The sequence below is a fragment of the Coenobita brevimanus genome, chromosome 6, assembly GCF_032717465.1.
Source record: "Coenobita brevimanus isolate Jiangsu-jjx chromosome 6, ASM3271746v2, whole genome shotgun sequence".
NCBI classification, from domain to species: Eukaryota; Metazoa; Arthropoda; class Malacostraca; order Decapoda; family Coenobitidae; genus Coenobita; species Coenobita brevimanus.
Window position 1 is genome coordinate 66,874,851 of NC_136959.1, and position 72,089 is coordinate 66,946,939.

A 72,089-nucleotide genomic window follows, 5' to 3' on the forward strand; every position below is an offset into this window, starting at 1 on the left:
CCATTGAATCTACCACAGCTACCAGTCCTGCCTCTATCACAGCTGTTATTCCTTCCACAACTGTTACCACTGATTCTACTACAACTTCCATTCCTTCCACAACTGCTGCCATTGATTCTACTACAACTTCCATTTCTTCCACAACTGCTACCCTCGATTCTGCCACCATTTCAGCCCCTGCCCCCCTCAAAACCACTAGTGCTTCTTCATCTACCACCCCTGCAACTACCACAGCCACCACCAATACCACCATCCCTACCACAGTTGCCATCTCTGCCACAACAACCACTCATACTACTACTACCACCTCCCCTACCACAACCACTACCCCCATCCCTACTACCACAACCACTCTTACCAAAACTAACACCACCATCCCTACCACCACAACCAGCCCTACCACATCTACCACCACAACCACCCCTACCACAATTACCACCACAACCACCCCTACCACAACTACCACCACAACTACCCCTACCACAACTACCATCACAACCACCCCTACCACAATAACCACCCCTACCACAGCTACCACCACCACCATCCCTATTACCACAACACCAACCATAACTACTACCACCAACACTGCCTTAACCATAACGGCCCCAGAACTTTTTTTCAACAGCTCACCTTACATGCAGTCCCTAGCCCCTCATCTCGGAGTCATGGGAATTCACCTCTTCGGTTTCGACACGCCATCAGCTCCAGATTCCTACATCACCTACGTCAGCTTCACGTATTTCGGCGCACCCCCGCCAGTTCCCCCACCAGCTGTCAAAAGCGACGTGACTGGCGACGGTGAAGTGTGTGCTCCGGGAATGATCATCGTTGGTTTTAGTGAATATAATATCGGCGACGCGAATAAGAGCGGTCAAAGGATGTACTGTGCCGCGGTGGTAGGAGTAAGTCTGGGCGCGTGCAAAACGGTGACGCTGGGTGGCGGGAACAGACCAGTCATCCCAAACACAGACACAAGCTCGTGGAAGAATTGGCTGGCATGTGATGAGTCTGATGCCATCGTGGGGGTGTCCTGGACCCACGACTCTACCGCTGTCCTCATTCCTTACCGCTACCAGTCTGCTACTTGTTGCAGTGTGAACCCCGAGAATCGTTAGGGCTGTATTTACTTGTATTTACTTGTGAGGTGGAGCCAGAGCGTTTGGAGGTTTGAATGGCGAGTGAAGGGAATGGATGTACGAGGGCTGTCCAGAAACTATCCAACTTTAGGTTCTAAAAAATTAAACAGCTAACCTGTTGAGCTAGGACACTAACCCCCCTCAAAGTAGGCCTCTTCTTACTTGACACACGTAGCTCATTGTTCTTTTCCACTGCCTGATTCATTTTTCAAAGTCAGAGTTCTGTATCTCCTGCAAGTGCTTCGTCGCATTCGTCATGATCTCTTCTCCCGTCTCAAATCGGGAATCCTTCGGCGGACTTTTAAGGGTGGGGAATAACCGAAAATCGCACAGAGCCATGTCTGGTGAGCGGCGAGCCTGCTGGACCTGCGGGATGTTGTGCTTGGCCAAAAATTCCTGAATCATCTAAGAAGAATGGGCAGGGACACTGTGATGGTGCAGCTTCCAACTTGCCGCTTGCCAAAAGTATGGTCTCTTCCGCCGAATTGCGTCACTAGGACGACATGTAACATCGAGTTAGTAATGTTTGTTGACAGTCAGCCCTTCTGGTGCGTATTCGTGATGCACAACACCACGGTTGTCGAAAAAAAAAATATATTGTCAACATGCATTTCACCTTGCTGTGGATCTGTCGTGTGTTTTTGGGCCGGGGCAACCCTGCATGCTTCCACTGGGACGACTGTGCTTTGGTTTCTGGGTCGTACCCACACACCCAAGTCTCATCTCCAATGATAACAGTCTTCAGAAAATCTGGATCGCGAATTGGTCACTCCAACAGGTCTCGAGCAACGTACATCCGAGAGAAGAGATCATGACGAATGCGACGAAGCACCTGCAGGAAATACTGAAAATTGACTTTAAGATATGAATTAGGCAATGGAAAGAACGCTGGGCTACGTGTGTCAGGTCAGAGGGGGCCTACTTTGAGGGGGATAAGTGTACTAGCTCAACAGGTTGCTGTTTAATATTTTAGAGTCTAAGGTTGGATGGTTTCTGGACAGAGGGATATGGATTATTTCACTGCATGGTCATTCCGTTGATAGGTTTTCTTTTGTGCTTTCCTGTTTCTGTTTGGATTTTATCTACTCTTTATTTGTGGGAAAATGATGGTGATGATGTGCGAATGGCTGTATGGCTCATTTTACTGGACAATGTTGATAATACTTCATTCGTGCTTTTTTGTTCTTGGTTTTGGATTCTACGGTGAGAAGTAAAGATGATGGTGATGAAGATGATGATGATGATGATGAAGTTGTTATTTGTCTGGTTTGTTGATCTTAGGTATTACTGAATCATCAACATAATTTATTCCCTTATCGTCGTAACAGTTATGGGATACCACCATATACTGACATCTGGAGGGAAGGTTATGCATGCACATGGCCGTGAGTCTGACACATGATTACTAATTCTTAATTTAGGCACTTATTCTAGATGACTTAGTAGGCTTCGTAGAGCATCTTCCTGAACAACAAAGCGGTCAACGAGAGCTATATTCAACATCTCTTCAAAATACCTCTCTTAGGGTAAATAAATGCATCTGGTGATGGCAGGAATAACGTTTTAGGAATGTCACCTGATTTAAATGGATTAACCTTGTTGCTGCTGTCAGTTTCTCAGTGCTGAATAAAATCGTCTGACGTCAGCTGGAATTAATTGCAAAGTTCTTAATTCTCGGTGAAGACGTTATTCTATTTTTTTTTTTTACCTCCGCCAACGGAAGTTGGAGGAGGTTATGTATTCATCCCCGTTGATCAGTTTGTCCATAAGATATTTCACAAAATTACTGATGAATTTAAATGAAATTTTGTGGATATGTGGGTCATGGGTCAAGGAAGAGTGATTCAACGTTGGTGGTGATCCGAATTCGAATCCCGGTTCAGGACTGTTTTTTGTTTGTTTTTCCACAAGATATCAAAAAGTTATTAATATACCCAGGACTCCAGCTCAGACAGAAAAGTATACCACAGTCCTGGCTCCAACTGCGACTAGAAACCACCACTGGGTAGCTGAAATAAGAGTGTCCGCACCAGAAGGACAAAAAGAGCCGGCGCGCTCAGCGTCCAGGCCCCTCTAGCTTGGAGCCACTGCACCACCACCATCACAACCTGATCCACCAGTACCAACGACAGCGAGGGTGTTGATAGACGTAGCCTACAGGGGCTCGTCAGCTTAGTGCCTGCTAGAGGCGGCACAACCAAGCTTGTTAGATGTGGCTTGGCAATGCAGAAGGATTTCTAGTGTTCCAGTGTGCTTGTTAGACGCGGCACAACCGAGCTTGGTAGAGGCGGCTTGGCAATGAAGGAGTTCCAGTGTACTTGCTAGACGCAACACAACCGAGCTTGCTAGAGGCGGTTTGGGAACGCAGAAGGAGTTCCAGACCACACATTCCCCAGAGTCCGGCAGGCTTCCCCAGCGTGATGCTGGAGCTGGAGTCAGTCCCCCCCCCCACACACACACACACATCCCTTCACACACGTAAAGAGCGTCCTCCTACCCCTAGAAATGGAATCATGGGCTAGTAATATAAACTTTTATTAACTATCTCGGGTCCCTTCTAACTTCACCGTTAAACGCACTCTGGATACAGACCACACTACTCTATCCCCAGGTTGAGAGAGAGAGAGAGAGAGAGAGAGAGAGAGAGAGAGAGAGAGGCAGACAGACAAATCGGGTTTCCACTTTGCCGGAGCCAGAGTCGTAATCTATCGCCTCCTTGGTCCTACCCCAATTAATTCACTACACTCCAACACCCCCTACAGACTTAAGGACAAAATCTGGCCCCATCCTTTTCCAGAGAGGTCCTTGTGACGGGTGTCAGTGTTATTTGCGGGACATCCTCTCCAGATCTCCTCTCCCAAGTCCCCTTCGGCCCAATTAACCATTTCTTGTATATAAATCTTACGATATTGGATGTGAGGTGGTATACAGAGGCTTGTGCAATAATAAATCTTTTGTCCTGCCATCTGAAGTTTCTGTGTCTACTCTATATTCTTAAGGTGTGTTGAAGCCTGTTTTGGTGTTCTTTCCTGTTTAGAAGAACCTCACTTGATCTTGACCGGAAGGACTCCAACATAACAGTTACTAATGAATTTTAATGAAATTTTGTGTATATGTGGACCATGGGTCAAGAAAGTTTTTTCTCTCTCTTTTCTGTTTAATCGATAAAACTTTTCTCGCTAAACTCAAGAACAATAGTTAGTTCAGTATTTCATAATTTCATCTCACTTCACTCGGCTAGCAAATAATCCTACACAGAGCGGGGTTTGGAATGTTTCTCGGTCAGTAGATGATTCTGTTTGACATGGTGCGCCAGGGAAGTGAGAAGGACTTTGCCCTCCAGCGTGAAGTAAACGCACTGGAATTCGTAGCACAACTTTTGCCCATGAGTATAAGCTACATTTGCATTATTTTTCACCACGATCAGAAAGTATTAAACGTACCGTATCACAAAGTAGTTATTTATGGTCATTTTCTTTTATTATTTTTCCCCATCATTGTCCCCTTACTTTGGAGTGCCGTGAACTGTTCAGACGGGAGAATAATGGACACATTCTGAAACTGTGTTGATTGTGAGGACACCGTAGTTCGGCCCGAGTTGGACTTGTGTGGTGTGATGTGCTGTGATGTGGTGCGGTATGGTATGGTGTGGAGTAGTATAGTGTGGATCGGCGAGTTGTAGTGTGGTGTGGTGCTGTGTAGTGTGTGCGATGTGTATGGTGTGCTGTGGTGTAAGATGGAGTGGTGCGTAATTGTAGTGTGGTGTGGTGCAGTATGTATAGTGTGTACGGTGTGGTGCAGTGTAGTGTGTGCAGTGTGGTGTAGTGTGGTGTGGTGTGAAGGCATAGGGATCTGAGTAAATAGGCTACTGCGGTCCAATACTTTTAATGGTTGGTGGCCTGTCTATGCCCTTTTCGTATTATCTGATCGAAAAACCTCCGGCCACTTCTTGACGTCCAAATATGTGTGCAACTCAAACAAAGCTAGTGTCAAGGCAGATTGCGGATTAAGAGACTAACATCATGAGAGAGAGAGAGAGAGAGAGAGAGAGAGAGAGGAGAATGAAATGCACTTGTAAGCTCGAGAGGGACAGAGGAAGGTTACCGTAGTTGGTTAAGATAAATTACTGCCTATTTACTGCATAATGGTCAATGAGTCAATACGACATTCACTCTAGGTTTATCCTTTTCAGACTGAGCACCCCTTTTTTTTTTTTTTTTAATGCCCTCCCTTGACTACTTGATTCAGCTTTGAACAAACTTTTCGAACTGGACGGGTTAGAATCAACCTTCATGAACCACTTTCCTTCTAGATAGCCTTCGTGAATTAAATAATATCATATTTGTGGTACGTTCTTTTTACTGTAACCAGGCCTAAGGTAACTGCCATCTGTCGTCTTGAATGCTAATTTGTAGCAATAGATTAAGTGGAATATGAGGCTAGTCTGGAAGAAATGCTATAGAAAAGCTGTAAAGCCGTAGTTTACTGCCACGGATCTAAGCAAAACTAATTTTTTAAAAAGGGGGGGAGGGGGAATCTTGGCAGTACCTCCTTCCCAGTGTCTTTTTTTGGCAGTACCTCCTTTCCAGTGTCTTTTTTTCTTTAATTCTTACTGCCATCGAAAGATATTAATCGAGATAGGCCTACAGTACTTTGTTTACTAAAAATAACCACTTTTTACGACATGGAAGGGTAGCTGAAAACCACGGAATCCTCAGAAGCTGGGTTAGATTTTTTTGGATTTCCCATGTCAGCTATGGCCCTGGTTGGGGCAGGTAGCACCAAGCTCAAAACGCCAATATGAAATCAAACTCCAGGGAGTCCCAGTGCGGCTTCTAGTGGATACTGGTGCCGTGCGTTCCTATCTGTACACGCAGTTCTACCAACAGAATCAGACAGCCTTCAACATCCTCCAGACCTCGTCTACCGACCTCATTGGAGCAGGGCACGGGCCCTTGGCCCTGAAGGGCGAAACCCTTCCATTCATGGTTACCACTTCAGAGCCATCGGTCTACACTAACAGCCTCTTCATTGTGTTCGACTCGAGGTGTACAGCGTACAACAGTTATCTTGGGTTGGACCTACTACAAAAACTGGGAGTCACGATCGACTGCCAGCACCGGCACGTCCGGTTCAGGGCCCATGATCACGCGGCCGACTTTCCAGTCCCACCACCAAGCCTGGGTACCGCCGAGTAGCTCAGCCCAGCATTCACTTTTTTCCTTGCAAATGCACCAACCATTTGCCGCGAAATGCCTAGCCTCCCTGGCAATTGTCCCCCTTCACACCAACGCAGACACCTTGTCGAGGCTTCCCCTCAAGTCGCTCACCGAACTACAGAAAACGGGGACCAACACACCAGAGAACACCCTAATGTGGGAATGGGAAGTTAAACTGAAACTGGGGTGGATGCCTCTCAACATCTTCAACAAGCTTGAGCGGCCACATCGTGATCGACTCCGTAGAGGCCGAGGGCGTCATCTCCCATCTGCACCACGGGAATGGTATTCACCTTGGACAACAGAAGCTACTCCAAACATTCAGGGATGTCTACTGGACACCACACCCATCAGTCATCGCCAGACGGGTCATAATGGAAGCCTGACGGGCCTGTGCCCAAGGGAAAGACATTCCCCACCATCACCTGACTGGCATCCCTCCTCCATTTCATCATGAAGCAGCTCCCCTGTCTCACGAACCCCCAGCCCACCACCATCATCCACAGAGTCACCACCCAGATCATCAGCCCCATGCTCCCCGCCATCGCCCCCATGCCCTCCCCCCCTCGGCCGACACCTTCCACTCAGCTTCATCCCCTTACCAACCCACTACCACTCCACCCCACCTTGTGCTTTCACCTGGATGTTCTCACTCATCTTTCACCCACAATATCACCTTACCCACATCCCCAACGTTCCCACAACCCTCCCTGAATCCTTCCACATCAACCTGCGGCATTAAGTCAGTCACCTGTTCCACATCCTTTTTTTCACACTTGATCAACCAATGGAGTCACATTCCAGTCTTCACCAGATAGGTCCGACAGTCACGGCCCCCAAACAGATAGGGGAGGGCGGTGATGATTCGGCCACTTTTTCGAAAAAAAATCATAATAAATAAAGTTTAAGAAATTCTTAAAATCTGCTTATTCCAAGAGGAAGCCACATCTTTTGGCTCTTTTGTGTGCTTTTGTCAGTTCTTAAACTTACGTCATTTCTTGGCAGTAATCCAAACTCTTAAGGTCTCCAAAATGGCCGAACCATCCCTCTTGGTGTGGATGATTCGGCCACTGGCGTTGGATGGTTCGGCCACCATGTGGGATGATTTGGCCACTTGCCTCTGGGGCTCAATGAAAGAATTAAATACAGTGGGAAAATTAAGAATTAAATTTTCATCTGTGCTATGATTTATTGGATTTATTTTTACCTAAACAATCTCCTTTTAATGAAACAAGGAACAAACAATCTCCTTATAATGAAATTAAATGACTGAACTCTTGCCTATCTCAGATAAAATAAAACTATAATTTTGTGAAGGAAAATATCCGAGTCAAATGAAAGCTACTTCTCTTACATGCTGTTTACTCTTAACGCATTTTAAATCCAGTGAAACAAAAATCCAAAGTTGTAATACCTTTGCCTTCGCTTTATGCTTTGTGAAACTGGTTCAGGTAATACTCCAGTTATAGCGCTTCTTGAAACAGAAGCCTCATCAATTTCTGAGAGAGAGAGAGAGAGAGAGAGAGAGAGAGAGAATATGTAATTTTATAGAAAAAAGGTAAGGGGATGAGTCTGTTATGATGTGGCAGGGGTAAACCAGCTCTGCTGTCGGGCCCTGCTGCAGATGTCACTGATTGCATTGCGCAGTTGACCCTTGTGCGGTGTGGTGCGGTGAGGATCAGTCCATTCTCCCCTTTGGGGCTAAGATGCGAATGAATGTGTTTGAATGGATGAGTAAATGGGGAGTGTGTCGTCCTGTCTCGGCTACCTCCCTTATCGGGGGATTGCGAGTTCGAGCCTCGCCCGGGCTGCCGTGCCGGGAGTGGTAGCTCGCTCCTGTAACCCTAGCGGGGCTATATAGTCCAATACAGGGCTTAGCTCAGGGGAACTCCATTTCTCCCATTTTCTCCTTGGGGGAAGCAGCCTAGGTATATAGACAGATAGATAGATAGAAAAAAATTGTTAAATAAAGAAAATAAATCATTATATAATTATGAGAGATGGTTCGGCCCCTGGCAACCCTGCCGAACCATCCCTCACTTCAAGTGGCCGAATCATCCCCCATGTATAAAGATGTACACATGGCGCCCCGAAACCCAGAGTTCATAAGCTGTTCGAGTGTTATCTACTCTCACATCACCTATAGACAATAAATGATATTTGCACTATATATGGATAACAACCCTGAAGTATTAATGGAGCTACTGCTTACGTTGGATCACCGAAAAAGTACATAGGGGTCATGAAAAATCATAAAATCTAACCTGATGTTGCTGTTTCCCGGCCAACCAAAACAAAAACACATGTGCCATTTGTCGGCAAGATCACGCAACTTCATGTGAAATCTCAATGATCTAGGTCCCCTACATTATTCAGGAAGGCCAGTGGCCGAACCATCCTCCTGGCCGAACTATCACTGCGCTCCCCTACAGCCCCACAACACCAGTACCCCACAATACAAACCCTCCCCTGTCATCGCCGCCAACCCCCAGCGCCACACCCCCAACTAGCACAACACCACAACCCTCAAAATCCAGTCTCTCACAAACACACACTCATACCCACCTTATTACACCAATACTTCCTCCCCTCACAGCAGTACTTTTGCGTCCGCTTCCACATACGACAAGCCAACCCCCTCACCCTCCCTGCCACAACTACAGCCGCTACAATTGCCGCTGTCTCCTCTCCAACCATAGCCAAACCAAGCCAGCATGTTCATCCGATATACACCTTCTGGGTCTCACGGGACGGGCAACAAAAAAAGAATTCAGAAGCCCCAACACTTGCCCCGGTTGCTAACCAACTATCCCCACACCAGGTCCTTGATCCTACAAGCGATCCCGCCACTGGTACTACCTCTACAACAAGCTTAAAACAACCACTATCACCAGCCGAGAACAAATATTCGAACTCCTGCCATGAGGATGTGGCTTACTGGACGGCGGGAGTCGTGAACTACCCGGGACTCCAACCCAGCAGGCCACAAGATTAACTGCAGTCCCGCCTCCAAAGGAGGCTGCAGATTGACCGGGTGGGACGAATTCCTTGTGAACAATCCCTTGGATACCGAAGAAAACAATCAACATCGACTTGACATCGCTGCGCCATTTGTCTGCCATTGCAAAACTGCTAAACCACCTACAAACCAAGTTACAAAAGTAAGCTTAGCCCAACAACACACCCACTTACAGACAAGGCCGGGGCCACACTGACGCACAAGGGGTGCTGCTGACTCCTCCTAGCGGCAAAAGGCAAAACTGCAAACGGTTAGCTCCTGTTGAAATTACTGGAACTTTTGGGTAGCATCTCGTATACTAAAATTGGAACGATACAACTAAGATTAATGATTACTTGTCAACAAACACTGGTGTAGTGAACTCATCATTCATTCATTCATTGCCAGACGCCATGTATCCCAAACGGGGTGGAAAGGGCTTAGAGTTAATTGTTTTTACAGGGAGGGACCCTAATCCTCCACCAACCCCACTTCACACGTAGGGAGAACGTTATCTTCTCTCTTAAATATTCGGTTAATTGTCATTACTCAACTTTATCCAAAAGATGACTATATGTGTTGATATTACTACAGATTATGTGAAATAAAAGTAAAACAAAGTTTGCAGCACGCTATTTAGAGACTTCTTAGTAGTGAAACAATATTAATAAAACGAACTGTTTAAAGGAACGAAGACACCATTCTGCTCTGTAAACGATAAACGATCAAGAGCTGCAAGCATGGCGGACCAGACCGCCCGTCAGCTTCAATATGAATACAAGGCGGTAAGTACGGACTCTTTAAAACATTTCTTGTCAATATCTGGCACGTTGTTGCCTAACGCTAATAGAGTGGCCCTGACAATGAGGTGGCGACTTGTCCAAACTATCCCATTTTACAGTTATCCAAGTGGACATGGTTCAGTTCAGTTGATAGGTGAGGAGTATTGCCTTTGCATCGGCACTCCTCTTGTCAATTCATTTTTCTAGTTAATTATTTTTCTTGTGTTTAGCGCGTGTTTTGCTCGTGTCTTTTTTTTTTCTTTTTTCTTTTTTTTTTATTCTTTGCTATTTGTTAAGGTATTCCTCTTTCTTTCCTTAATTTCTCTCTTTTCCTCCATATATGATATAAATAGTCTTTTGTTCTTCCTATATTTTCTTCACTAAACAGTAATTGTCCTATTAAATTGTTTTCATTTTCTATATAAGGCTGTTGTAGGCGTTCTTCCTTATTCCTGTCTTCCTGATACAATGGGCACCATAATAAAAAGTGTTTTATGTTCTCTTCTGCTGCCCCACACAAATCACATTTAATATTGCCCCCTGAAAATCTCTTCCTATCATTTAGTGGTAAATTATTTGTTCTACTTTTATATAATATTATGGATGCTACGGTATTATCATATATTTTTTTCTTCTTTTATATTTGATTTATAATTTTTATAAATTTCCAGACTCTTTTTTTCATTTGTTTCTTTCTTCCATTGAGATGAGTCCCAGTTCTTTACTTTTTCTTTGATGTCTTTAATACTAATATTTTTTACTGATTTATTCTCTAATCCTATTTCTCTCATGTATGTTTTTACTGTACATATCCACTGGTCTTTTCTACTTTCCATCTTTTCTTGCATTATTCTTTTAATTAAGTCATTTTTACCTTCTAATCCATATTTTAAGTACTTAATATATCCTTCCATTATTCTGCTCTGCATACATGATGCCCCTATTTCTCCTCTTAGTGTTGGTATATGAGCATATCTTGGTGTCCCTAATATGTATCGGTAAACGCTGTTTTCAATTCTTTGTAGTTCCTCTATTTCGTTTTTTGTAAATTCTAGTATGTTTGCCCCATATAGTATAGTTGGGAGTACCACACTTTTCCAGTAAGTTTTGCCTACTAGTACCTTATTGACACTTTAGGCTATAATTGTGTGTGTGATGTTTGCCATCTTTTTAGCTTTTTCAATTATCCGTCTCTTGTGCACTCTAAAGCATCTTCTCTGGTCGTGTATTGTAATTCCTAAATATTTGGTTTCATTTGTTACCTCTATCTCTCTTATTTTTTCGGGTTTGTTTTTCACGTTAAAGATCAGGATTTTACTTTTTGTTTTATTTATATTAAGCCCACACTCTTCTCCTACTGTAATCAAACTGTCTACTATTTTTCCTGCCTCTTCTATTGTATGAGCTAGTAGCAGCCCGTCATCTGCAAAGAACAGTGCTGCAATTTTAAATATTTCATCCTTATACCCTGTGCCTTCTTTTTCCAATCTGTTTATTATATAGTAGGTTATCATTTTAAATATTGTGGTTGAGCTTGTGCATCCTTGCCTTATGCCACTATTAATCTTTATTTCTGTTTTATTTTCTTTGCCATATTCTATTGTTGTTCTGTCCCCCGTATAAGTGTCTGCTATTCATTCATTCATTGCCAGACGCCATGTATCCCAGACGGGGTGGCCAATGGCTTAGAGTTAATTGTTTTACAGGGAGGGGCACTAATCCTCCACCAACCCCACTTGACACGTAGGGATGCCAACAGCATCTGGTGTTCCCAGGCGGTCACCCATCCAAGTACTAACCAGACCCAACGTTGCTTAACTTCGCTGATCGGACGGGAAGCGCTGTACTCAACGCGGTATGGCCGTTGGCTATTACCTCTATTATATCTTCTTGTACCTTGTATTCTTTTAGTATTTCAATCATTTTCTTCCTTTTTACTGAGTCATAAGCTTTTGCAAAGTCTACTGATATTACAACTAGACTCTTTTTCTGCTCATAAGTTTTGTCTATACAATATTTTAAAATGAAAAGGTTATTTTCAATTCTTCCTCCTTCAGTAAATCCATTCTGTGTTTCCTTTATTTCATTATTATTCCGTAGATGCTCTTCTATTCTATCTTTTATGACAGTTGACATGAATAATTTATACAAGATGTTAGTTAACGCTATTGGTCTTAATTCATTTGCTTTTGGTTTGTTTACTTTTGGCACCATCATAGTTCTTGATTCCATTCTTTTGGTACCTTTCCTTTATCTATTATTTCATTAAAACACACTGTCATTGTGTCCATTATCTTGTCACTTTTTATTAGGATTTTATATAATTCTGGGTTTAGCATGTCTGGTCCCGGTGCTTTCTTATTTTTTAGTTTCTTTATATTTTCTCTCAGTTGTATTGTTGTTACTACTGGTTTTTCCATGTATGTTGTATTCTTCTTTATTGGTAATGCCATATCCATATGTTACCCTAATTGTTGCGTGATTGTTATTATTTGTTCATCTGTATTTTCATTATTTTGTCTTTATCACGATTTTTCCAGTGTTGTTTCTGCTGGCTGTCCATTTGTACTCTTTTTTTTTTTTTCTCCATTCCACACCATATCTATTCCATTTTGTTGTCTGTTGTATATTTTTGACCAATATCTCTCTATTTCTGTTTTGAATAGAAGAAGGGAAAGACGAGAGGAAGGAGTACTGTAGTTGCAAGGAGAGTGGAAAGGTTACAAGAGGATGAGAAAAAGGCAGAGTATAAGAGAGAAGTGGAGGAACGATTGGGCAAATATGAATTGGAGCAGATGGGAGACGTGGAAGGTGTGTGTAGGATATTTACAGAAGAAATATGTGCAGCATGTGATGTGGTGTGTGGAAGGAAGAGAAGACGAAGGAGGGTGCAAGGAACAGTGTGGTGGACTGAAGAGGTGAGACAGGCTGTGGCACAAAAGAAGAAAGCATACAATGAATGGATGAGAAATAGGGGCGTGGAAGAAGTTGCGAGGCAGAAGAGAGAGTTATATGTATGGTAGAAAGAAAGAGGTGAAAAGGTTAGTAAGAGAGAGTAAGAAGAGAGTGGATGAGGAATTTGGAAGGAATTTGAGTGTAAAGTGGAGGGACTGTAAGAAAATGTTCTGGAAAGAGGTGAAAAGAGTAAGACGAGGTGGAAGTGAAGTTAGCAGAGGAGTGAAAGATAAAAATGGTAGATTACTAGTGGAGAAGGGAGAAAAAGTGAGCATATGGAGAGAACACTCTAAGGAATTGTTGAACATAGAGGATGGAAGTAATTCGAGTATCAGTGACTGGCGAATGGCTGGGAGAAGTAGGGAGGTGAGAAGACAGGAAGAAATCAGTAGGATAGAAGTTGTGGAAGCAATGAAGAAAGTTAAATCGGGGAAAGCCCCAGGAATTGATGGAATGTGTGGTGAAATGCTGAAGCATGGGGGAGAGATAGTAGTAGAATGGATGTGGAAGATGTGCAGATTGGCCTGGGAGGAAGGTAGAGTCCCGGAGGATTGGAAGTCAGGTAAAATTATTCCCTTGTACAAAGGAAAAAGGGAAAAAGAAGTGTGTGGTAATCATAAGGGCATTTGTCTTCATAGTATAATAGGAAAAGTGTATGGTAGGATACTTATTGACAGTTAAAGAACAGAGAAATTAGTTGGAGAAGAACAGGGAGCCTTTAGGAAGGGAAGAGGTTGTGTAGATCAGATATTTATTCTTAGATCTTTAGTGAAAAAGTTTCTAGAGAAGGGAAAGAAGTTGTATGCGGCTTTCATGGATTTGGAGAAAGTATATGACAGGGTGGATAGACAAGGATTGTAGAAAGTGTTAAGAATATATGGAGTAGATGGGAAGTTGTTGAATGCTGTGAAGAGTATGTACGATGGTGCGGAGGCTGCAGTGCATGTGGATGGTGAACTAAGTGAATTTTTCTCTTTGAAAGTTGGGTTGAAACAGGGATGTGTCATGTCGCCATGGTTGTTCAATCTGTACAGGGATGGGGTAATAAAAGAGGTTAAGGGAGGGTAGTGGATGTTGGAGTGGCCCTGGTGAGAGAGGATAGTGTTTGGAAACTCCCTGTACTGTTGTTTGCAGATGATACTGTGTTGTTGAGTGAAGATGAAGGGGAGCCGCAAGGCTTGGTGGATGAGTTTGGGAGAGTGTGTAAGAAACGGAATCTAAAGGTGAATGTAGGGAAGAGTAAAGTGATGGTCTTTGAGAGAGGTGAAGTCAGCGAATGTACAGCGAGGTTGGATGGTGAGGAATTGGAAAATGTGAGTACATTTAAGTACTTGGGTAGTGTGATGAGTAAGGATGGAGGTTTGGAGGGTGAAGTGCTTGAAAGGGTACAGCAAGGAAGAAAGGTTGCTGGTTCTTTGAAAGCAGTGATAAGAAACAGGGAAGTGAGCATGGAAGGTTAACTGGTTGTGCAGTATATTTTTCTGGTGGTTTTTGATGTGATTTGAGTGATTTTTGCCTTCGTTTTCTGTCGAAAATGCCTCATTTCACCTCATCTAGTCAAAGTTCATGATTGGAAAAATGGCAAAATGAAGCATTTCCGACAAAAATGAAGGTCAAAATCACTCAAATCTAATCAAAAACTGCCAGAAAAATATACTGCACAACCTGGGGGGGGTATTGGCAACTTATAAAAATTTACCACTTTCCTAACCTAACCTAATTCATTAACATTTTACCATATGGATGTAGGTTTTACAAATCTCCCATTGGAGTGGCCCTTTCATTGGATAATTTTTTTGTTTCATAGACGGCCATAGATACTGCATTGGGCATTACCATGACCTGTATGGTATCTAGATTGTTTTATTACGCACAGTGTCACTCCAATGAAGTTACCAACAGCAACAAAACTTGTTGCCAAACACTGCGAACGCATGTCTTACATTTAGTTTAACGTCGGATTCCTTACCCATTTGTTAAAGGTAAAGGTGGGGGTGGACATAATGTGGTGCTTAACTGTGGTGCTCATCTCTGTAATGTAGGCCTTTGAGCCTGAGACAGGTTTTTCACCCAGCTTCCCAGGATACAAGGCGACTACATCATTCTTATCACAGTTACCTTCCCTGGGTGTTACTCTAGGTACTCATTTTACTTGCCAACCCATAAAAGGTGGCGGCACACCAGAGTTGAGTGGCACCAGCTGTCTACATCAGCATATGAATGCTGGTGCTAAACAGGTTGACAGCTTTGCAGTCAGGGACATTGATCACTCAGCCACCACAGCAATATACAGTATGTTGCGTTCAGTTGATTAAGGTAGGATTGGATAGGTTAGATTAGATTTTTTTTCTTTGGCAAACAACTGCCCAGTGGGTTTCTAATGCTTTCTGTGATATTTTCTTGTGAAGGTAGGAGGGCCTTCTTTGTTACATTTCTGCTGCATATTCATATTTAAGGTGTTTCATAATCATGATAAAAATTACTCACCATGGCTATGGTGCTTGGATCTGCATCTTATGAAGCAGTTTTGAAGTAATTTGCCACCGTGATGCCATCTGTCAGAATTCTTAGTCAGTTTTCCTACCATGTCACTCTCTGTCAACTTTCCATGAGTTTTTATGAATGAACCAGTGTGAGAGATGTGACAAATTCCTCAGCCAGTGCAATTAGTGATGATCTGGGTGTGACCCTGTTGTTGTTGTGTGATGGTTGTAGTAGAAGTTAGTCCAGTGGTGTTTTCAAATTAACATGGCAAGCTTAGAGATTTTTCGCAATGACTGGGTATTACCTGCTGAAGTGAAGTGTCCTAAGTGTGAAACTGTGTGCAGGTATAACATAGATAAGAGATATTGATGGTGCAATAATCCCAAAAACCATGTGCTTGCCAAGCTGCAGGCATCCCTACCCCTTATGGTGTGCGACTTACATCACATGAGCAGGGTTTTTAACAGCATCCACGAAGTTTCTTGTAGGAGCAACGTCACGCAATTTTAATGCGTTACCTCACATCCCCACCTTCAAGGTTGAGCCAAGAAATAAAAGAACAGCGGCTACTGTGAGGAGAATACCATTTGCTGATCTATGTACCATGGCTTTAGCAAGCAAAGGATGCTCAAATCTGTCTAAAAAAAACAATTCCTTATGCTAAAATTGAGTTTGAGTCCAAGAGTGGCTAAGGGAAGAGAGGTATAGATGGAATAAATTGTTGACAGTAGCACTTCATGCTCAAGTTATGGCTTATTAGACTAACTGACAACTTAATCATGCTTTGACAGGAGTGATCTCTACTTAAACACAGTAATTGTCAGTTTCTCATCAACTGGAAAACTTCCTACAAATATCATCTGTCTTTACTGCCTACCTTACAGCATTACACTTCTAACACATGCTGCATACAAAGGCTCCTTAGCATTTAGAAAGAGTCCTCTCAATATCAGGATATGCAGCAACACCCTGAACTTCTTCCAACCACTCCTTACCCTAGCCACAGAGATCCAGCCCAACTTCCAGCACATTACATGTCCCACAAATAACAAAACTTTTCCACACATTCAAGAGACACTCCACCAAGATCAGTCCTTTCATGACTGACAATCTGTGGTACATGGCCTGCTCCCTCTATTTTGGTAGTACTGCCACCATTCCTAAATATAATCAGTCTTGTTTTATCTGCATTTCTCTCAAACCTTTGTGCCCCAGTCCATCTTTTCATTTCCTAAATAATTCCTCTCCCTCCTTTTCATTCTCTGCTGTCAACACCAAGTTATCAGCATTCAGCATTTCCCATGGGAATCCGCTTCTGAAGTTAAATGAGAGCATCAAACACCATGATATACAATATACAGTAAACACTTCATAAGTTGAACTATATGGGGCTCTAGGGTAGTTTCACTTACCAAATTTTCTGACTAATCAGAAGTAATTAAAAAAAAAAAATTATTACCTCCCAATAATTGCAAATTATATGTAATTAATTGTTTGTGAAAACTAAACTAAAGAAGCATAAAAAAAAAAAAAAATTGTATAAAAACAGTTTGGTGCATATGGTAGGCTAGACTAGGAGAGGAAGTTGAATTGGTGGAGGGGTGTAAGAGTTACTTAATTACATAAAGTTCTGCACTTATTTACTTTGCTTTCCAATCATTAAAACAAAAATGTATCACTTGGATTATAATAAACTAAAATGTAGCACTTGGAACATAAGAAACTAAAATGTAACCCTTTGAATGAACAATAAGTTACACCTTGGTCAGAGCTCGACTCACTGGAAATTCTGCCTTCTGTGGGGTTGACTTATTGAGGTTTTACTGTATATAGTGTGTGTGTGTGTGTGTGTGTGTATGTGTGTATATATATATATATATATATATATATATATATAGTAATCCCTCCAATATCCGATGTAATAGAGCCAAAGGCATGTCCGGATAGTGGTCCTGTCCGGATATTGGGCCCCAGCCTCCTGGACTTGTACTTATGGACACTAACTCAGAAAAACACCTACGGTATACAACTCCCTCTGGACATGCATTGCACCTATTTAAGACCCAAATCACACCAACAAGGGACATAAAAGACTGAAATAAATGCAAAAGAACCATAAAATGAGGTTTTACAGGTGAGTTTATACAATAATAAACATTCTGGGTACTTACAACAAGTCTCTGGCTCCTGGACTGGTTTGAACTGCCAGTTTGCAGTCCACAGTTAATCCTTTGCACTCTAAATTCTAATTTCTTAACACTGCACAACACTGTAAATTCCCGTGTGTTCTAGTGGCGAGGTATTGCAGTTTATTCACTGTTTATTCACAAAAAACGAGCACCTGTGGCTTGCATTGCTATAAGCATCTGCTCTCGATCGGAGTTAGGCTGTGACTGTTGATGATGGCGGTGTAACAGAGTTGCCAGATCGCAATGGCCACATTACCATACTCCTCAATTTTCATTACCATTTGTAACTTTCATTACCAAATTCGTAAAGTGGGAATACATGTAATCACTCTTCTTATAATTAACAGCATGTTGATTATTATCACGCTATATAGGCTACCAAATTAATCAGAGAGAGCAAACAATCCACCATCTCCATCCTGTGTATCCTCATACATGTGAAAAATCCATTTGGTGTTGTATTATTCTGATTTATTACAAAACGAATTTTTCATTACCAAATTGGCCCACATTTGGTAATGAAAAATACCAAATGGCAACCCTGACAGGGAAGGGGGGAGGAAGGAAGGGGTGAAGGGACCATGGTGTAACAGCTGTTCGGCGCCACAAGGCAATTTCAAATTACGGGTTGGGAAAAAAGTCAGATTTTTTTCTAATTTTTGGTGGCTTTTGGCCCATTTTGGGAATATTGGCTCCCAGGACGAAAATGTCCGGTTATTTGGGATGTCCAGAAATTGGGCATCTGGATATTATGGGGATTACTGTATATATATACAGTGTATATATATATATATAGATAGATAGATAGATAGATAGATAGATACACACACATGCACACACACACATACTGGTGTATATATATATATACAATATAAACTGTATATAAATCATCATCATCATCAGCCGTTTGCGTATCCACTGCAGGACCGGCCTACCCCGACCGAAGTCGGGACAATACAGCCAATGTATCTCAACCAAGTGGCTTAGGCTGTCTGGTAGAGATTGTACCAGTATGTAGGGTGAGAAGCGCTTGTAAGTGTACTAGTAGAGTTGTAGTGGCTTTGGATGTGTGTGTAGTCTGTGAACCAAGTGTAGTCGGCCCGCACAACCCGACTGGGTGCAAGCATACTTTATAGTAAACGACACTGGTTCAACCACAGCACCCCTTGTGTCCGTCAAAGTAGTACGTGGGTGGGTGAACACTCCCAAACTTTATTACCCTGGCGGGGTGCGAACCCTGGCTCACCCGTGTACGAAACGCACACTCTACCACTGTACCACAAGGGCTCTTGTGTGTATATATATATATATATATATATATATATATACAGTAGGTTCGCACAGTGTGCGTCATCACAGTGCGCGTCATCACAGTGCGCGATTCGCATTGTGCGCGAGTGACCAAAAATCATAACCAGAAACCCTTGAATGCGCAAGTTTACCACACAACGCGAGGCAGAGGCAAGGAGTGGCTCAAAAATGCCATTTTCTATTAGTGCACGACCACCCCTCACACAGCGCTTCACGTGTCGTCATGTTGATGCGCAGAAATTCCTGGGCATTCTACTGTGCAGCTTGAGGTACAAGGGAGGAACTACTGGTTGGTATCGACAAACTCTTCCAGTTCTATACAGACAGGCACAGGGAAGAAATAAACAGGAGAAGACAGACGCTCATAGCAAGCTACACACAGCGGGCTCAAGTTGGTGAAATTGCGGAACCAGCGACATTCTCTGCTCCTGTTCCTGTTGAGGATGAAGAGAATGCAATGTCAGAAGTGTCAGCATTGGACTTTGAAGGGTTTATGGCCGAAGTGAGTGACTTTGATGCTCCTGGGGAAGGTGCTTAAGAGGAGTCTGTGGAGGGAAGTGTTGGTGTGGTGGGGAGTGCGGCGCTGTAAGTGTTGCCGCGCCTCGGAACCCCTGTTATTTAAGGTCATCATGCCTGGTGTCTACTGTTGTTAAGGTGACTACCCATATTTTTCTTATTGTAGCTATAGCTTTAGTACAATGTCTGAAAAATATGACCTTTATTATGTCTCTAAGAGCCAAAAAATATCCAGGTATGAGGGGGTACCGCCCATATGTAATTATTCCCATAAGATTATGTATTCCCAGTGCGCGAGGTCGTGGACAGCCCAATCTCTCGGGCACTGTGCGAGCCTACTGTATATATATGTATTTGTGGTAGGTGGGGGCGCTCACCATCCACTCACTCGATGTAATGCTGCTGTCGGGTGTCTGCCCTTTCCTCTCCTCCATCCTTCTTTCCTTCCATCCTCATCTGTCTTGCTTTCCTTCATTCTTTCCTTGTCCTTCTGCCTATGGGTAACTTTCCACTCCCTCTTCTGTCTTTCTTTCCTTCATTCTTTCCTCTTCCCTCTGCCTGTGGGTGACTCTACACTGAGTGACAAGCCAAATGGTTTCCTGTACACCAGGAAACTATTTACTACGCTGGGTGGTAACTATATAACTAAATTTTGGCACCTGGTAGTTTAGTGGGTAATTATTGCACTCCAATCAGATTGAGCCGGTGAAGGTTTATATCCAAGGGATGGTTGGGGTTGATTGCTCATGTAATGCCACTCAGGGATGAGTGAGGCTGGTCACTCTCATCTTAAATGACGGGACCAACTGCCTAGCCCCAGGCTCCTACACTCCTCATGGGGCAAAGGATTGGATAATGGATGGATTGATATATATAGTGATCTTTTGATTATCACACACAATTGGTACTGCACCTAGTGCATAAACAGAACCTATGGGATTCATCCTAATTGGTACCAGACACACCACTTGTAAACCCAATTTTTCCCATTTACAAAAATTTAGATCCATTAAATACATACATACTGTTATCATAAGTATCAGAAACACGTGATGACTCATTGCTGATGCCTGTCCAGGATGCAACACAGCACCCCATACTATTAAGCACATTATGGAAGACTGCATTGCACACAATCACCTATGCCAACAACACAACATACACTCTTTGAGAGCTCTGTGGGAAAGCCCAGTCTCGGCCACGGCCTTCCTAAGGGACTCGTGCCTGTTCGGCCAGACTGCCTAGGGAACAACAACACATGATGACAAGGGCAGAATAAGGAAGAAACACATACCATGTAGAGACCTATAATGGGCTTGAGGTAAGGGGTTTTGAGGCTAAAGGGTGGTGAGTTAATGGTCTCCACCACCTGGGATTAACTTCTCGAGTAGTGCCTTATTTTTGAATCTCTCAGAACCATCAGAAACCACAGATTTTGTACCATTGTTGTCCGCGGAAACCAGATCAAGTGCGTGACAATGAAGTTTTTTAGCTAGAAATTGTGCATTAACCCCCTCTTTGCTGAAATGCATTTGGCAGTACATGTGTACCTCCATTCTTAAAGCCATTGAGGTACCGAGAAAATTTTGGAAGTACACACATACTTCTAAACATCATTGTTGTCTGCATGGCTTTGCTGCCTCAGTGTGGCTCTTATAATCCTTCCACGTGGTTTTCAGCTGCAGAAAAAGCTGGACTGTATGGTAACACTCCTTTTTTCTCAACCATTGGTAACATTATTACGGTATGTCATACATACGTCATGAAACCTCATTAGTTTCGACTAATTGTAGACTGCATATATGACGTAATTTCTCAAGCACCAATCAGATTATCAGCCTTCCCACCACCCACGCCTCCCCTGCGAGTCTGCGACTATTTTTCAAGTAAATTTGAGTGATGACTTAGTGTGCCTGCGGCCTTGGAGGGAATGTGTACTCTGCGCTAAACCCCGTCACAGACCCCCGTTATTCGGAAACATGTCGTCAAGTGATGAGGAGGAGGCTTTCACCCACCATTTAGACAGTGATCTGGATGAATCTGATAATGAGTGGTTGTCTGAGGAAAGTGATGATGATCCGTTGTATGAGCCGAAAGAGAGTGAGAGTGGGAACAAAGACGACAGTGAAAGTTGTGTCACCCACACACATTCCTCTCTTTCATTTGGCTCTTACTATTCCTTCTTTTTCACTTCCTTTTATTTTCTTTACTTTTATACTGTACTTCCTACACCCATATTCTTTTCCTTTTACATCAGTTTTTCCCCTCATCCTTCATTTTTTCTTCACTTCTTTCATTCTTCTTTATCGCGTATGTCCTTGCCTTGCCTGGTTGCGTCTGCCTCAGAGCGTGCCTGTATATAGGTCACCCTCTCACCCACAAACAACCTATTATTTACTGCAAGACATCAATATAAATTACAAGGTAAGTAAATACATATGTAAACTGAGCATGTTTCTGTTTTCAAGCCTAAATATTTCTTGGTTATTAATGTATGTATATTTTAACAAAACTTATGAAAAAACAAAAATATGTAATATTTTTATTTTGGGGGGCACAATCTTTTGGGGTTTATCTGATCACTGAGGTTAAAAAAAATTAATAACACAAAGTTATTAGCTTGGACACAATGATGAATTACCCCCCAACCCCCGATGCACCAAAGATGTTGTGTGACAACTTGGTGTGGGGGTGGTGGTGGCTGCCAACGCAGGACATGGTACTCGGTAAAGAAGGGGTTAACAGCAGGAGTGCAAATTTGCATCTAGCAGTGATAATGAAAACTACTTTAACCCCTAGGATATGCAATTCGATCGACTGAACTTCCCTGAATACCTGTATATGGGGCCGATTTTCAGCTCTTACAGAAATAAAGTGTTATGCCCAAGGTTTAGAGTTTGAATTTACACATCTTATGCTGCAAACCAGAGCATTCTAGACCAGCTGGTTACTGAGCTATGGCCTGTCAAAGATTGTCAAAAATTTACACTGGCAACCCTTGCATATAGGGAGAAAAAAAAAAAAAAAATTGCACCAACATTAATTTTGTTATTATAGAATGAAAGATCTTGATTTTACACACCAGAAAATGTATATATTATTCGCATGTGTCAAATGTTTACCACGTAGCCACAGCAAGAAAGTAGCAGCTGGAGGTGGAGGGAGTATGAAGGGGTGGAGGGGGGAGAATGAGGGAGGATGGTGAGGGGAGTGTGGCTTGGAAAAATCAGCTTTATAGAGTTGGTAGGAGGAGCTGTGAGTCCAGTCACAAGCGAGGGAGGGGGAAAGGGAACAAAAGGCCTGGGGTAGAGGTAGGTGGCAAGAGGGTGGTGGGGGAATCACCCCCCATGTGTAGGGGCCCAGATCCTCCCCCCTCCCTACTCAGAACTTAGTTCTCATTGGTTTGTATCGATATACGTCACAATCAGACCGAAGCCTAGTGTCTGCAGTTTTTTTTACAAAGGCTCCACTATCGATCCTATTAGGCATCTGGTGAAATTCTGGAAAAGGATCGATCGATCTTATAAGTACTTTAGGGGTTAACCATGTGTGTGATAGCCAAGGGATCACTGTATATTTACATACTGTATATTAAATAATAATGAGCAGTTCCTTTATAGATTGTTCTATTTAAATTTTAGCAGTTAGAATGTCCCAGTTAGAATTATGTCTGTGTGTATATGATATATCCAGTCCCTAGTAGATAGCTAAGTGGATTTATTTATTTACATTTTTCAGTCATGTAATGGCATCAAGGGCAGTAGGCTGGTCATCTACCTTAAAATGTACTTAACTGTGGTAACCTGGTCTCTGGAACTTAGTTCTTGAAGTTGGCATTGTGAATTGACCTTATTGTTACTGGTACCACTATTATGTAACATTTTTTCCTTGTGAAGTTCTTGCTGAAGTAACCATGCAGTCACAGATCGGACCTCATTATTTTCAAGGAAGTTGCCATGAAGTTGGATATAGTTGTTTTTATTTTCCTGTTTGTGTTTATTGCTTGTCATCTTTGAATCAAAATCATGTGTGCTACTGAGCATTGTTGGACAAGTACTTAAAGGAATTGCATTCATATTGCAAGCATGCATCCTGCATGCTATTTAAAGAATGCTCTTACCTGCCTCATACTGTATTCTCAGTACTTGTACTGTATGTAGTACTTGCTACTGCTACCTCTTTCTTTCCCAAAGGTTGCTAATTCTTGATCCATTTTATCATGCCATTATTGCTGCTAGGATTATAATTAACAATATTAGTAAGGGATTAGCTGTTACCATTTACTGTTTTGACTCTGAACCCTTGTCCACAGAACTCTAACCTTGTGCTGCAAGCTGATGTTCGTCTCATTGAGCGACGCAGCAAGGATGAGGCCACTGGTGAGGTTATGTCCCTCTCGGGAAAGCTGGAGGGGACTCGAATGGGTGACCGATACCAGCGTACCAAACCTCAGCAACCCAAGGAGGAACAGCGAAAGTCCAAGAAACAGAAGCGTGAGGATGTTCCTGCCATTGCTGTCAAAAACATGAGCATCTTGGAACTGGAAGACATGGCGGACATTTTTTACCGTCCCAAGAGCACTGAGACCAAACAGACATATGAAGTGATTCTTTCATTTATCCAGGAGGCCCTTGGGGACCAGCCGCGTGATGTGCTTTGTGGTGCTGCTGATGAGGTTCTTGCTGTCCTTAAAAATGAGAAGCTGAAGGATCGTGAGCGAAAGAAAGAAACAGAAGAGCTTCTGGGGTCACTGGCAGAAGAGAGATTTGCTGTGCTGGTGAACTTAGGCAAGAAGATCACAGACTTTGGCCATGAGACAAAAGCAGTCGCCAGTGAAGCGGTCCTGGATGAAACTCATGGGGTGAATGTTCAGTTTGAAGATTCTGAGGAGGAGGAAGATGATGATGTTGCAGGAGAGGTTGGAGAAGATGAAGAGGATGAGATGGAGGCTGAGGATGGAGTAGTTGGCTCACACGCCATTCATGCTGAGAACCTAACAGGAGGGGATCAGGTTGGAACAAAGAAGGAGAGGATGCTGAGTCCTCATGATATTGGAGCTCACTGGCTACAGAGAGAGCTCAATAGATTTTACAATGATCCAATTCAGGCCCAGACTAAAGCAAGTGATGTACTTGAAATCTTAAAATCAGCCAAAGATGATAGGGAGTGTGAAAATAAGCTGGTCCTGAACCTTGGCTATGACAAATTTGAATTTATCAAGGTACTAAACAAGAACCGTCAGATGGTATTGTATTGTACACTCTTGGCCTCAGCTCAGTCCGAGTCTGAGAAAGAAGACATTCGGAGAGTCATGATGGCCGAACCAAATCTTAAGCGAATCCTGGCCCTTCTGGAGAATGAGGAAGAGGCGATGGATGTGACCAAGGATGGAGAGGAACTGGGAGGCTCACGACCCAGGAGAATCAACACTGAGGCAATGGAAGTTGATGACAAGTCAGGCCAAGTACCTGGACACAGAGAGTTCATTGACCTGGAAAGTCTTGTCTTTGCTTCAGGGTCTCACTATAATTCTAACAAGAAGTGCCACTTGCCTGAGGGGTCCACCAGACAAATGAAGAAGGGCTATGATGAGATCCATGTTCCAGCCTTAAAGCCAAAACCCTTTGCTCCTGATGAAACCCTGGTACCTATAGCCAACCTGCCAGCATATGCACAGCCAGCATTTGATGGATTTAAAAATCTTAATCGTATTCAGAGTAAACTGAACAAGGCTGCCATGGAGAGTGATGAGAACCTGTTACTGTGTGCCCCTACTGGTGCTGGCAAAACAAATGTAGCTTTACTGACCATTCTAAGAGAGGTGGGCAAGAACACTAACCAAGATGGCACTATAAATGGGGATGCCTTCAAGATCATATATGTTGCTCCAATGAGGTCACTGGTTACTGAAATGACACAGAACTTCTCCAAGAGACTTGAACCATATGGGATTAAAGTTGGGGAGCTGACTGGAGACCACCAACTTACCCGAGAGCAGATAATGGAGACACAGATTATTGTTTGCACTCCTGAAAAATGGGATGTCATCACACGGCGTGGAGGTGAACGAGCTTATACTCAGCTGGTCAGACTCATAATATTTGATGAGATTCACCTCCTTCATGATGAGCGAGGCCCAGTTCTGGAGGCCTTGGTGGCTAGGACACTTCGTAATGCTGAAACAACTGGTGATGTTGTTAGGCTGGTGGGACTTTCTGCGACATTGCCAAATTATGAAGATGTAGCAGCCTTTCTCAGAGTCAACTTGAAAACTGGCCTCTACTTCTTTGACAACAGCTTCAGGCCGGTTCCCCTTGCTCAGCAGTACATTGGTATTACAGAAAAGAAAGCAATAAAACGGTATCAGGTGATGAATGATATCCTGTATGAGAAGGTCATGGAACATGCTGGCAAAAATCAGATCTTGATATTTGTACATTCTCGGAAGGAGACTGCTAAAACAGCGAAGGCCATTTTGGATATGTGTCTTGAGAAGGACACCCTTGGAAATTTCCTGAGAGAAGGCTCTGCTTCAACTGAGGTGTTGCGAACTGAGGCTGAACAAGTAAAGAACAATGATCTGAAAGGCCTCCTCCCCTATGGTTTTGCCATCCATCATGCAGGTATGAATAGAGTGGACAGGAACCTTGTTGAGGATTTGTTTGCTGATCGTCACATCCAGGTGTTGGTGTCAACTGCCACTCTGGCCTGGGGTGTCAACCTGCCTGCCCATACAGTTGTTATCAAGGGCACACAGGTGTATGATGCCAGCAAAGGCCGTTGGGTGGAACTGGGAGCCCTGGATGTCCTGCAGATGTTGGGTAGAGCAGGCAGACCACAGTATGACACAAAAGGTGAGGGCATCTTGATCACAAACCATTCAGAACTCCAGTACTACCTTTCATTGATGAACCAGCAATTGCCTATTGAGTCTCAACTCATATCAAAGCTTCCAGATCTTTTAAATGCTGAGATTGTACTGGGAACTGTCCAGAGTGTGCGTGAAGCAGTCAGCTGGCTGGGGTACACTTATCTGTATGTTCGAATGATCAGGGCTGGGAACCAGTATGCTGTTCAGGCTGACAGCTCAGATAAATACCTGCAGCAACACCGAGCCAACCTTATCCATTCTGCTGCTCTCAAACTTGAGAAGAGCAACTTGATAAAATATGACAAAAAATCTGGCCATTTCCAGGTCACAGAACTGGGTCGCATTGCCAGTTATTTCTACATCACCTGTGAGACCATGAATGTGTACAATCAACAGCTGAAGCCAACTCTAAGTGAAATTGAACTTTTTAGAGTGTTCTCTCAAAGTTCAGAGTTCAAGAACATTATGGTAAGAGAAGAAGAAAAGTTGGAACTGAAGAAACTGATGGAACGTGTGCCCATACCTATTAAGGAGAGTGTGGAAGAACCCAGTGCCAAGGTGAACATTCTCCTGCAGGCTTATATCTCTCAACTCAAACTGGATGGATTTGCACTAATGTCTGACATGGTTTATGTCACACAGAGTGCTGGGCGGCTTATGAGGGCAGTGTTTGAGATTGTCCTGCACCGAGGCTGGGCCCAACTGGCTGACAAAACTTTGAACCTGTGCAAGATGGTGGACAAGAGAATGTGGCAGAGTATGTCGCCTCTGCGACAATTCCGCAAGATCCCAGAGGAAGCCATTCGCAAGCTTGAGAAGAAGAGTGTCCCTTGGGAGCGTCTCTACGACCTGGGTCCAAACGAAATTGGGGAGTTGATTCGTATGCCCAAAGGTGGCAAGATGATACACAAATACATCCACCAATTGCCCAAGCTTGACCTGGAGACCCATATTCAGCCCATCACCCGCCAGATGCTCAAGGTGGAGTTAACCATCACACCGGATTTCAAGTGGGACGAAAAGATCCATGGACGGTCAGAAGCTTTTTGGATCATGGTGGAGGATGTCGATGCAGAAAATATTCTCCATCACGAATATTTTCTCCTAAAGCAGAAGTTTGCTGAGGATGAGCATGTAATCAAGTTCTTTGTGCCTGTGTTTGAGCCTCTCCATCCTCATTACTTCATCCGCATCACATCGGATAAGTGGCTTTCAGCAGAGACCCAGCTTCCTGTATCTTTCCGCCACCTGATTCTTCCTGAGAAATACCCACCTCCCACAGAACTCCTCGACCTCCAGCCCCTGCCCATCACTGCTTTGCGAAACCCTCAGTATGAAGCATTGTACAAGACACTCAACAAATACCAGCAGTTCAACCCCATTCAGACACAGGTTTTCAATGCCACTTATAACTCTGACGACAGTGTGTTCATTGCAGCACCGACTGGCTCAGGGAAGACACTTTGTGCTGAGTTTGCCATCTTACGCACTTTCAGCCAAGATGAGAATGCCAGATGTGTGTATGTTGCCTCCAAGGATGAGATAGTAGAGAGCATGTATGAACACTGGCAGGAGAAATTTGGTAACTTGGACAAGAGGGTTGTGTTGCTAACTGGTGAGACCGGAGCAGACTTAAAGCTGTTGAATAAGGCAAATATAGTTGTAAGTACTGCAGAGAAGTGGGATGTACTCTCCCGACGCTGGAAACAGAGGAAGAATGTGCAAAATATAAGTTTATTCATTGTTGATGAACTACAGTTGATGGGAGGATCAGATGGACCTACTCTGGAGGTTGTATGTTCAAGAATTCGCTACATTGCCTCCAAGATCAGTAAGCACATCCGCATCGTTGCTTTAAGTTCCTCTCTGGCTAATGCACGAGATGTGGCACAATGGCTTGGATGTTCCTCCAACTACACCTTCAACTTCCATCCCAATGTCCGGCCACTGCCACTAGAACTACACATCCAGGGCTTTAACAACCCACATAATGCTTCAAGACTGTATGCCATGGCTAAACCTGCTTATCTTGCCATTCTCAAGCACAGTCCACACAAGCCAGCCTTGGTGTTTGTGCCATCACGGAAGCAGAGTATGATAACCGCCAGTGACCTCCTCACATTTGCTGCTGCTGACAAAGAGCCACAAAGATTCCTTCAGGTAAATCCAGAAGAGATGAGTGAGTTCCTTCCCCAGATCAGTGATGAGATGTTGCGTGAGCTGGTCAGTCAGGGTGTTGGTTACCTCCACGAGGGGTTAAGTACTCGAGACAGGCGTATGGTAGAGAGGTTGTTTGAAGCCGAGGCCATTCAGGTGATCGTTGTGAGTCGTGCACTGTGCTGGGCTGTGACTGCCCCTGCTCACCTGGTCATCATAACAGACACCCAGAGCTATAATGGCCGTCTCCACAACTATGAAGATTACCCCATCACAGACACCCTGCAGATGGTTGGCCGTGCAAACCGACCAAATGAAGATGATGAAGCAAAATGTGTTCTCATGTGCCATTCATCAAAGAAAGACTACTTTAAGAAATTCCTGTATGAGCCATTACCCATTGAGAGTCACCTGGATCATGCCTTACACGACCATTTCAATGCTGAAATTGTGACACGGACCATTGAGAACAAACAGGAGGCTGTGGACTACATAACTTGGACCTTCCTCTATCGTCGGATGACACAGAATCCAAACTATTATGGTCTGCAGGGAGTGTCTCATCGTCACTTGTCTGATCACCTCTCTGATCTGGTGGAGAACACATTACATGATTTGGAGGAATCACGTTGCATCACTATTGAAGATGACATGGACACGGCTCCTCTTAACCTGGGCATCATTGCTTCCTACTATTACATCAACTACACCACTATTGAGCTGTTCAACAAGTCCCTGAACAGCAAAACCAAGATCCGAGGATTGCTTGAAATCATATCCAGTGCTGCAGAGTATGAGAATGTACCCATACGCCACGGTGAGGAAGACACACTCAAACGTCTTATTCAGAAAGTTCCCAACAAACCAGAAGGCAAGGTAACAGATCCACATACTAAGACCAACCTGTTGCTGCAAGCTCATCTGTCTCGCCTCACCCTCAGTGCAGAGCTCCAGCAGGACACGGAACTGGTGTTGGGTCGTGCACTAAGGCTCATTCAAGCGTGTGTGGATGTGCTTTCCTCCAATGGCTGGCTTGCCCCTGCCCTGTCTGCCATGACTCTGGCACAGATGGTCACCCAGGCCATGTGGTCAAAAGATTCTTACCTGAAACAGCTGCCACACTTCACTGCAGAGATGATTGAGCGCTGTGAGGCCAAGGATGTCACCTCCGTGTTTGACATACTTGAGTTGGAGGATGATGACCGCAATCGACTTCTGCAGTTGTCGGATGCCCAGATGACAGATGTTGCCCGCTTCTGCAACCGTTACCCAAGTATCAACCTGGATTACGAGGTCATTGATTCTGACTCCATCACCAGTGGGTCAATGGTGAATGTGGAGGTGGTGCTTGAGAGGGAGGATGAACCGGGTCCCGTTATAGCGCCACTCTTCCCACACAAGCGCGAGGAAGGCTGGTGGGTCATCATCGGTGACCCCAAACCTAACTCGCTCATCTCCATCAAGCGACTCACCCTCCAGCAGAAAGCTAAAGTCAAGTTAGATTTTGTGGCACCAAGTGAGGGTGCATATGAGTATAGATTGTACTTCATGAGTGATGCATACATGGGCTGTGATCAGGAATACAAAGTGCCACTCAGGGTGAAGGAGGCAGAATCAGAATCTGAATCAGACAGTGACTAATTATACACATTTCTCATTCAAAGTTAGTTATTAACTAGCAGTATGATAGTGTCTACTTCATTCATGTCGCTTCCATGTACATGTATTACATTTAGAGGTTGTGAAACCTCCCTCAGTGAAAGAATTAGAAACATTCACCATTAACCCTTTAAGTATTAGTACGAGATCTCTCTTAAGTTTAATGTAATTGTCTGCTTATAGCAGGAATTAAATATGGAAGCTGACATCATGATGAAGAGTTAAATTGGCAGTGAATAGTACAAAATGGGCATCAGTTGAATTGACAGACTGTTAAGTTACTAAGTAAGGGTGGCATGATATTGGTACCAGTACAATACAGTATTTGGCTGGTGTCAGTGATTTTTTTAGACCACAGATGGCCCTTGTTATTTGTTATAGACCTGTCTCGGATGGAGAAGGGCCTCGAACAAGTGTCTCCATGTCGTCCTGTCCTCTGTGATCAGGCTGCCCACCCTGCAAATCACCATTCTCAATTGTATACCTCTCTGCATCATCCTAGGACTCCCTATCTATCTCACATAGCTGCTGCAAGGCAGTTGCTTATTCTCCATTCATTCCACATGCCACCTTAAGTCATCTCGGGGTACTTCTCCTAACACATGACAGCACATCCACATGAATGCAGCACTCCTGAACTTTCTTATTTGTTTGCCCCAGTCTCCACCTAGCTTCATACGCTTCTCATGGATAAGTCTCTTTCACTCTTTTTGACTGTTGACTTGGATCCTTCCAGCAGAATTGAAGCTTCACTTCCATACAGTGGGAGATCACACTACTTATATTGTTGTGTTGTGGCTTTATTACTTTCATTTTTTCCCATGTAAATGGAACTGTAAATTGGGAGCAACTGGCAGATTAGCATTATAGATAGCAGTGGAACTTAAAGTGAACTGTTTGTATTTACTCTGGGTTTATTACAAAAAAAAAAAAAAAATCAAGGGCTTACAGCACCTGTGCCTTCAGTTTTTAGGTGATGCTGGAGGTTAGATTTTGAATTTCTGCACTGGGATTATTGCTAACACTTTCACAGTTGCATTTAGTTTGTTCTTCAGATTTCCTTACCCTTTCAACTTGTGTGTGATTTTTATAATCTTGTTGCTACAAGACAATTTTATTGAGTGTAGGAGAGCACCAAGTAGTGAAAGAGTAAATAAGGCTGTTTGTAACACCGTCAAATTGAAAAATCTCTTCTGAGTCGAGTAAAAACTATTGGGGTAGCAGGAATGTACCATAATTAAAGACATTATCATTTGACTGGGTTATTTATGCCATTGATATAAGGCAGCCTGCTAAAATACAAAATACTGTATGGAAAATTCATAATGCATCATGATGCACTTTATATATCTTTAGCCAAACGCCATCATCCCACGAGGGGTGGCTGTTTGACAGAGTTAGTTGTTTAATGGGGAGGGACACTAACCTTCTCCCAACCCACTTTTTGACAAATAGGGAACACATAAACTTGTAAGCACTATACAATTGTACATACCGTATAAGTAAATTGTGTGAGTTTCAATTATTTAATAGTACAGAACTTTACAGTACAATGCATACTTTTGGTGATAAATGCACTGGTCAGCTTATTTTGTTTTACTTAACCCCAAAACAGCAGGGGTGGGAGAGCACTGCTTTCCTTCAAATTTGGACATTATGACAAACAAACTGCATATCATCAGTTTGCAGTTATGCATACTAGGAAGGGGTTATTTAGAAAATTAAGATGTCCATGATGAAGTTCAAAGTTCCATTTCATGTTGAAGAAATAGCTTGCTTGATACCGTTATGGTGACAAAAGACAATTTTATTTATTTATTTTTTTATGCATTTGGCAAGGTATGTGAGCGGTTAGTGTGGCCTATCTCAGGGTAGCTCCCTTATAGGGAAAATGCCTTCCATTTTATGAGGTCTCCCATAGGACTAGGATGCTTTTGTTTACATAACATTATGTATTCCATTGTTTAACTTGAATTGAGTTTGTTCACTTCATTTATATAGGCACCATCAGGCTTGCATGCGATGGCTTTGGCCTTCTGTTGGTGGCTGTCCACACTGCTTGATTTCTAGCAGCCTCTCTCTTCATGACTTTATCCTTGAAGACACATTCATAACCTTGTCCCAAGTCTATTTTGGTCTGCCTCTTGCATCTTTACCCTCAGTGTTCATACCTCTCACCTTCTGCATCCAGTTGTCACGGTCCATCCTCACCAAGTGTATAATTGTCTTAATCAGCCTTTAAAGCTTGGGAGTAGTCATGTTTTATCAGTGTTTTTGTGCTAAAGCCTGTAATGACATAAATGATACTAGCAGATTTTTCATTTGTCATGTGTGGAAGTCTATCTATTCTATCTATCTATAGGCCGAGGCCCTAATCCCGCAAAGGGTGGCCGCAGACAAAATGCCTCCAAGTCGCTCTGTCACCCACCATTTGACTACCATCCCCCAACTCACCCCCCCCCTCCCTCATATACCTCTCTACTCCATCCCTCCACCTCATCCTCGGTCTACCCCTCCCTCTCGCTCCCTCCACCTCACCTACATACACCCTCTTAGTCAGTCTTTCATTCTCCATTCTCTTCACTTGTCCAAACCACCTCAGTGTATTTCTCCTAATCTTCTCAACCACGTGTGGAAGTGCTGCAGTTTATTACACCAAATAAAAAAGCTGCATATACCAGACTCTGAATGAAAATTTCTTTTAAGGAATATCTAGTATTATATCCCAAGGTGTAAAGGTTAAGTCCAAAAAATTATAAAAACTAGAAATGACTAGTGTACGCGTATAGTGTATCTTTGTATAAATATTATAGTTGATTTGTATCGAATGTGTAATGGTTTATTTGAGTACAATTCCTTTCTAATATATTATAGCTATTGAAATTGTACTGTAATTTTTTTATATACAGTATATATTACTGTATATTTGTATGTGTGTGTATGTATCTGTCTATTGCCAGATGCCTCAATCCCATAAGGGGTGGCCACAAACAAATCACCTCCATAATTGCCCAGTCCCCTGCCATTTCACTGCCCTCTCTCATATACTCCCCTCTCTCATGTACTCTTCACTCCATCCCTCCATCTCATCCTCAGCCAACCCCTCACTCTTCCCCCCTCCATCTCACTCACATACACTCTCCTCATTAGTCTCTCACTCTCCATCCTTTCCACATGGCCAGACAACCTCAGCGTATTTTTCCTAACACTTTCTGAAACATCGACATTCACACCATAACTCTCCGACAGTTCGTTATTTGACAATCTGCCTATCCATGTAACTCCACATGCTTCTCTCAAATAACTCATTTCCACTGCTTTCACTCTTGACTTGTGTCCCAACAACAAGGTCCAAGCTTCGCTTCCATATGTTAGAGTTGGTATCACAATACAATACTATAATGCAGCGACTTTTTTACTTCCATGCTCACTTCTCTATTTCTTCTCACTGCTTTCAAAGAACCAGCAACCTTTCTTCCTTGTATCCTTTGAAGCACTTCATCCTCTAAACTTCCATCCTTACTCATTGCACTACTTAAGTACTTAAATGCACTCACATTTTCCATTTTCTCATCATCCAGCTTCACTGTCCATTCACTGACTTCAGTTCTCTTGAAGACCATAATATTACTCTTCCCTACGTTCACCTTTAGATTCCATTTCTTACAAACTCTCCCAACTCATTTACCAATCCTTGCAGTTTCCCTTCACCTACACTTAACAGTACAGTATCATCTGTAAACAACAGTACAGGAAGTTTCCAAATTCTGCCCTCTCTCATTAGGGCTGCTTCAATATCCGCTGCCCTACCTTGTACAGTATCTCAGCTCAGTGGGTTAGAGTGCTCTGCTCTGACCGAAGGGTCGGAGGATCGAATCCACCCAAGGGTCATTGGTAGACATCAGGAAGGGCATCCGGTCATAAAATGCTACACGCTCCAGTCCAGAAGTCCTCTACCCAGGGGCAACGCCTTAGCCCCTCAGGGATACCATGAGTAAAACAATATATATATATATATATATTATTTTTATATTTATATATATATATATATATATATATATATATATATATACAGACTGAACAGCCATGGAGATATGGCACATCCCTGTTTCAATCCAGCATTCAGACAAAAATTAACTCAGTTCGCCATCCACACACACTGCAGCATTAGCACCCTCATGCATACTTTTCACAGCATTCAATAACTTCTCATTTATTCCATGTATTCCTAATATTTTCCACATTCCATGTCTATCCACTGTGTCATATGGTTTCTCCAAATCCATGAAGGCCACATACAACTTCTTTCCCTTCTCTAGAAACTTTTCCACTTAAGACCCAGGGATGAATATCTGATCAACATGAAACTTCTTCTCTTCCTAAAACCTCCTTGTTCTTCTCCAATTCCTCTGTTATATCACTAACTCTGTCAGTAAGGAGCCTACCATGTACTTTTCCACACTAAGAAGACAAATGCCCCCATGATTACCACACACTTCTTTTTCCCCTTTTCCTTTGTACAGAGGAAAAATTATACCTGACTTCCAATCCTCCAGGACCCTACCTTCCCCCCAGGCTAATCTGCGCATCTTCGATTTCCATTCTGCTACTGTTTCTCCCTTATGCTTCAGCATATGTACACACACACACACACACACACACACACACACACACACACACACACACACACACACACACACACACACACACACACACACACACACACACACACACACACACACACACACACACACACACACACACACACACACACACACACACACACACACACACACACACACACACACACACACACACACACACACACACACACACACACACACACACACACACACACACACACACACACACACACACACACACACACACACACACACACACACACACACACACACACACACACACACACACACACACACACACACACACACACACACACACACACACACACACACACACACACACACACACACACACACACACACACACACACACACACACACACACACACACACACACACACACACACACACACACACACACACACACACACACACACACACACACACACACACACACACACACACACACACACACACACACACACACACACACACACACACACACACACACACACACACACACACACACACACACACACACACACACACACACACACACACACACACACACACACTATATAAATATACTGTACAGTATGTATATATATACGTGCAAGGAATAAGGAACCAAAGGCCGGGAGTCTGCAGGACTACCCCCCCGAGAGAGAGAGAGAGAGAGAGAGAGAGAGAAATTCAAGATCTTTTCATTTCCAGATACCTTTCCAGAGATGGCTTGCTTCTATGTTCCTGGTGAGGAATATATCAGAATGCCTGGTTTGTTTTCATGATGGGAATGAAGTGTGTGTACATGGATTAAAAGGTGTCTGAAAGAGTTGTTTAACCCTCTCAGGAAACCTGGTCTGTGCACCCCGATTCCCCATTCCGATTTCAGTCCAGCAAGATATTTCCCCCGCGTTAAAAGTACGGTTATACTTTTTGTTACATAACAGACCCTAATATAGATATCAATTATTTGTTGTGTTGGAAAGCCAAAAGGTGTAGCTTTCCTTTGTTCTCAGCCTGTAAATTCGTAAACTTATAAATTTATGTAGCAATACTCATGTGAATACTATAATGTGTTCATTCACAAAGAAATTGGAACTTTTTTGAAAAGCAAAATATTATTACAGTATAATAAATATAATCCCTCTTCTGTTTGACTTGTTTGCATTATGTTACCAAATTTCACATGATATAGTGTATAGAACACATGAAAATTTGCTGTAGTACTATTTCTGGTCCCAGTCAAAGTGAGATTTATTGTAATATAATGTATTAGCCACTATAATGTGTATGAAAGCAGATCATATGCCTTTTCTTTGTTTTTTCATCCAGTGGTTCATACACATTTGAAAACCGTAAGGGGGTAAGCAGATCATACGCGTCAAACGCGTATGAAAACCATGAGAAGGTTAATATCAGTGTTGAGAGAGGTAAGGATGTTTGACATCTCCATGGCTGTTCAGTATGTGTAAGGATGTTTTATGTATCCATGACTGTTAAGTCTGTTGTTGTTGATCAACCCTAGGCTGTCTGGCTATGCAGACCTATCAACTAAAGGTATGCAACCACCTATGCAGTGAACTGATGTTCTGTTGTGGCTGACAATGCCTTGCTTGGGAATTCAAAGTTTCTGGCAGGAACTTGAGTGTTTGATGAGATCAGCACTGATGTTTAGAGATAACATACATTCAAGTTACTACTGATAACAGCTGAGTTTTTCAGTACAGTGACATATTTTGATAATGCTGCTATCAGACAATTTTATTCAGCTTAAGGAAGACTGTCAGTGGAAGAATTAGCAGCTATCTCCAGTAAAACAGTGACTTATATTCAATCTTGTTACTTCCTGTTTATAGGTTTGTACACACTGCTTAAGATGTTAAGTACCATATAAGAAGTCCCTGAAAGCTTCAGTAATACAGTATTACAGTTTTATTCATATCAAACATTAAATTACTTAGTCCATTTTCTCAATCATAAGGGATGGAGAGATCTAAAGCATCAACTGCTCAAACAAAAAAAATCAAACATTTTGTAAGTGCTCTAACTCGTATCCTTCTTTACATGAAAGCTTCATTTAGTGTAATTGAAAAATGACAAAAAAATTTAAAATATACTTTAAAACATCCAAAGTTCATGTAATTTGTCATGACAGTTTTTTAATTAAAAAAAAAAAAAAAAAAAAAATCCCAGAAAAATAGTAGTTACACAAGATTCATTAACGCAGAGATTATGGGTACATGTACTTTACCACATCAGTATGCATGGTCATGCACAGATGTACTCATACCTGTAAGTAAGGTTAAACATCTACTCATGTGGTCTACTGTCATGTCCAGTGGTGGCATGATGTGGAACTATTCCACTTACTGCTTGGTATACATCCCAGCAGCAGTGGACACTATAGCAGACAACACAGGCAGATGTTTATCCCTACTTATGAATGCATCTGTACATAATAATTTGGAAATCTCTTCCTGCACATCATATTCTGGAAACACAAAGCCAGAACAGATGTGTATATATTGTGCTGTATCATATCCCATCAGCTAAGAATGGAAACAGTGGGAGATAAGGTATATGAATTTTTTCTCAGTATTCTGAAATAGGCAGTAGCAAAACCATGAACAAACTGCTAAACTTCTGTAGGACAGCAATTACCATAACAAAATCAAATCTACTGGCAGTAGCTAAAATAAAATACCTACTGATAAGTAAAGCCCTGCCCACGAAAAGACCAAACTATTGAAGTCTTCCTCAGCTGCTACTCTTGGCTATTTGTCACTCGTGTATATAAATCTCAATCAACCCCCATGAAGAGTTGAAATGAAGAGAACATTATCATTTTCCTGTAGCTCATAATCCTGTTGACCCAGAAGCTCCCAGTCAGCATCATTAATTAACACCAAGATCCCAGGCCTCACAGAGTCTTCTTGGAAGAACAGCTCAGGTCTTTCAGTAATCAGGTTGTCACAGATCCACTTCAGCAGTTTAGCAACTGTCCATTTCCCTGCCTCCAGGTTCACTGGGTGCTGAGCTACATTATTTACCAATAGCTCAGCACCTCCACGAAACTCCAGCATCACCTTCATGTTGCTCGTGTTTCAGTTATAGAGGTGGTGTTAAAGCAAGTATGACAGCCAGGTAACCTCGGTCTAGCGCTGCATGTCCCTCACCTGCCACACAGATAGAAATGGTTGAGTCCTCACATTTTTTTTTTTTTTTTTTTTTTTTTTAAATAACCACACACTTAGAAAAAGTACTGTATTTAATATGATGTAATTTACAAAAAAAAATTGCCCATCTAAGTTCCAACACATCCTGTAAAGATTAGCTGAGTTCCCCCAATTTACAGTTCTTGTTGTAAGGAAAAATTTTTGATATTTTCAAACTTATCCCTTACTTAAATAAAATAAGCACTGTGCTACAATTTCAGTCCCTCATTAAGAGAGGTCCATCCTAATATGAATCTAATCATTTGACTGAATAAAATACTTCAAAGAAAAGATATCAGTGTGGTATACTCAAGGGGTTATATATCTACGTTACTGTACACCTGTTTGCAGAGGCACTGATCTGCACTTGTTTGGGGAAGCACTGCTTTGCAATAACATGGTTGAACATTTTATACCAGTATTCCAATTCTGTAAACAGCTGTTCTTGAAAGAAGAGAACATGTTAGTGGTTGCAACATGTGTTCTGATAAACAGAGATTTTAGGTGGGTCTGTCTGGATATGTGCATGATTAGTTTACATTTAACTGTTGTACAGCACCAGGAATTGCTCAGTTCATTTTGTTTAGTTTTTGAAGGCTCCAACATGGTTGCAAGCATTGGCCTTGGTCACCTGATGGTGGCTGTCCATGCTGCTTGATCTCTGGCAGCTTCCCCCTTCAGTCCCTTATCCCTGAGGTCACGCTCAATCACCTCGTCCTAGGCCTTTTTCTCGCAACCCTACCCCTAACATCAACACTTCTCACTTTCTGCACCCAAATATCATCCCCCGTCCTCTCCACATGCCCAAACCATCTCAATCTACCTCTCATCTCAACACCAATACACCCCAGTCCCAGCCTACCCATCAACTCTTCCATCGCAAACCTAGCCCCCCCTCCCCCCAGGCCTTGTACTCAGGGACACACTGCACATCCACCTGATCATTGTCATTTCGGTACATTTGAGCCTGCAAATATCTCCTTCCTTTACTGCCTAGGTCTCATTACCATACAGCATTAGACTCCTAACACATGCTGCATACAAAGATCCCTTGGCACAGAGGGAGAGCCCTCTCAGCGTCAGGAGAGGCAACAACTCCCTGAGCTTCTCCCAGCCACTCCTCACTCTAGCCACAGAGCTAGCTCCAGTCTCACCTCCAGCACATAACATGTCTCTCAAATAACAAAACTCTTCCATACACTCAAGAGACTCACCAACAAGTTCAGTCCTTTCATGCCTGACATCCACCTGCACTTCATGACACACCGCACACATGAAATCAGCATTATCTCGCAGTCTACCTCTGATACCATTATATCTCTTATGCATCCACTTATCACATACACTGCACAAGATGGAATTACTTCCCACGCCCTTGTGGCAAATCATACATGGCCACTCTCCCACTTCTTTGACAGGACAGGTACTGCCACCAGCCCTAGATACCATCACTTTTGTTTTATCTGCATTTACTCTCAAGCTCTTGTGCCCCATTCCATCTCTCCACTTCCTAAACCTTTCCTCTGCCTTCCTTTCTTTCTCTGCAATCAACACCAATCATCAGCATACAACATCTCCCACAGGAGTCCATATCTGAAGTCATGTGAGAGGCTTCAAGTACCATGATAAACAACAAGGGGCTCAAAACTGACCTCTGGTGCACACCAGCATTCACCAAAATCTCACCACTCAAATCTCCACTCACTCTTACCTGGGTGCAAGTTCCCACTTACATGGCCATAACCACCCTAACCAGCCACTCCTCGATCCCAAGCTTTCTCATTGCCCACTTCATCACCTCTCTAGGGACCCTGTCAAAGGCCGTCTCTAAATCAACAAAAACAAAGTACAGTTCCCTTTTCTTTTCTACATATTTCTCCTGAAGCTGTCAAACAGAGAATATGGCATCAGTGGTCCCTTTGCCAGGCATAAACCCAACTGCATCTCATCAATATTCATTCTTTCTAAACTCATACCTTCTAGAACTCTCCATTACCTTCATTATCGGGTCTAAAAGTTTTATGCCTCTATAAATTCCTCTTTCCAGGACATCACCCCTCCCCTTGTACACACTTACAATTACACTCTTCATCCAATCATCTTGGACAACACACATGTATATAATCATACTTAACAGGTCAGTGACTAACCTCACTCCTTTTTTTCCTGAGGCTTTCAATATTTCAGCAGTCAACCCAGACACACCTGCTGCCTTTCCCACCTGCATCCTGCCTATTTCTCCACTCACAGTAGCAGCATCAATCAAAGGCCAAGGGTCAAACACTGCATCTGCAGGCTCCATACCTTCCCTGACACAGTCAAACTCCTCATTCAACAACTGGCTGTGATGCTCTCTCCATGCATCTTTAACATCCCCACTGTTCACCACCACCCTTGCTTCATCGTTCTTCACACACTGTCACCTGTGAGATTGCTAATCTCCCTCTTCATCTGATTTGCCACCTTAAATATATGCTTCCTTTCCACACAATTTAGGCTATCAAGTAAAAGGCTCTGTGACAGACTTTGCCCTGTAAACCTCTTTTCTAGCCCTACGCTTGGCAGCCAAGTATTCCTCTTTGTCACCACCCTTCTCCCATTTCGGGGAAAAGCTTTCTTTTCTCCAGCACTGCAGTTTCTACACCCTCATCCCACAACCAAGTTACTTTATGTCTTGGTGGACCTCTTGTCCATCCACATATGAATCAGTAACTCTCAAAGAGGTTGCTCTTGAGGACTTTGTACTGTTCATTAGCACTTCTATCAACATATTCCTGTTCAGCCACCATTCTCCTCATCTTGCTATAGAAGGCATCCTTTACTGCTTGGTTTTTCAGCTTCCATATATCCGTCCTAGGAGCATATGTCCTCTTTTTCATCAACTGCTCCTTAAGTACCATGTCACATCGATAACTTGTGTTGCTGTACACACTCCTTGCTCCCTATAACCTCCTTCATTAACTTCCTATCAGCCCTCTTGACCAGGAAATGGTCTATCTGGCTGCTATTTCCCCCTGACTCATATGTACTCAACCTACTCTTTCTCTTCCTAAAATGTGTGTTGCACACAATCATGTTCATGGCCTGTCCAAACTCGAGTATCCTTTCCCCTTCCTCATTTCTAATACCATATGCATATCCCCCTATGTATTCTTTCATATCCTTGAGCTGCTTCACCTATGTCATCATTTAAGTCCCCTCCCAAAACTACATATCATCCCACATGCCACTTACAACACATTTTATGTCAGCCCAAAATCTATCTATCTGCCTCATCCAAGCCTGCCTGTGGATAAATGCAACCATTTTCCTACCGAACAAAATTTTCACTACTATTATCCTGTCACTTAATTTCATAACATTCATGACATATTCCACCCATTTCTCCCCAACCAACACACCCACACCACCACATCCATCTGTCCTACTCTGCCAAAACAACTTATAATAACAATCCCTCCCAGCAATCTTTCTGGTTGATCCACCCCTATATGGGACTTCTTGCACACATCCCACATCCATTCACCTTCTACTCAGTGTCTCAACCACTTCCCCTGCTCTACCCCTCAAACTTCCCACATTCCATGATGCCACTCTTATCCCCCTGGGCGATGTAGTGTCCTCAGGCTTGCTTTGAATTTCATTCATTAACTTGGTCATAATCTGTAAAAATAATTCCTTGCCCACCATCCTTGACCAGTGGCTGCAGTAGTGGCCTCAGGGCACCCTGCCAGGACAGCTACGGGGACACTCTCCAAGCATGGATGAACAGGTTGCATGAAAACTGATCGTGTTTTTATGTAGGTTTAACACACTGTACATTAATATGAAATACTTTTTCCCTCAAATATGAAATACTTTTTTTTATGCAGGGATGTGTCATGTCCCCATGGTTCAATCTGTATATGGATGGGATTATAAAACAGGTACAAGGTAGGGCAGTGGATGTTGGAACGACCCTAAAGAGAGAGGGCAGTGTTTGGAAACTCCTTGTACTGTTGTTTGCTGATGATGTATTGTTAAGTGATGACGACGGGGAACTGCAAGGCTTTGTGAATGAGACTGGCAGAGTGTGTAAGAAATGGAATCTAAGGTGAATGTAGGGAAGAGAAAAGTTGTGGTCTTAGAGAAATGAAGCCACTAAATGTACAGTGAGACTGGATGAAGAGGAAATGGAAAATGTGAGTGCATTTAAGTATTTGGGTAATGTTATGGGTAAGGATGGTCGTTTAGAGGGCAAAATGCTTGAAAAGGTACAACAGGGAAGAAAGGTTGCTGGTTCTTTATGTGGTAGGTGAGGTGCTGCTCTCGGGTGTCTGCCCTTTCCTCTCCTCCATCCTTCTTTCCTTCCATCCTCTTCAGTCATTCTTTCCTCATCTTTCTGCCTACGGGTGACTTTATATTCCCCCTTCTGTCTTTCTTTCCTCCATTCTTTCCTCTTCCGTTTGCCTGTGGGTGACTCTACACTGAGTGACAAGCCAAATGGTTTCCTACCCACCAGGAAACCATTTACAATGCAGGGTGGTAACCATGTAATCAAATTTGACGCCTGGTGGTTTAGTGGGTAATTACGGCGCTCCAATCGGACTGAGCCCGTGAAGGTTTACATCCAAGGGGTGGTTGGGGTTTATTGCTCACTTAATGCCACTCGGGGATGAGTGAGGCTTGTCACTCTCATCTTAAATGTCAGTACCAACTAGCCTAGCCATGGGCTCTTACACTCCTCATGAGGCAACGTAGGATTGGATGATTAATGAATGATAAGGAACAGGGATGTGAGCATGGAAGTAAAAAAAGGTCGCTGTATGACAGTATTGTGATACCAACCCTAATGTATGGAAGTGAAGCTTGGACCTTATTAGAAAGAGACAAGTCAAGAGTGAGAGCACTGGAAATTAGTTACTGAAAGGAGCATGTGGAGTTACGTGGAGAGACAGACTGACAAATGAGGAAGTGAAGGAGCATTGTGGTGTGGATGTGGATGTGATCGAAAGTGTCAGAAATACATTGAGGTGGTTTGGCCATGTGGAGAGGATGAAGAATGTGAGATTAACAAGGAGAGTGTATGTGAGTGAGGTGGAGGGAAGGGAGAGGCTGAGGATGAGATGAAGGGATGGAGTGGTGAGGTATATGAGAGAGGGGGGTGAGAATTGGGAGCCGGGAAGTGAAATGGCACTGGAGAGGGCGACATGGGGGCGATTTGTTTGTGGCCACCCCTGTCGGGACTAAGATGTCTGGCAATAGATAGACTTTTGACTTTTTTCCTGGGGATTGGGGAGACAGAATATGGCTGTTGCTATGGTTTCTGGCATGCTGTAATATAAAAAAGGTAAGAAATGTAGGCTGGAAACCTCTTCTTACTAGCATAGGGATATAACCTACCTCTATATATCTGTGTTGCATGCAACCTTGTAACTATTATGGCTTTGGAGAGGGGAAACTGTACCGAAGACTTCATCTCTTCTTTGATATGTTAACAAAGTAATGAAAGTGCTATGCTCTGGGGAACTGGCTTAATGTATGATTAATGTTGCATCTGTTCATGAAGTCTTGGGGACCACACTATAAAACATTGGCCTTTGTATCAAGACACTGCTCCTTGGTTTAGTCAGTGAATTTGTAATACCCATGCAGACTGGCTCATTGTTCATTCTTGTCTTGTATATATATATATATATATATATATATATAAGTGCATCTGTAATGTAAGAATTATAAATTAAATGTTGAAGATTATGACTGTGAGGTGAAGCCAGGATTCCGGAGATCTGAATAATGTGTAAATAACTATGTGGTCCATTTCACTGAACATGCTGTTGATGGGTGTCCCACTTTTATGCTTTTTCTTTGTTTCTTGAACCTATCTCACTCCATTCTATTACTTGTATGTGGGAGTAATGGTTAGGATGATGGCGATGATGAATAAGCGTGTTGAAGTTGAGCTGATGGTTGGTGGATGGTAAAGAGCAGAATCCATTAATTATCATACCTGCTCTTTAACATTCTCAAGAGCAACAGCTGAACGTTGAATGGCCTCTTGTTGATAACCAAGGTGTGTGATCATTAAACTCAGCTTTTGGAGATTTTCCTCTGAATTCTTAATGGCATGTTCCTGTGAAAAGAAACATACCATCAGTATAATACTGCAATTAATGTTATATCTGCACCACCATCCTAACACACTTTCTTGCTCTCCCCTTCATTTTATTTCTGCTACTGCCAGATGATCGTATTCAACTCATAAGATCAGTTAAAGGTGTCAGTGAGGTTTGTTTGTAAACCCTTCATAATGAAGGATATTTCTTTATCTGAAGAAAATTGTGTGGTGGTAGAAAAAATAACTCACTCCCTTATTACTCCTTTGAAGGCTCTGGAAAGGCTATGGTTGGGAGGGCCTGTGGCTAAGTTACCAAAGTCTAGATTATTTAAAAAACTACCCTACATCTCTGGTCACATAATACATGACAGAGAAACTTCTGGCTACCTTTTGGATTTGAACTGTTACTTCCTCTAACCAGAATTCTACCATAGTACTATGGAGCTGGCCCCAAAAAAAATGTAGTAAAGGGTTATTGAAATGTACACTCATGCTTGACAGTTCGTTCCTATCCATACCTGTAAGTAAGTGATGAGGTCAGGAACAAACCCTAAATGAATTCAGTAACTGTTTTTTTCTGTTTTTAGTCAGAGCACTGAATGCTGTGTTATTGAAAGTCAGATCGTCAAATTGTTCTCTGTAGGAGCAGGCTTGAATCTGTGAGCACAGAGGCCCCAGCTATCCTCTTTACAGTCAACACACACCTACTGATAGTTAACGGTCATCATCTAACCTGTAGTGCCATGTTCCTTGCCGAGTGAGTAAGCATGTCAGCCGATTGAGAGCCTCGGTTAACCTGCCTGCAGATGGAGCCCATATTGTTTATATTCACTTGCACCCGTTCTGCCAGTCGATTCTTTGAATCCACAAAAAGGTTTTTAGCACTTGTGCTAGATGCTGATGCCATGATGCCAACCTCCACAAATCACAATCTAGAACCAAATTTTTCATTTTTCAAATTTCACTGCAGGTATTGTTAAATTCAAGGGAATTACACAAGGCATTTGTACTCTCCTACTGACACTTCTTTAAATTATAGTGATGAACATGTGATCAAAACTAGTTCACTGTATACCATAATATGAAACCAGCCATCCCCCTTCCATTAGTGAATCTAATCTTTTAACTGCAATATCTGCAAGCTGTCTGCACTTAACATTATTTACCTACAATGGCCACTCAGAATCCCTGATTAAGAAATATTACTGATTTTACATTACCACAGAAAAGCTTAACCTGCACCAAAATTCTACAACTTCTATCACAGGAATTTCAGTATGACAAGTAGTTGAGGAATTAGAAATGATATTACTGCACAGGGAAAATGCTGCTCGACTAAAACAAAATTTAAGCAGTATCATTTTTTGGGTTCATGGCTAAGACAATATTAAAAAATAAAAAATAAAAAACATATACAGGTACTGTATATTGTAAATTTATTTCATCTGCAACTTCACCCTTTACCTGAGAGATTTGTCACTGCTGAATAAAATCACCTGGTGGTAGCCAGAATAAAACTAAAATCCATCTACTGTACCTGTACTACATCAAAAATGAAATGTTATACAGTTCTAAAAACCTCAACCCCTACGCTATGAGAGAGGTTTGTCTCAGTAAAGCTGTCTGGTGGCAGCCAAAACAAAATAAATTACACCACCATACTGATATGGTTATTGTAAATAATTCTACACTTCAAGGAGTCTCTGTTAAGCTGAATACAGTAATATTATTTAGAGGCAGTCTATCAATCTATCTATCTATTGCCAGACGCCTCAATCCTGTTCAGGGTGGCCACAAACAAACCGCCTCCACGTCACCCTGTCCCTCGCCATTTCACTGCCCCGCTCCCAACTCACACCCCCCTCAGTGTGTTCCTCATAACGCTTCCTATCACATCCACATCAACACCACAACGCTCCTTTATATCCTCATTTGTCAGCCTCCCTCTCCATGTGACTCCACAGGCTCCTCTTAAATAACTCATTTCCACTGCTCTCACTCTTGACTTGTGTCCTTCCAACAATGTCCAAGCTTCACTTCCGTACGTTAGAGTTGGTATCACAATACTGTCATGTAGTAACTTTTTCACTTCCATGCTCACTTCCCTGTTTCTTATCACTGCTTTCAAAGAAACAGCAACCTTTCTTCCCTGCTGTACCCTTTCAAGCACTTCACCCTCCAAACCTTCATCCTTACTCATCACACTATCCAAGTACGTAAATGTACTCACATTTTCCAATTCCTCACCATCCAACCTCGCTGTACACTCACTGACTTCACCTCTCTCAAAGTTCATCACTTTACCCTTCCCTACATTCACCTTTAGATTCCATTTCTTGCACACTCTCCCAAACTCATCCACCAAGCCTTGCAGCTCCCCTTCGTCTTCACTCAACAACACAGTATCATCCGCAAACAACAGTATAGGGAGTTTCCAAACACTACCCTCTCTCACCAGGGCCACTCCAGCATCACTACCCTACCTTGTACCTCTTTTATTACCCCATCCATGTACAGATTGAACAACCATGGAGACATGACACATCCCTGTTTCAACCCAACCTTCAAATAGAAAAATTCACTCAGTTCACTATCCACACGCACTGCAGCCGTAGCACCCTCATACATACTCTTCACAGCATTTAGCAACTTCCCATCTACTCCATATATTCTTAATACTTTCGACAATCCTTGTCTATCCACCCTGTCATATGCTTTCTCCAAATCCGTGAAGGCCGCATACAACTTCTTTCACTTATCAAGAAACTTTTCCACTATAGATCTAAGAATGAATACCTGATCTACACAACCCCTTTCTCTTCTAAAACCTCCTTGTTCTTCATTAACTAATTCCTCTGTTATTTCCCTAACTCTGTCAATAAGTATCCTGCCATATACTTTTCCTATTACACGAAGAAGTTATCACTCCACTTAATATTGCACACTGCACTAGTTGTTGCACCTCCATTAACCCCCTTCATTATACGAAGTCTTCCAAAGTTAAATAAAATGGCTTTGAAGTAGCAAAAAGATAATGTCAACATAATGAAGGGGTTAAATATTTGGATATTATATACAGTAGAACAAAGAATCTGGTGAATGCTGTGTTTATCTCATTTAGTCCAAGAACGGATTTTTTTATTCTCGTTACTTTGATTATTTCATTCAGCTAAAGCGAGATTTCCTGGAGTGAAAGGGTTAATCAAGGTTATATTTCACACATCTAGTTCATAAAAGTATTTGCTAAGCTAAATAACATAATCCAGGGATACCACAAACAAAATAAATTGTCATCATACTGAATGGGTTAGCCTGACTTGGAAAATATTGCAGCACACAGATGGTCCTCATTATTTTTTCTTTTTTTCAAATTAACTCCACTGAACAGTAATTAAAAGGAAAAAAAAATACATACTAAAGTTCCACCAGTACCCATAAAACTGGTCTGCTAGTTCTCCCAGCTTAGAGTATCAGCAGTATGGAAAAGTCATGGTAAAATATTCTGGAGTCAATCAAAATTCATACAGTGAGGATTTACTGTAGTTTTGACAAAACAAGCATTGTTCTTTGTCATCATCATCATTATCTAACCCTCTGTTGCCCCATGAGCAACATAGTAGCCTGAGGCTGTGCAAGTTGGTCCTGACATTTAAGATGAGAGTGACTAGCCTCACTCATCCTTGAGTGGCATTATGTAAGCAATAACCCCCCCCCCCCGGTTATAAACCTATTTAGGCTCAATCCAATTGGAGCGCCTTAATTGCCCACTAAACCACCAGGCGCCATAGTCTGGTTATATGGTTACCACCCAGCAGAGTAAATAGTTTCCTGTTGTACAGGAAACCATTTGGCTTGTCACTCAGTGTAGAGCCACCCGCAGACAGAAGAGGAAAGAAAGACAGAAGAGGAGGGAAGGAAAGAAGGAAGGAAACGAGGAAAGGAGTCACCCAAGAGCAGCACTACAAGTGAGTGGATGGTGAGCACCCCCACTTACACAAAAATCCCATCACAGCAATGTAAAGCCTTTACTATTAAACCCATATACAACTGTTACGGCCACATATTTAAAACTGGCTGTGTGAAGGTGTAGGCAAGCCCCTGATTCTTTTACATGTCATTTATAGTGCACCCACAACTGTTAGACATTGTCAACCTACCTTTCAGAAATGATATACAAAAGTCAGACATGTTCTAATCACATGCTTCAGAGAATACGGTACAAAAATATGGAGCTTGGCCAAACTTTTGCACTCAGTTTTGAAAATATGGCATATGTGTTATTTGTACTCTAAAGTACAGCACCATTCATAGACACTGCATTGAGTACCAAACAATATCATAAAGATGCCCCGTCCCCCTTTTTCCTTTTCTTTTTTCTATCCAGATTGTTTTACTCAACTTAGGAGGGACTTTTTGAAATGAAGAGGTTGGATATACCATGCATCAACCTCTTCACTACCAAAATATTTCCCTTAAAAAAAAAAAACTAAATAAAATAAAGTTGCAAGGAAAAAAATGTAAAAATACAGTACCTCTCTGGGTTGAAAGGGTCAACATTTCTGAAAAACATCTATCTATCTATCTATTGCCAGATGCCATAATCCCGTATGGGGTGGCCATTTGACTCTGAGTTATTTGTTTTACAGGGAGGGGCACTAACCCTCCACCAACCCACCTGACACATAGGGAGCATGTATGGTTTGGTTATATGGTTACCACCCAGCATTCCATTCATATCTCAAATCAAAAACACTCTCTCATTCCTCTAAAATTTTCCCATGCATGCTTCCACATTTGCCCAGAACTCTTCTTTCAGTCTGCTAGCACGATTTTGCGTTGGCGCATACAAGCAGTCACCCACATTTGTATTCTAACTTTCCATCTTACCCACACCACCCAGCCTACTCCCCTTAAACAGCATCATGTGATCAAGAAATCTCGTCACTTCCCGACAACAGAACCAACATGCAAGGCTCACAGTCAGTGTAACCCGTAGGATCAGCAGGCAGTAGTCAAACTTTTGATAAATACTTTGAAAACGACTGTACAGTGGGCCTGTTGTCATCATTAGGATCAGCATCGTTTTCTGTGCTTTGCTTCCTCCAGAAACCCATCAACAAGGGATAGCCCTGACAGAGCCACCTCAAGGCCACTCTGACAAAATAATATGCATCATCTTTCATCACCAGTTACCCTTTCTCCATTTCCAAACCAAATAGCTATGTTCATTTTCCCAAGTGCTTTAGACATTTTAGACTGAGGTTAACCCCTTCAGTCCCATGATGTATATTTCATTTGATATTAGTTACCTCAGGAAACTTTACTGATGCTTAAAAAGACTTCTTGTATCCCAAGAATTAATGATAACTACATGTACCTCCTTTATTTTCAAGTTTTGTCAGAAAAGAATGAAATCAGCTAGGGGTAGCAAAGCTACAAACTAGCTATGTGGTTAAAATGAAGGGGTTTATCATGATATTGTCAGAGTTGGAGAAAATAAACTACTTGATGGAAATTAATCCTCACTTTAAAGCAATTTTTGATGTATATTGTACAAGCACAGTACATGTACACATCTTTAGTGTTTAGCCATCAGTTCCTTTTATGAATGTGTTCAAACTGAAATGTTCAATCACACATATTACTGCAGGATATACAAGCAGTCCTCAGGGAACTTTAAAAATATCACATTTTCTAGTCAATTACAGGTAGCACTGGAATTGTAAGAATAAATTTTTCTGAAATTTACTATGAACAGAACATCTGAAAATGGAAATAACATGGGCTTCCTCAAACATTTTATTCAGTAATCAAGATAATCCTGGTTTTACTGTAACTACAGTAACAATATGGTTCAGTATAAAAACATGTAAATCAATAATAATTTATTGTTTCATAAGGTTCATTACCTTATATATTATGCATGTAACTATTGATTGTGACTACTGTATAAATGACTTACACTATTCACTAAACATTTTAAATATGCAAACAAATAGTAAGGCATCCTTTTAATTCTGCTGCATTATTCAAATTTCTATGATTATATAAGGCGTATCAACAGAAATTGACATTGATTCAGTGAACTGTGAGCTTTGGTGTGGTGTTTAAACAATCTCTGCAGGCCATCAGGCTAAAACAGCATTCTGTAAATTAAGGGACAGTTGCGAGGCTGTGGTCTAGTTCAGAATAAAAAGTACATTGCTTTCATTCAAAATGCAATTACTACAGTAGAGTATATGACAATCACATGGTAATTTTAACCAAGTACAAGAATATAGAGTATTTGGATATAAGTGCTACTCTCACTAGGTTTGTCTGAATTAATTAGAATAAAACCTCTGCCTTTACATTTTACTGCAATAACCACTTGTTACCATGAAATGAATACGTGTAAAAATGCAGTCCTTCACTGGATTCAGTCTAGATTACTGGGCACATCAGCACCCTGATCTGACTTCCCATTTACATGTAGGGTGGGGAAGTCAAGAGCAAGATTCCTTGATTTCTTTTAAAATATGAATAAAGGAATGGAGTTCCCATGCACACTCTCTTCTTCCTGAGGTCAAGGGGCTACAAGGCTACTTGCATTGTAACTGCTGGGTGGTGAGGCTGCCACGTGTGTATGCCATCACAATGGGGAAATTTCCAGCCTCCCACGCCACCCCCATTTACTTGTCTTTTATGAAATACAGAGCATAGTGTGATGTTCTTTCTTCCTTCTCTCCATGGAGACAAGGATATACTGTAGCTCTTAATTACAGTACTATAATACCCTTACTGTACATGAGAGAAGAATAAGTTGGGATAGAAACGCAAGCCTTCACTCGATTCATCTCTAACAGCTAGGGCACAACGTTCAGCCTGCAGCAGCCTCTCTCTTGCCAGCAGCAGGGGCACACCACATTCCCTTGCCAAGTCTCCAGCTGACATGCCTGTGGCCTTGTAGTGTTTAAGTGCATCAGACGTGTCATTCACAACTTTCTCCTGGTCCAAACCCACTGTTTGAACAACTTGCACACCAGACTCAAATACGTGTAAGTTTAACGGCAGTCCAAGCTGCTTCATGACCTGGCATGCATTCATAACATCCTCTGGTGAAAGTAGTTGCAGACCTCGAGCACGGTTGATGCGGCAATAGACCTCTGAGAGCAACATAACTCCTCCACTCTCTCTCACTGGAACTTCCAATGCCTGTGCAATTTCTCTGGCTAAGTTCTGGTGGTACTGTGTTGCTGAGCCATAGGTATCTCGAGTCACTGGATCATCAATACCTAGGCTAAGCAGGTAAGACCGAAACTGTGTTGTGTCATCCGCAGACACTTCCCCTGATCTCTCTTTAATTTTAGACGAAATGTTTTTTGAAATGGCTACCATATCTTTTGCAAGATCCATTAGATTTTTCAGATCTTCAAAGGCATGACTAATATTTTGGCTGGTTTCCTCTTGCTTTGCTTGAATGGCTCGTTCAATACCCAGGATGCCAGTGTGAATGGTCTTCTTCCCTGCCGTTGGTTTCACACCTTGGTTTGGATATGCTGGCATAGTTAGTTTTGTCCATTCTTGATCAGCAAGAGCTTTCTGTAGAGCCTGGTGGAAACTAGTGATGCCTCCATGTCTAAAGGACAGCTTAATATGAGAGCTGGAGCTGGATGCTACTGGACCCGAGGGCTGGTTTGGACTTCGCACAGTAAGATGCAATATCAGTTTTGGACTAGATGTGAACCCTCCTGCCTCCTCCTCTATCAACACCACAAGACTGAGATGCAAACCAAGAGAGGAGGACTGACTCTCATGTCGCCACAAAAGCCTCTGGTTTGTTAAAGTCAGGTGACCATCATCATACCCGGTCTTCTTGTCTCCATCATAGAGTCGGATGGATTTTACTGAGGTGATGACAACCTCACCAAATGTTAAACTGGAGTCACACCAGTACCAACGATCCATTGTTCCCCTTACTAATTTTCTGAAGTTAACTGAACACTGTCAATTTGTTTCTCTAGACAATTATCCCAGACAACCCTTCATACACACAGCTCTCCTGCCACATCCTGAAAAAAGGAAGAAAAATAAAATCAGAATACTGCACTGGATCTAATGGTAACTTTTAATTTCTACAGTTCAGGGAGAGTGGCAGAGAGCTCTGTGTCTTTCAATCTTCAGCAGATGTCAATATGTGCAAAACACTAAACAAAAGAATCCTTGAAGTGTAATTCTTCATCCAGCACACTGAAGTTTCATATTTATACAACAGTTTCTGTCAGTAGTACTTATCAAATACAGTACTGTACATCAGCTATATGTTCCCTGCTAAGCGGTCAGAATGTGCAGTGTGGGTCAGGCAAAACAAATGACACTCATTTTCTACATCATCATCAATATCACGGTAACCTATTTCAGCAAGAAAATTAATGGGAAGATACAGAAGCAGTAAAATGAAGCATAATGGGGAATTCTCAACAGAGTGCCCAGTGAAATTTATAACGATAAATGATATCTTGCTACTGGTACAGGACTGGAAACATTTTGTTTACCCAATATCATTAAACTACAGTATTTGGAATAAAGGCATACTGTATTGTACAGCAAAACATGATACTGATACTCCAACGTACTTACACATGATGATGTGTAGCCTATTTCAGTCTTGCTGACTTGACTATTTTGTTAAGCTCTGGAGACACCATATGAGGTGCAGATTTAGAAATGGTTTCTATACTCTTCACAAATTGGTATCTCTCCCTAAGCTGAACACATTTTTTTGTTTAACAAGTAAAAATAAAGCAGGAAGGTGAGAAGTGTTAATATTGGGGGTGGGGTTATGAGGGGTAGACCGAGAAAGACATGGGACGAGGTCATTAAGTGTGACCTTAGGGTTAAGGGACTGAACAGGGAGGCTGCAATGGATCGTGCAGCACGGAGAGCCGCCATTAGGTGACCAAGGCCGACACATGCAAGCATGTTGGAGCCTTTAAAAACGAAAACGAAAACGTAATACAAACATAATCAGATTAGGAATGTGGAGAGGATGGAGGGTGAAAGACTGACGAAGAGAGTGTATGTGAGTGAGGTGGAGGGGGGAAGAGGGAGGGGGAGGCCGAGGATGAGATGGAGGGATGGGGTGGAGAGGTATATGAGAGAGGGGTGTGTGAGTTGGGAGCAGGGCAGTGAAATGGCGGGGGACAGGGCGACTTGGAGGCGATTTGTTTGTGGCCACCCTAAACGGGATTGAGGCGTCTGGCAATAGATAGATAGATAGAATGTTTCTTGATGGCAAAAATAAAATATGTATAACGTTAAATAAGTCCACAGTCTTAAGGGGTTAAAACCTGTCTTTATATGTGATGCATGTATGTTGAACTTCAACAATATTTATCAGTTTTTGGACAAAGACAAGCAAGCCTCACACATTATTACATGACCACAGAATTATCCTGTCAATGAGGAAGACTTATAATTGTGAGAACTATGATAAAGGTAATACAGAGCTAGAATTTAATTACAGTACAGTACTGATATATTCCATTCCAAACCCTAGTCTTTCATGTGGATGAGAAAACACTTTCATGGCTTCTGCTAGGTAACTTAAGATACCGGTATAGCTGTATTACTCTTAACCCCTGCAGTAGAATGATGTCTTTTATATTAATTCATGCTATCCTCAGACGATAAAAAAGATCACCTGGACTCGAGGTTACTGAGTTTCTCCATTAACCCCTTTACCACTTTTCTTTTTTTTTCATTCTTGCTACCTACAGAAAGTTTTATTTATCCTAGGGGAGATTCTTTAAGTGAATAGGTTACAGTAATGATGGTGGTATCTGACCTCTCCAGTTTGAAAAGTCTGCTCTGACCTGAGTAAAATCAACAGGAGATAACCCAAGAATTAATTTTAAATATATCCTCGTACTGAAGTTCACTCCTTCCTTACATTAAATACAGCAATTTAGAGGTGGCAATAATAAAATATGAAAAGAATAAAATCAACAGGAGATAACCTAAGAATTAATTTTAAATATATCCTTGTACTGAAGTTCACTCCTTCCCTACATTAAATAAAGCAATTTACAGTAGAGGTGGCAATAATAAAATATGAGAAGACATTATTGCAGTAATTTTAAGCTAGTATAGCAGTAGTACTGTAGTTGCATCATCACGGTAACCTCACTATGAACCAGTGAACCACAGGCTGAAGCTATTCTGTATTCCACCATCCTCCTTGGGGGGGTTGGGGTATGGTTAGGGAAGATAAGGGACATTTGTATACTTGGGTAGCAGAGCTACCAGGTTATACCAGTGCCACTACAGGAAGGAGTCCCTTTCCAGTACCATGACTGTAATGAGAGCTGTGGTAATTATCCACAACAATCTGACAATTCTCTAAAGTTGTACAGTATACATATTAGCTAAGACTATAATTTCAAATTTATAAGTAAATTACCATAATAGGCAATCTTTTTGTAATTTATCAGGGACTGGCTGCTGGTTCATTGAAAACAGTGATAGAAATAGGGAAGTGAGCACGAAATAAACAAAAAAAAGGTCACTGCGAGATAGAATTACGATACCCACTCTAACATATAGATGCAAAGCTTGGGCCTTGTTGGAAGGACACAAGTCAAGAGTGAGCAGCGGAAATGAGTTAATTAAGAGGAGTATGTGGAGTCATATGGAGAGCCACACTATGAATGAGGAAGTGAAGGAGAGTTGTGGTGTGGCTGTGGATGTGACAGAAAACATTTGGTGAATACACTGAGACAGTTTGGCTATGTGGAGAGGATGGAGAGTGAAAGTTTAACAAGGAGAAAGTGTGTAGCTACGTGAGGTGAAGAGGGGGAGACAAGATGAGATGGAGGAATGGAGTGAAGAGGTATATGAGAGATGGGGGATGTGAAGTGGGGGGAGGTCAGTGAAATGGCAGGGGATAGGGCAACATGGAGGCAATTTGTTTGTGGCCATCCCTTACGGGACTGAGACATCTGGCTACAGGTAGATAAAAAAATTGATCATGGACTTATTAAAATAATAATAAAAAGGCAACATATTGATGATACACTGTACTAGTTACAGTACTGAAATTCTTCTCCGATATACTGTATTATGGAACTGTTTTCAACTCCTTCAGCCTGAGGACATTTTTCAGTTTATTCCAGCAAACATCAGACTACAGTATTTTGTTTAGCTCTGCATTTTCCCCTCATTGTGGAGGGGTTAACAAAGGCAAACTTTAAACCCTCTACAGTAGTTCATATACTTCTGCCAAAGCTGAATATAACCACTTAGAGAAAGCATGAATAAAACTTTGTTTTTTTCCCCAGTACTTGACAAATTAATTCAGCAGGATACCACACAGCTTGCAGAACTGCAAAAATTTCAATAAGGTTGAACTATGTAAGAATAAAACAGTGCCCTTCAAACTGTGTCAGAATAAACCTCATATTCAAAAGACTGAAGTCTGGTTGGACTTGGGTAACCCCTTGAATGCCAGTATGGGTTATGCCCTGCAGTATTGAGTTTGTTCTTGCTGCTACCAGAAGAGGCTTATCAATGCTGAAAAGCCTTTCCTGAGCTAAATAAAATTGTCAGGAGTTGGCAAGAACAAAATGAAAAAGGCATCTCTTAAGTTCAATGGGTTAAACACTTCACACCAATAATATGCTGTACTGTAGTTCTGAAATTACTGTTGCTGCTACCACATGTTCTGAAAGCAAGAGTATGAAGGGAGCTGATGAAGCCTATACAGTACCTAACCCCTCCAGTTCAAGAGGTCTCTCCTAAGCTCAATCATCTAAAGGTTGAAATTGAAAATCATCACCAAATCCAAGGATTAATATTAGATTCTTAGATTAGGTTGAATTAGGTTAATAAAATTACATTAGACTGGGATTGGTTAGGTAGGTTACAGTTACATTAAATTATGCAGATCATTTATGTTTAGTTTTGGAAATATTCATCTATATTCATGTGATGGAAATATTCCAATATATTCATGTGATGTAGAACCAGTGTTAACTGGCACTATTTATAATGTAATATTTACATACCATATATCCATATCCACAAAAATATATTGGGAAAAACTGCTGCTGCTATGCAGTATGGGCCATGATGCCAAAGGGATAGGTGTCACATACACGATTCATTTAATTCATTCTTGTATGAATGACATTATTTCCTTGGAATGAAAAGAGGGTTCGGAATTATCTTGTCCGGTCTTTATGGAAAACACATCCAAGTTACGACTGGGTGCTAGCTGATCGTCAGTATACTTGTGATTCTGTGCCTCAATATGTCACATCATGTTACATTCCTCACAAGTCGCAACAACCGTGACAAAAATTACAACAAAGCCTTGACTTCCTAAACACCACTCACTACATGTTGGTAATCCATACAACCTTTGCATATATTAGTGGCAAGTGAAATAAAAAAATGCCAAAACTTACAGGAAAATTGTAACCAAAACTCTGTAGACCTAATAGCTCGTTTTATCAGCGACTGAACGGGTTTAACATCAATTCATAGAAAACCATCAGACGAGGAATTATGGGAAACTTCAGTGTTATTGCGGAACATCAAAATTATTATGTTGAATTTCACTGCTATCGGGAAACCAGTTTTGCGGTAACCTCATTGATGTGGAGAGCTGCAATAAATTTAAAGTGAATTTCAGTATTATGAGTACTTTTTATGAAGAAAGGTTCAGTTTTATGTGGAATTTCACAGCTATGAGAAAAACAGTTTAGGCTTGGTATACTTTAGTGTGAATTTCAGTGTTGTGAGTACTTTTCCTGAAGAATCTTCAGTGTCATGGGGAGTATCAGTTTAAATGAGGAAATGGGGGAGCCTAATTATGGAGAACCCAGTGTTTATAGGGAACCCTTATCTTTTCATTGTGATAAGCTATTATTTAATTTTGTTCCTCAAATGATGTTATTCAACTTAAAACTGGATGGTCATGGAATAACTTTCATTAACCCCTTCGCTTCGAAATCTGAGTTCGACGTGCTGCCTGGAATAAAATTAAAAGGACACGGGAGAGGGCAGCATTTGAAAACTTCCCTGTTGTTTGCACATGATACTGTATAGTTGAGTGAAGATGAAGGGGAACTGCAAGGCTTGGTGAATGGGTTTGGGAGCGTGTGTGTACCTATGAAACGAAATCTAAAGGTGAAAGTTGGGAAGAGCAAAGTTATGGTCTTCGAGAGAAATGAAGTCACTAAATGTAGAGTGAGGTTGGATGATGAGGGAATGGAAAATGTGAGTATATTTTTAAGTACTTGGATGGTATGATGAGTAAGGATGGAAGTTTGGCTCGAGGATGAAGTGCTTGAATGGCACTTACTGTGCACCACACAGCTTTATTGAGCACCACATTTTCTCCACACTTCGCACACAGCACCATATGGCACACGGAGGCTGGCATGACCTTTTTACTCTTGAAACCACCAAGCCAAGCTACGAAAGGGCCAAAGTGCCTCCTCCAATAGCGTGACCTCCGAGCGACGCTAACCTATGAGTTTAGACGTGCCTAAGCCAATCACCTTTCCTCGTAAGCACAAGAGTCACGACACACACCAGTGCCCGTGTGCAGGCCCATAAAACTCTGGATTCGTCTTCTCCGGATAGTCCTCTCCTGACCTAAACGAAGTATACCCTGCCTTCTCCCGCTGAGTAGGGTCAGTGATACAATCTCCCGCGTTATCACTCACGTACCTAGAACTACCTAACTCACAAACAATTGAGTTTGCGTATCCTCTCCTCTCTCAGTAATCGTATTCACATACCGTGTTCCAGCTAAAATAGTATGTAATTCTTCCCTGTAAATGTAATTGTTATGCTAGGTGTTTTTAGGTCGACTTCTCGCCCTAAAGACACTACTGAGCGGGGTCTTCTTTCGAGACAGGAACTAGAACACCTTAACAGAGGAACAGGGCATAAAAACTCGCCAGGCTACCTTAACACATGTATTGCCTTAATTCAACTTCCTTACAATATACATACAATGGTATACAAAACAAGGCACAGGTACAGTGGCGGTACTCACAACACATACATACAATGAGGTTACCCTCAGTCAAGAATACATACAAATAATCCATAGAGGTTGAAGATACTGGCAGGCGCGCCACTACCACTTAATCTCCCCGCTTGTAGGGGTTGGATGGCGTGGTGTCGGGCTGTAGGTCTTGTTGCTGCTGTAGGTGATACAGCCGTCTCTTGAGGTGGTGGAGGGGGTCGGTTGTTGGGGGTGGGGAGGGAGGCTGGAGGTGGTGTCGTAAGGGTAGGAGGAGGGGAACTTCCCCGAATACTCGTTAGTGTGGGGTGACCCCGTCGTCTCTCGGGCAGGTGTCCATGCCCCGCAGTATTATTTTAACGTGTGCTGGCCAGTCTTCATTCCCCGCTTCTAGTATTCGCGCCCGTATCTGGTTGAGGAGGGTGCGATGGCTTCTTTTACATACTTCGTTTCCCTGGGGCCAGTAGGGGGAGGAGTGGGAGATTTGATAGCCGAGCAGGGTGGCTATAGTTCTGTCTAGACTTTGCCGGTGAATTCGGTGGCGTTGTCGGAATGTATGGCCTAGGGAATTCAAAAACAGGGGAAGACGTGGCGAAGTAAGGTGTCAGCAACAACCACGCATGGTGTTCCTTTGCAGGGCAGGCGATGAAGGTCGCCAACTCGAAGACATCCAAAATATCCAGAATTTTCTTACACTGAGTAACACTGTAAATTATTTAGCATACAAACTGAGATAATTTAACAATCACATAAATATTATAGAGAAAAATAGCACAAACATTAATGTTCATCCATCCATTGCCAGACGCCATGTATCCCAAACGGGGTGGTCAAGCCCTTAGAGTTAATTGTTTTACAGGGAGGGGCACTAATCCTCCACCAACCCCACTTGACACGTAGGGATGCCAACAGCATATGGTGTTCCCATGCGGTCACCCATCCAAGTACTTAACCAGACCCAACTTTGCTTAACTTCGCTGATCGGACGGGAAGCGGTGTACTCAACGTGGCATGGCCGTCAATGTACGACTTGTAAAATAAATACGCTTACAAATAGCAGGCTAATAAACTGAGAAATCCCGCTTCTCAACAACAGTTTAGAGAACATCATACATTGAAACCCAGTAATGTTTTTTTTTTTCTTTTTAGATGCTGGAGCACCTCGGAGCAGTCCTACCCATGGAAGTAGGAAAGAGGTGGAGTCGGCATGGCTCGCTAATCCCGGGGAATGAGGTGAAGCCACTGATCTGTCAATCTGTCATCCAGACGCCTCCAATATGGCGGATACCATAGAGGTAGGTATACCCAGATGACATACCAATATGTACAGGATTTCCACGCACTGATTGCCGTAAAAAACGAAGGAAATTAATCATTTCCATCAAAAGATACATTTGCCAAATACATTTTGTGTGAAAGGATATTCTGAGAAACAGTTTTGCTAAGTGGTGAGTCAAACCAATACTCAAAACTGTTTAACTATGCTTGTCATGCTACTGTTATCCGTGTCTTATCTGAAGTGGAGAACAAAACTATATTTTCAATTTGGAAAGTTAGATGACTGCATGTGACCCTTTTCATAACCACCTACAATTGCTAATCAACGCGGTTGCTGACACCTATTTATAGGTGAGGTGTTCCTAAGCAGGAAAACAGTTTACAACAAGAATCACTGCTCTTGAAAGCTTTAAAAGAAATACGATGAATTAGTGCTGGTTAGTGGCATATAAATATGTAAGCAAAGAAACAGCAATGCATTGGTGGTAGCCTATATAATGCTTGTAATGTCGCTAAATTGGTTTCTGTATTGTTTTAGTATGCAGAAAAACATAATATAGCTAAAATATTAGCTATTTACGAAATAAATCTACCACATCAGTATGTGTAATCAATAAACAATATCATCATTATGGGCAAGGAGTGTCCTGGAGGTAGTAACAAAGGTGGTAGGCGTGGACTGTCACTTGGGTATCCACAATATTGAAGGCGTCTGGATGACAGATCAGCGGCTTCACAATCAGGTCCTGGGGGCGGATTCACCTCTTTCCTACCTCCATGGTCCTACCCATCTGCCGTTCAACTTTTTTTCGAGTACGAGGTTCCCTTCGCGCTTCTCTCTCGTAGACTTTTGCGACTAAGTTTCTACTTCTGCACTTGTTTATTATTACGTCCACTGTAAATTACAGCTGCTTATCAATTGCTACTTGTGAAGCTTAATTTTTTTTTTTTTTTGCAAGAACTGTATTCCACGACTGCTCTAGTGGAAAGTTGTGATAATCACTTACTTAAAGGTTAGCCTGTACTCTAACGTATCTATATCAGTTTCTGTCTATCTGCCTATCTATCTATTTATCCATCTATCTATGTATCTGTCTATCTGCCTATCTATCTATTTATCCATCTATCTATGTATCTGTCTATCTGCCTATCTATCTATTTATCCATCTATCTATGTATCTGTGAACGTGCGCCGGCCGATTTTATTGAGCTGAGTCATAGGAGCCTGAGTGTTAGTGGTAATGAATATTATAATGAAAGCTGGAAAAGCAGTATACAGTCCTAAAACATCACATCTTCAGTCCGATTATGTATTTTTATTGTTGCTACCACTAGACGATTTTTATTCAACTTTGGACTGACCTATTGTAGTGAAGAGCTCAATCAAATCTGTCTAAAACTCCTCCCGTTCAAAAACTACCTAGATGAATGAAACCCTGTAGTGGTAGTAATAATGCATATGTCACGGTATGTCATTCTTCATAATTTTTTTTTCTTATATTAATCCAATTCCTGTTTACGTATAACACTGAAATATATAATATCAATAAAAATCTCAGAATAGATTCGAAGTTGATATAAATGTAGTCTAATTATTATGTTGCCTTAAGGAAAGTATGAGCTTTTTGAGTGCTCTTGTTCGTAACTAAAATCAGCTGTCGGATTGACATGGTTTCTCCGAGGCATAATTATGAATTCTGACTGACGTCGTTGGAAAAAAGTATATTGATGCTGATCAGTTGTGGAGAACTATACAATTATTATATATTAATGACATCCCACTAACCACTGCATTCAAGGGGGAGAGAGAGAGAGGGAGAGAGAGAGAGAGAGGGACGAACAATGGACCTTCGTCCTATTACGACGATTTTATTCACCTTAACCCATCAATGCCCAGAGTTCCTGTGTGTGGGTTTTGGGCACTGCGGGCACATAGCCAAGCGTACTGTCCTCCGTCAATCGGTTCTTAGTTGCGAAGTTTATGCCCATGCCTTGGGGGACCCCTTTATTAGTAGAAAATACAAAATGCCACTTTTTTTTTTTTTTTTTTTTTTTAGCATGCTAGGCATATTTGACAAGTATGTCTTAAGTAGACTAATCGTCAGGAGAAAGCAAGCACAAAAAAGTAACGAGATAAGGAAGGGAGGAGGCATGAAACGTACCGGTGCGTAGAGTTGCCGAACGCAGCTTGTAAGTGCAGCCAACCTAATTGTTGTATTTTTTAAGATGTTCAAATGTCTCTAGAAAATTGCTAAGACTGCTAGATTTGCCAGTTTATCACTAAATTATGTTGAAATACGCTAAAAAAAAAATAGCTGCTATAAGGAAATCATTGTCCAAATAAAAAACATGGCAAATCTACCGCGTGTATACGTTTCAGCAGATATAAGGAGGGGAGGGGAGGGAAGGGTGGTGGGGTTGCCAGATCATGTGGCGTTTTATTGTTTGGTAGACAAATGTCTCAAGCAAATAAGTAATTTTTATTTTCTTAACTATCGCTGTTATTTACAAAATTTCTAAAATGCAGCTATTAATCGACAAAGTGTAGCACTAAGTAGGTATTAATTTCTCCAGACTTTGTCCTTAGCGCTAAACTGGCACCACTGACTCGGGCTGCAAACGTTTTGGCCCGCTCAATACGTATTGTGCACGCCGCAGGAACCTTCTAGAAACTATAGGAAAACCTGTATTACATGTCAAAATTTTAGTGTTACAGTGGAAATCGCCAGTCAGAATTGCACAATTTCATCAACTTCACGGAGGAGTAAAGCTGACATGAAATGGAAAATGATTTTTTCCCAAACGAAAAATAAATTATTTACTGTGGGTGAGCGCAAGCAATACCCTGCTACGTCGCTTAACCAGATTATTCTAGTTTTTACGAATAACGCAGCTCGACTGAGGCCTATCCTCGTCTGTTAAGAAGGTCTCTAAAGCCGTTTCTTTACCACTAGGCTGCACATGTTAATATTCTCAAATGCTGCTTACGCAGTTGTATCGATATTATATTAGGATAGTAATGGGCGAGTAGTAAAGTGTAGTATCGGTAAGACAATCAATAAGGAAGAGTGCAAGAGATCCTCCTAAGCCCACTAGAATACGGATGTGAAGAGGGTAGACATCAGGACCCGGATACACACAGTTTGATCAACTGCCTTTCGTAACTGGTTTGTTTTTTGCAGGAAGGGCAAGAAGATGGTAGTGTATTCCTGTCTTGTACTGTGCTTGCAAAAAAACATGTCACGGGGAAATTATAATTAGGATGAACTTTTTTTTTTTTTTTTGCGTGTTTGCCGAAGGACAAGGAAGGAATTCTATGTTCCCATGTCCCTTGTATTTGCAACTTTTTTTTTTTTCTGGAAGGACGAAAAACGGAGAGTGGCGGTCCCGCAGATTAAATTCTAAGATCCTGTTTATAGTACATGTAGCTTACTCTACAGTTTTAAGTTCTCGAGAGACTTATCGAACTGAAGGAGTCAAAAATAGCCTTCATTAACTCTTTCACTGACAGGACAGTCCTACGTTGAGTAATATCGTCTCGTGGTAACACGAGTGAAATTACAAAAACAGAACGTCATAGGACTGGGGAAAACAAGAAAAACAATCTCATTAACCCTCACAGCACGATTACTTTTTCTTAACTGTTGCTGTCGCCAGACGATTGTATTCAGCTTAAGAAAACCTCATAGAAAAACGTTTTACTCTCAGGCTCTATTGAATCACTGTCAGTTGAATTATCGTCTGGCATTAGCTGGAGTAGAATACTAGAGTTCTGACCATGAATGGGTTAATGGTAGCCGTATTAACTCTTGCTCCTATGTTTCATTCCCAGTTAAATAAAGTCGTCTGGAATTAGCTGTAAATATAATAATATTAGAGTTGGTCCGACTTGAAAAGTCGACAATATTAACTCAGGCTGCTGTAACTCAGTTCAATAATTTTATCATTTCTATGCGTCACATTCTCGTCAGGTAAGACTATATAGTTCTTGCTTGCATCTTAACTTGGCGGAGATAATCGTCGTTTTGCAGGTTATCTCCCGTAACCTGATAGTAGAAGACAATGCCACGGTTCTTCATCTTTTCCACAGCACTGCTTCGAGATCAGTGCCATGTTGTGTTAATGTCTTACAGCTTAGCACTGAAGATAGAATGATGTCAATTTTAGACCAAGTTTAAGTGAAATGAGTATAGCACCATTTCTTTACCACTTTAAATCGACCTATGGCACATTATTATGCACGTTTAAAATCGCCTTTTACTACGATGACGTATTTAGTACTTCATTTTTGCTGTCTCCAGACGAGTTTATAGAGTTTGGGAGAAACTTCGAACTGGAGACCCGTTAGTTGCGACCTTAGTTAACACTTCACAGCTGGTGGTCCTGTGAGAGTTGTAATAATATCGTTTAGTAGTGGCAAGATTATAAAAGTATGCTATCAGGCTAAAGGGGTTAATGAAAAAAAAAAATGGAATGTTTACCCCTTCAGTACGGTTCAGTTTATATTCTGAACTGCTTTTCAGGCGATATTCGGTTTAGCAAAGCCCTTTGCATAGAAGGGGTTAATAAGGCCGTATTTAACACCTCCAGTGGGAAGTCTCCCGGACACCAATTATAATCGTCTGGAGTCATCAAGAATAAAACGTTAAAGATGATGTTGTGGTGAAAACGTAAAGCTGAAGTACGCAAAATACGGTAGCTAGGCAAGAGGTGTTACAAAGCTTAATTTATCGGGTCGGTCACGCTAGCGAACTGTTTCCCCGTTGCTCCTGTGTATAAAGTTGCCTGTATAAAGTATAATATTCGTGTAAATTGTACGCATCTGCATGCGATTTAACATTAGTAAATCTAGCCCCAATTGTCTTGGCCAACTTAACATATTCGGGGAGGGTCGCAAGCTTGCTCACTATTGGTGGAAATGTGGTGAAAAGACACGTGGACTAAGCCTAAGTTCCGAGGTCTTGAGCCCGGGTTGTTTGTTTATGCCATATTCAAGGTGCCAGGCTTTGTAGTATCCTCCAGAGATTTGCTTTGTATATTACACGTTAATAGTGTAGTGTTATATTTTTCTCCTTAATATCGACACTCTTTGCATCGGTAGCATACAATATGATACTGAGGTGTAATGCGCAAATAAATTTCTAAGGTGATACGAAAACTTTTCACGTACATTATAATTCGTAGTGGTGCCCAACACTTCCGAGCTATGCTTTCATATTTCATACAACTGCCAAGCTCTTCAGTACCTCTCTAGAGAGAATTGTTTTGGGGAAAATACGACAAAATTATAGCTAGGAAATACTCGTAGCTATGAAGACATTTTAGAATTTGGCTAAGTGACGGGAGACTTAATTCGTAACACCGCTTCCCAAGCTAATTATTTAGCATAATGCTTCAGTGTTGGATGCAAGGGTGTGGAGAGGGTGGGGGAATGGAGTCTCGGACCATCACTTAGTGATGGCCAAGGTAGAGCTGCAAAGAAAGTGGTTGAGGAGGCGAAGGGGAAGACAGGAGGAAGCAGCTCCTGTGAGAAGAGTGGAGAAATTGCAAGATAGTGAGAAGAGGACGGAGTATAAGAGCATAGTGGAAGAAAGATTGGGAAGGTATGAGCTAGAGCAGATGGAAGGGGTGGAAGACGTATGTAAGGTAGTCACGGAAGAGATAAGCGCAGCGTGTGAGGCGGTTTGTGGAGTGAGGAGGAGATGCAAGGGTGTGCAAGGGACAGCATGGTGGAATGATGAGGTGAAACGAGCTGTGGAACAAAAGAAGAAGGCATATGGTGAATGGTTGGCGAGTAGAGGTAGGGGAGAAGATGAGAGAGAGAAAAGAGAGGTATATGTGAGCAGGAGAAGGGAGGTTAAGAGACTGGTGAAGAGTAAGAAGAAGGTGGATGAAGAGTTTGGGAGGAATCTGAGTGTGAAATGGAGGGAGAGTAAGAAATTGTTTTGGAAGGAGGTAAAGAAAGTAAGGCAGTGTGAAAGGGGAAATAGTAGGGGAGTGAAAGATAGGAATAATAGATTGTTGGTGGAGAATAGAGAGAAATTGAGGAGATGGAAGGAGCACTTTGAGGATTTGTTGAATGTAGAGAGTGAGAGCAGTGTGAGTATAAGTGGTTGGGGAATGGCTGGGAGAAGAAGAGATGAGAGGAGGGAGGAAGAGATCAGTAGGTCGGAAGTAGTGGAAGCGATGAAGAAGATTAAGCTGGGAAAGGCCCCAGGAATTGATGGAGTGTGTGGTGAAATGCTTAGGTATGGGGGTGAGATTGTTGTGGAGTGGATATGGAAGTTGTGTAGATTGGCTTGGGAAGAGGGAAGGGTTCCAGAGGACTGGAAATCAGGTATAATTGTTCCACTGTACAAAGGAAAAGGGGAGAGAGAAGTATGTGGTAACCATAGGGGTATTTGCCTTCTTAGTGTGACTGGTAAAATATATGGTAGAATACTCATTGATAGGGTTAGGCATATGACAGAGGAGCTAGTTGGAGAAGAACAAGGGGGATTTAGGAAGGGAAAAGGGTGTGTAGATCAGATATTTGTTCTAAGATGTTTAGTGGAGAAGTATCTAGAGAAGGGAAGGAAAGTGTATGCTGCCTTCATGGACCTGGAGAAAGCTTATGACAGAATAGATAGGAAAGGTATGTGGAAGGTATTAAGAATATATGGAGTGGAGGGGAAATTGTTGAGTGCTGTGAAGAGTATGTACGAGGGAGCTAGGGCTACGGTGCGAGTGGATGGTGAGCTGAGTGAGTTCTTTGATCTCAATGTGGGACTGAAACAGGGGTGTGTAATGTCTCCATGGCTGTTTAATATATATATGGATGGGGTTGTAAAGGAGGTACAAGGTAGGGCAGTGGATGTGGGGGTGGCCCTAATGAATGAGGGTGAGATTTGGAAGCTTCCGGTGTTGCTATTTGCTGATGATACAGTATTGTTGAGTGAAGATGAATGGGAGTTGCAAGGTCTGGTGAATGAATTTGGGACAGTGTGTAGGAGGAGGAAGCTGAAAGTTAATGTAAACAAAAGTAAAGTTATGGTGTTTGAGAGGAATGAAGTCACAGAGTGTGCAGTGAGGTTGGATGGTGAGGATATGGAGAATGTGAGTGCATTCAAGTACTTGGGTAGTGTGATGAGTAAGGATGGAACTTTGGGGGATGAAGTACGTGAAAGGGTACAGCAGGGAAGGAAGGTTGTTGGCACACTGAAAGCAGTGATGAGAAATAGGGAGGTGAGTATGGAAGTTAAGAAGTCACTGCATGATGGTATTGTGATCCCTACCCTGACGTATGGAAGCGAGGCGTGGACCTTGCAAGAGGGGAACAAGTCAAGAGTGAGAGCAGTGGAAATGAGTTACTTGAGAGGAGCATGTGGAGTGACGTGGAGGGACAGGTTGACGAATGAAGAAGTGAAGGAACGTTGTGGGGTAGATGTGGATGTGGTTGAAAAGATTAGAAGAAATACACTGAGGTGGTTTGGACATGTGGAGAGGATGGAGAATGAAAGACTGACTAAGAGGGTGTATGTAGGTGAGGTGGAGGGAGGGAGAGGGAGGGGTAGACCGAGGATGAGGTGGAGGGATGGAGTTGAGAGGTATATGAGGGAGGGGGGGTGAGTTGGGGGGAGGGGAGTCAAATGGTGGGTGACAGAGTGACTTGGAGGCGTTTTGTCTGCGGCCACCCTTTGCGGGATTAGGGCGTCGGGCTATAGATAGATAGATAGATAGATTTAATTATAACCTATGGTTTACATCTGTAACATGCTGTTGATACATATTGAGGCGGACAAAATAAGTAGGTTACTGTAGAAAGGCGTTACGGTCTGCTAAATCAAGGAGAGTACGGCCCAGTGGAGGAAATAGAAAGGGGGTGGAAATGCGAATAAATATTGTGTGAAAAGGGGGAAGAAAGGAAGAGCAAGAGGCAAGGGACGTGGAAACGAAAAAGTGAAATACAGAGAGAGGGGGGTGGAATATGGGTGCTGGGGAGTGGAAGAGCTAGAGGAAGGCGTGGGCGGCCAGGATGGAAGGATCGACAGAGGTGAGAGGAAGGGGAGGAGGAAAGGTGGGGGGAGGGGAGAAGGGGGGCAGAGAAGTCACACGCTGTTGAGTCATCGATAACAACACCCACGTAAAATGTAAGAAAAGTACAAACAGTACATTAACGGGCCTTAATATAGAAGCTATTTTGACAGGCATTCATCAGTTGAAACTACGGTACTATTATCACCTTAGCAACAATGACCCCCCACTTTGTTTTTTCCTTGCAATCACTAGACGGCTTGATTCAGCTGAGGGGAGACGTCTAGCAGTGAAGGGGTGATGAAGGTAATATCAAACCCCTCCAATTTAAAAAGCCAGGTACCCTAAGGTGAATACAGTCGTCTGGAAGTAGAGTGGAACGAAAACTACATCTTTAGGACACGGCATGTATGCGTCATGGCAAGGGTAAAGCTCGGAATAGTAAAGGAGTACAAAAAAAATCTTAAAAATTAAATTACGCCGTGAGGTTGTGAAATTTTTTGTATATAAACAGTATTAACTAATAGCGATAAGTATGTTTTGGTGCATAATGAAGCTTAGGACTGGTGAGTGACCACAAGCCAAGAGTGCACCGTACATGTCGCAACTTGTTCATCAGTGTTAAAATGCGATTCATCATCTTTATTCAGAGGTAATTCACTCAGCAGCAGTAATTCTGATAGCTATGAGCAATGAAGTACAGAATATACTCCACCACCGTGGTGTAGCTTTGGTTTAAATGGAAAACGTTGATAGGTTAGCTACAGCTCACATCTACCCCCCTCCCTCCCCACCCATTCTGTCTCAGCGGCGTGTTCCCATGCTGCCAATGTAGCGTTTCTGCTCTAGATCTAGGAGATTCATTTCCATTTTGCGACAGTTGTAACAGCCTTAAGAAAATTAGCTGTATATTAGATATTGTTACTCGGCTCTAGGTATTTTCTATCAGTTACAGCAGTTCTTGCATTTTTTTCCCCTCATGTATACTTAGCGACATTCCAGCTACAAGAGCTTTCTTATTTGGCAACTGTGCTACTCAGTTACCAGCTGAAGCGCGAGGGAAGAGGGTGTACTGTGTTGTGTATAGGCAATACGCGGTGAACATAGTGCATGATTTCATTGCTTATTTATGAAAAAAAAAAAAAAATGAGACTGGAAAGAGCGTCCAATTCGGGCATTTATAATGAATGGAATAATCTCGAAGAAGATGGCTGGGATGCAGAAAATGAAGACTGGGAAATAGAAAAATTAATCTCATCATTGGACTCTGGTCCGACTGAAACCCTGGTAGGCAACTTTGATAATTTTCTTTGGTTCAAAATTCGGTATATCTGTGTTAGCATGGCTCAACAAGATTAAGTAGGGGCGATTTGCCGCTGGAGTAGCGTGAACTGAGTTTGGTTTACATATAGTAGAATTTCCAAGTGGCACAGGAGGCTTTGTGTTCTGTATTCATCGGCGGTTTATTTTGTATTTTGTATACTACAGTTTTACAATTTTGTAAGTTACAGAGGTCAACTATATATGTTGGCATTACATATAAGACGAAAGGGGTAATGCATAGCTAATTGTCAAGAACTGGTACGAAGCCTCCGAAGTCCTAGCTTACAGTCAGGTTACAACTTGGGATCATGACGTAATGATGACGTCAATGTCGAGCGTGGAACCATGACGTCATCGTGCAGGCCGCCCAATCATGCATAGTTCATGACGACTTGCGTTAGATTACGCAGTCCCGTATTCCTCCGCCGTCTGGGTACTGGGTAGTTCTTGTTTGAGCGTCTTGTTGTATAGAGGTGTCAGTCAAGTTTGCCATCAAAATGGTGGAGGTTTGCATTGATGAAAAAAACAGCAAGGAGTTTGGAGTTTAGGACTTCAGCTATGTAGATACCTTTAAAGCTTAAGATCCTAATACAATAAATTGTCCTTAATATCCCATACACACCGATTTGTGTGTGATTGACCAGTGATCAGATGCAAATTACCTTGGGGTGGCAGGCATATAATACGTCGATGTAGATGCCACTGAGGTTTTTAATTTCAGGTAACATGTCAGAAGTGAAATATAGAAAGATTACTCTGTTAAAGGGGTTATTATAAATTGTTTAACCCCTTGAACCCGATAGGTCACCATTTTATAGTACACAAATAGCGTGGCAGTAGAGTCGGAACAAAACATTACGGACGCTATCTTCGTGGAATTCAATGTGGATTTTTGGTAATCCGTGTGCAACACTAATTGCAACTTATTATTTTGGCGTTGGAAGAAGCATACTGCCACAAGGGAGAATTCTTTACTGAAATTGAGTAGACAACTATGAATGAATAATTTTGGATTTTAAGATATTGTACTTGTGGCACATACAGTATGTAGGAGAAAACGAAGGACGTATGGGGGAGGTGATGGCTCAGTCGGTAAAGTGGTGACCTGCAGTCTCTACACTGTGGTCCTACCGGACCCAGGTTCCAATTCCGGTGGGGCAGGGAACAGTTGAAGGATTTGAATTTCATTACAGCAGACTTTACTGATCTACCAGAAGACCCGTCGACATGTAAAAATACGCCCACTAATACCAATACACCAGTCCTGTATAAGACAGCTCTAGCATGTATTCAATATGGACAGTGGGTGTTAGCGCCGAAGTGGTGATATGTTGAGATGTATGGTATGTAGAAGAACTACTGGGCCTTGGGAGCAGGCTGTGAAGCCTATGCCCATTGTCGGAACACACACACACACACACACACACAAGGAAATAAAAGAAAACGGAACGACTCAAAGGCATATAAACTCATCTTGTAGACTCGTCCAACTAACCTGCATTTTATCCTGTTTTCAAGTTCATTTCTGAAGTAAAGAGTAACTCGAGTATGTGAATGACAGCACTTGAGCATAGATCTTGTTTATCTGACTCCGCATTAATTTATGATAGTTTGAGAAGCGTTCACTAACAGATTAAATCAGTTCGTGATAGTTGACACGTTCGATTTACCCCTTCATTACTTTTGAATCGTTGATATTTTCCGCATACTCAAGTTTTTGGACTGATTGCTTATCATCTTTGATAACTAGGCTACCTACCATCAGGCAGAATAAGCAAGGGTTATTGGTAACATGCGTTTTTCATCCTCTCGATTGTATCACTACGCAAGCTGCTTTTGTGTGTGTGTGTGTGTGTGTGTGTGTGTGTGTGTGTGTGCCCAGTCTTCTGTTGAAATTGGGTTGTAAATCAAATTCATCGTAACCTTGTGAACAAGCCGTGCAGTGCGGTCCTAACTTGGGACCTATGTCCAAAGACACTGAAACGAGAAGAATGTTTCATTAACGGTGATTGGCTCATAGCCAGTCACGTAATATTTGATTAGTTTTACTGGTGTCAATTAGGTATTACTTGCTTAACTTCATTAAATTCAATACTTGTTATTTGGTTCGTAAAATCACTAATTCTCATATCCGCAGAAAACTCATGTTTCCATTTGAAACGTAGAACGAAATTCTGATTAATTTCATTTGTTAATATCACGAAGAACTTACCAATTGCAGAATTTAAACATGCAATTTTACTTTCAGTAGCTTGCGTTTTCAGAGTCTGAAGTAATAATGTTTTTGGTTGTTAAATTGTGGACTAACGAGTTCATGTTAGTGTCTAAATTTCGAATTACCTTTTTGTTATAGAATTTTTCATCGACATAGTGTTTCCTCCGATTGAGTCAGCCTATTGGAAATTTGCGTATCACTAAAACTAAAGGATCAATATATGCTTGAAGAATGTAAAGTGTCATACTTTCAACTCAGCTGAAGTACTATATACAACTCGCTTATGGAGATAAAGGTATGTTGCTTGCCTGAATGGCAATATTTTGGGTAAAAGTGCTGCGCATAACACACTTTCGTTTTCTTTCCTGCATGGTTGTGCCAGGCGTACGATTACGGGCCATCAATTCTTTGCATATCTGCTGTACAACTTCGATATATCTATGGCTTATGAATCATTTCTATATAATAGATTCTGACGTAACTAGTGTATATACAGATAGGCCTACTCATCACTGTCGATTAAACTACTTTCTTTGGCCGAATTATTATTATTATTATTATTAATAGGTAGGGGCGCTCACTTGATGTGGTGCTGCATTGGGTGTCTTCCCTTCCCTCCCTTCTTTCCTTTCCTTCTTCTCCTGCCTGGTGGTGACTTTACACTCCCTCTTTTGTCTTTTTTCCCTTCATTCTTCCTCCTCCTGCCTGTGGGTGACTCTATACTGAGTGACAAGCCAAATGGTTTACTGTACACCAGGAAACCAATTATTATGCTGGGTGGTAATCATATAGCCAAATTATGGCGCCTGGTGGTTTAGTAATCAAGGCGCTCCAATCGGATTGAGCCGGTGCAGGTTTATATCCAAGGGTTGGTTGGGGTTTACTGCTTACGTAATGCCGCTCAGGGATGAGTGAGGTTGATCACTCATTTTAAGTCAGGACCAACTTGCCTAGCCCCGGGCTCTTACGCTTCTCATGAAGCAACTTGGAATTGGACGATGGATG

General features: G+C 42.0%; 3 protein-coding genes, 1 non-coding gene and 1 pseudogene across 7 annotated transcripts; 1 reads left to right on the top strand and 4 right to left on the bottom strand.

Annotated features, from left to right (window-relative positions):
* Positions 1-10,074: 10,074 nt before the first annotated feature.
* Positions 10,075-31,452, top strand: Brr2 (U5 small nuclear ribonucleoprotein l(3)72Ab). The gene is made up of 2 exons (XM_080272755.1): positions 10,075-10,141; positions 23,906-31,452. The coding sequence occupies exons 1-2, from the start codon at positions 10,097-10,099 to the stop codon at positions 30,260-30,262; spliced, it is 6,402 nt and encodes a 2,133-aa protein (XP_080128881.1). The 5' UTR covers positions 10,075-10,096; the 3' UTR covers positions 30,263-31,452.
* Positions 11,889-12,007, bottom strand: LOC145403188 (5S ribosomal RNA). Its single transcript, XR_013897942.1, has one exon. It is a non-coding gene; the product is annotated as a 5S ribosomal RNA (ribosomal RNA).
* Positions 30,668-38,117, bottom strand: Urm1 (Ubiquitin-related modifier 1). The gene is made up of 2 exons (XM_080272810.1): positions 36,770-38,117; positions 30,668-30,716 (listed from the first exon to the last, which is right to left on the bottom strand). Exon 1 carries the CDS (start codon positions 38,016-38,018, stop codon positions 37,731-37,733), a length of 288 nt encoding a protein of 95 aa, XP_080128936.1. The 5' UTR covers positions 38,019-38,117; the 3' UTR covers positions 30,668-30,716; positions 36,770-37,730.
* Positions 37,991-56,739, bottom strand: LOC145400249 (vacuolar protein-sorting-associated protein 36-like). Of its 4 annotated transcripts, none has more exons than XM_080272785.1 (4): positions 56,685-56,739; positions 44,972-45,170; positions 44,131-44,253; positions 37,991-38,102 (listed from the first exon to the last, which is right to left on the bottom strand). In XM_080272785.1, exons 2-4 carry the CDS (start codon positions 45,143-45,145, stop codon positions 38,082-38,084), a joined length of 318 nt encoding a protein of 105 aa, XP_080128911.1. In that variant the 5' UTR covers positions 45,146-45,170; positions 56,685-56,739; the 3' UTR covers positions 37,991-38,081. The 4 variants fall into 4 exon arrangements, with proteins under 4 accessions (XP_080128911.1, XP_080128921.1, XP_080128894.1 ...); XM_080272795.1 differs by lacking the exon at positions 56,685-56,739 and adding an exon at positions 56,283-56,443; XM_080272768.1 differs by lacking the exons at positions 37,991-38,102; positions 44,131-44,253; positions 44,972-45,170 and adding an exon at positions 49,904-52,289 and having other exon boundaries at positions 56,685-56,727.
* Positions 56,740-59,158: 2,419 nt separating this feature from the next.
* LOC145402851 (5S ribosomal RNA) lies at positions 59,159-59,278 on the bottom strand (annotated as a pseudogene).
* Positions 59,279-72,089: the final 12,811 nt, after the last annotated feature.

What these genes read in the sequence shown, in the direction of transcription:
- Brr2 (XM_080272755.1), top strand. Translation starts at nt 10,097, where the DNA reads ATGGCGGACCAGACCGCCCGTCAGCTTCAATATGAATACAAGGCG. An exon ending in TTCAATATGAATACAAGGCG is followed by an intron (nt 10,142 to 23,905) that starts GTAAGTACGGAC and finishes CCTTGTCCACAG; the next exon opens with AACTCTAACCTTGTGCTGCA.
- Urm1 (XM_080272810.1), bottom strand. Translation starts at nt 38,018, where the DNA reads ATGAAGGTGATGCTGGAGTTTCGTGGAGGTGCTGAGCTATTGGTAAAT.
- LOC145400249 (XM_080272768.1), bottom strand. Translation starts at nt 52,185, where the DNA reads ATGGATCGTTGGTACTGGTGTGACTCCAGTTTAACATTTGGTGAGGTT.